This window comes from Python bivittatus, unplaced genomic scaffold, assembly GCF_059951505.1.
Source record: "Python bivittatus isolate LINGU-HERP-01145 unplaced genomic scaffold, Pbiv_v1 ctg000210_np1212, whole genome shotgun sequence".
NCBI classification, from domain to species: Eukaryota; Metazoa; Chordata; class Lepidosauria; order Squamata; family Pythonidae; genus Python; species Python bivittatus.
The window spans coordinates 19,150,790-19,222,681 of record NW_028277053.1 but is presented as its reverse complement, the minus strand read 5'-3'; the positions used below and the strand labels follow the sequence as shown (position 1 = coordinate 19,222,681).

At 45.5% G+C, this 71,892-nt stretch overlaps 1 protein-coding gene across 2 annotated transcripts; it reads right to left on the bottom strand.

The window, feature by feature from the left end:
• Positions 1–43,887: 43,887 nt before the first annotated feature.
• Positions 43,888–71,640, bottom strand: KLF5 (KLF transcription factor 5). 2 transcript variants are annotated; one of them, XM_088139528.1, is made up of 4 exons: positions 71,273–71,640; positions 67,514–68,387; positions 66,494–66,553; positions 43,888–49,469 (listed from the first exon to the last, which is right to left on the bottom strand). In XM_088139528.1, exons 1-4 carry the CDS (start codon positions 71,456–71,458, stop codon positions 49,291–49,293), a joined length of 1,299 nt encoding a protein of 432 aa, XP_087995654.1. In that variant the 5' UTR covers positions 71,459–71,640; the 3' UTR covers positions 43,888–49,290. The 2 variants fall into 2 exon arrangements, with proteins under 2 accessions (XP_087995654.1, XP_087995655.1); XM_088139529.1 differs by lacking the exon at positions 71,273–71,640 and adding an exon at positions 69,633–70,775.
• Between the last annotated feature and the right edge of the window lie 252 nt (positions 71,641–71,892).

Sequence of the window (71,892 nt, the reverse complement as noted above, 5' to 3'; positions counted from 1 at the left end):
GCGGCTTTTCTCCTCCCTTTTCATTCATTTTCCCTGTGGTTGTCCATACTTTCCCAGATTGCTTTTGTCAATTGTTACTTATTTTCTGTGCTTGACTGTTATGGACTTGGTAGTCACATTAACCTTCCTGTGTGCTTTGATGTAATGGAAAGCTCAGGAACAGAATATGAAGGTCAGAAGGTTCTCCCAGGGAGCTGGAGATTTGCTTAGATGGCCATTGCTGAGGAGGCCATTTTTATCTTCCCTTCCCTTGTGGTTTGTATTTTTGGTTTTTATGGCATTTATTAATGTGGTTTTTTTATATTTCTTCTAATGTTTTTATCTGTCTTTTTATCTGATTGTTGCACGCTGCCCAGAGTTGCTCTGGTGAGATGGGTGGCTACATAAATTTGCTAAATTTGCTAAATAAATAAATAAATAAGGGACAACCAGAAGATTAGCCTTTCCATCTCCAGTCGCTTTTGATTTTTGCAATCTCACTATCCTAGTTTGCTTTTCCTTTTGAATTCTGTTCTTCTGCCATAAAATTGTGTTCTAATTTGGCCATTGATTATAATAAAGGTATCTCTCTCTAACTGAATATATATCACGAGGACCAGATTTAGATGGCTGTGTACATTTCTAGGGGGTCTCAAATCAAAGAAGGTAAAAAGGAAATTGCTCCATCTCTTTGAGAATTTTTAAATGGGATAGAAAGGAGTTAGAATCAGTTGACCTAGGGCAAGAGAGTAAAAGCATGATATTCAACAATGCTTCTACCATTGTCTCTCACAGTTTCTGAAGCTCCTGCATTAATCCACTATCATCCCAAACAACATAATTTAGAGTGTCTGCATTATCAGTCACCTTTCATTTTGTTCATTGTTTGTCTGCTAAAGTTCTTGTTTGTTTATTAATGCCAACGTTTGGGATCCAACCCTATATCTTCCGTCTCCCTGCAAACTCAGTGGACTTTCTTTCTTCTCTCCTCCTCTGAGACTATTTGCTGTCCTCATCAAATTTCACATGGTGTCTTCTTCCAGTCCCTCTTTCCAGCAAAGATCCACAGAATTACTCCCTTCCACCATCCATTTCCATACTGCCACTCCTTCCAAAATTAGGGCAATTATAATTCTCTACCTACTAGTTATGCCAGAAGATATCTTTAAAGCTACAGCTCAACCATCTATGACCTTCTCTTTCCAGTTCTCTCTAATTGGAGATGTGTGATAATGGCTGGTAGGGCAAGTGAGCTGGGTGGGAAAGTTCACAGCTGATGTAAAAGAAACGTTTGCTCTGAGTTATGTGTCTTAAATTGCTATGTTTGCCCCACTGTGATGAAGACTGCTGTCTAGAAACTTCTCGGCAGCTTCGTCCAGGTGTTTGTAGTTGTCCGATCTTACCTGGCTATTATCGGCTTCCTGAAATATATGTCAAAGAATTATGCACAGCATAATTTGAATTCATTTTATATATAATTAGCTTACAATTAAATTCCCATGTCCTGGGAAGTGGCAGTGAGCTCCACAAAACGCTGGAGCATCTTATATAGGTTCACAGTCACTTTCTATGGGACAGGGGCAATTCAGTTTCACAGTTGTCTCATGGGAACCGAAGGCAACCTAGACAAGTCCAGTGGCAGTGGGAGACTGTCAATGCATGGTGGCCAAACAGTCATTTAGAGGAGCTTATCCACCATGACTGATGCCTTCCATGAAGGACCCTTGATTTTCTTGAGAAGAAACAATATTTATCTTGCTATACTGAATCTCTGAAAACAGCACGGTCTAAACCAACAGATTGTCAAGCAAAATGTTGTGGAAACTAACCAGAAAGGAATTCCAGAAGGAAGCAAGTCTTTATATATTTATAATGTACATTTTGATCCTTATTTTGACAGAAGAATACAATGCTTTCTTCCATTTCTGTATCAGTTATTGCTCTCCTTTTTGTCTGCAAAGAATTGGGATGTAAACTGGAGCCACGTAGATGGAACTCATGTGTTGTACTTTATGGAGCCCCATCCTTAGTTGGAGGGCTATCAGAGAATATCCTCTGAAGATAGACAACCTCAGGAGGGTTGCTCTGACTAAGCCCTGTTCAAAGAAAAAGAAACATAAGGAGATGGCTTATCAACCATCTGGCAAAGATCATTCTGCTTCTACAAAAATAAGTATTAGATCTCTATTAACATTGTTACAATTCATTTTTAAATCAACACTTATACAAAAGCAAACACATGCTTTATGGAAATTTATGTTTCAAGGTGTGGAGGTGATTACTAGCTTAAGGCCAGACGAATGGAACATTTCTAATAGAACATTTCTAAGGCTTGTAGATTTGCATGAACACAAATAGAAAGGCCGTTTAAGGGCTGCCAAGCCATTGCATGACCAGACCCTCAGGTCCGAAGGAGTTCAACCTCCACGGAGTCAGCCCTGGGGGCTTCAAGGGCAGGTAACGGCCCAGCCCAACTTCTTCAGATTCTGGGCCATCAACTGGAAAAAGCCCTGATATCTGAAGATCTCAAAGGATTTTTTTTTTTTTAAATCATACTTGGAAAAAGATTCATAGGTGAATTCACTCTATTTACAAATATTTCCACTTTCCAACAACTTCTCCAGTGCTGCCAGAATAGGAAGAAGAAATAAAAGGAAAAAAAAATTAGCCTGCTTGAAGTATGAGCTTTAAAAACTACACTGTTTTTGCTTCCACTGAAGGTTTGAGTACTGGAATCTGAAGTTCAGGTGACTGAAGGGTGGCTCCCTAAACAAAGTCAAAAGAAGGCTCAGATTTGCACAAAGTAGGCCTGCTTGTTTATACATATAGATGAGAATTGGGAAGCCATTATTCACGTACTTCTCTAGCCTTCCTCACAGGGAAGACCAGGGCAGGTGTCAGCTCAGCGACTCCAAGTTCCCTATTCTTATTTTTTGGCTCCTGCTTCTTGAAACTGGATTTGGACACGCTACTTTTCAGGCCTTAAAATGGAGCAGAGTTTTCTGACAGTGAAGATGACAGTTTTCTATGCAGTAAAACTTGGCCATACAAAATAACAGGTGATTCTGGATGTTCTCCCACTTTTCTGTTTTTTTGTAAGTGTCTTTCAGTCCATGTAAGATTTTTTCCACTGGTCAGATTAAATGGACCGTAAGATAAACTCTTTTCCATTTTTTCCCATGTTAAGGATTTGAACACATCTTTCTGTTCTCCTGTTTCCTTTCTCCCAGCAAATTGTTCCTCACCCTTTTTTTCCCATTAACCTGTCAACCCTCTGAGTCATTTTTAGTGGGTTACAGCAGTGAAAGTCAGTGAAATCCTTTCAAGGAATGATCCTTGCTCAAAGCCCATAAGCCATCTACAAAATCTAAAGGGTTGTGGGACCTTCCCACAGACAAAGTGCTTGCTTCGGAGGCCCAGAAGGGAGAGAAGAGGTGAGTTCAACTCATGGACACTCTGGAGACACGTCCATGCAATTTCCTTGACAACAATATGGCCTTTTTCCAGGATCTCTTTTCAACTTCCTAGTCTAACCTAGGGCCCTAGGATTTGCTAGAGACTCCCATCTAAGTACTGTTCAGTCATGATCTTGCTTAGCCTTTTGAGGCCACTACCTTTGACCAGATACTGCCACCCACTTAGGCAAAGAAAAGAAAACACAAGAAAATAAATTCCCATTATGTAAGTGAATTTTTAGTCATGAGATGTGGATTTTGCCTTATAGCTACACTAATATCTGGTTGATCATGGTTAGCTTCAGAGCAGGATTTGTATCCTTTGAAGCTAGTTTTCAAATTATAGCTAAAGGAAAAGAAGGAGACATTTTTGTGGGAGGGAAACATTCAATCTCTGTCTAGAAATATTATGTCTACATCAGCCTATTTAAATACAGAATAGTGGCGGCAATCACACCACTACTTTTCTTTTTTTTTAAATCAAGAGTGGGAACAATCCAATTGAAGTTGAGCACTTTAAAGTACTGTTGATTTCAATAAAGAGAATTAAGTCTTTATTTAAATCCTATCCTGCAAGATCAAAAAGATTAAAGGTGCACAAATTTGGCTGGAATGTGACTATAACATATGTACTGGACTGTCACCAAATGTGAGCTCTTAGTATTTTCATGAGTCTACATGAAAAAAATAACATTTGCCAATCTATCAAACTGAAACTTACATTTGAAACTTCCCATTTAATTATGGGCTGTTCTAAAGTCAGTTAATGCTAATGACTATATTTTATTCATATCAACTTTAGCTCACACTGTTAAGAAGAGATAATTATATTTTATGTTCTATTTACATGCAGCGGCATGTACTTTTCTCCTACTCCTGTGGCACATGCCAACATGAAGGGAAAATTTGTCTCATTAGAATATGTTAATTAGACTTGCATAATTTTTTGATTATCAGGAACGGGGAATAGAAAAATAACATTGTCTATATTTCATGTTCTTCACATTATTTGGTCATTATTGTCTGTGCGAAAACATAAAAACATAGGCTTCTAAGCAACTTGCAGGTTTATCCTTTCTAGCCGCAAAGTATACTATTAAAGCCAATGTTTAATTAAACTTACATTGCCTGCAGCAGTTGTTTAATCATAAGACAATCAATGTGTGTATCCAACAATCTTCATAAACAAGAATCTTTTTAAGTAGATGGTATGTTGACACATTATCCTGTGGTATAAATCATACAATGTATTAATTTTTAGCCCTTGAGAAATGTTTACTCTTGGTCTGCAAAAATGGACTTGGTCACTCAGATGGTGTCTCACTTAAATTGTGACTTTACCTTAACAAATGCTGACCAATTTGAAGGCGCTGGAACAGGAATCTTTTGAAGAGAAACCCTCTGTGTTTATTCACAACTGGACAGAAAGAGTGTTTGTCCAATTGTTTAACCCGATGTAAGCAAAAGAAAGGTCTTCAGAGCTTCGTATATTTATCATGGTTTGCACCACAGTGCCCTGTTAACGCTTTTTTTTTTTTTTTCAGGAAAACCCAGAGTAGCAGATGTTGGCCATGGAAACAAAATCTGTGGAGGCATTATCTTTACTAGGTCAGCTGAAATTGGCAACTTCATGGTAAGCTTTTGGATTTCAAGGACTAGTCATTTGCCAAGTTGGTTAGGAAAAAAATAGGAGGAAGAAAACATTGAAAACAATAGCCTAGTAACTTGGTAATCTGGGAAACCTAAGGAATATACCCTTGCTGCTATATTTTAATAGATAGGTTGGGCTACCTTGAATGAAAAATATTACTACAGCAGATCATTTCAAATTCTAAATTGTATTCTGAAGGGAAGGGCTTAAAAATCCCTGAGGGAACCTCGTTGCTCCTGATTTCTCATTCTCTTGAGGCCTTAGAGGACCAGAAGACTCTCCAGGATAGTTACACTAAGGAAGGCCAGAATCAGAGCTCCCTCGCTGCCCTCAGCCCCTTTCATAAAGAGCAGGAGACCTTCTGTCCCATCCATCATGTTATGCTCTGCCAAGTCCCAGTTAACTTATGTTGTCCTCTTCCCAACCACAGTTTGTACATGCCCAGCATGTACATTCTTTTGTGCCCTGTGTCCTCACATCGAAGGCAGCCTATAGTCATCATCAACTCAAGTTATATTCTCCTTTGAGGCAAGGAACCAACCACAGCAGTGAGACATAATTCACCAACCATTTGATCAGCGTCATAGTCTAGTGACCCCTCAGTTGGATCAGCCTGGCACCTATTGGCTACTTTAGCCCAGTGTGGGCATATGCCCTTCCCTCTGGTCTCTGGGCACTGTCTCCTGGGGCCATTTTGCTATGGGCTATAAGAGAATCCATGCTAAATGCTGGATAGGGATTAATGGCTTCTAAAATACTTAGTCAAGAACTCGGTTCTATATTCAATAAACCACCCTTAACTCAATGACTCCATTCACATAGTATGGCTAAGGTGGGTACTGAATTAATCCATTTTACCCAATACATCTGCCCATAACATCCCAAGCAGGCTACATTTGCACACCCAACACATAAAGCCAGAAAACACTCAAGTGTAAAGCGAATCACACTTAACGGATGGTCATTGGTCTACTGTTACCAGGTCTTGATTAAGCATGTTGGACAAACTTACTCCTCTAAGTAGTAGGTATGCATGGTTTTCGTCTTTAAGATTAGGAATGCCTTACACAGACTTAAACTTTGTCTGGGCCCAGAGAACACCTAGACCATCTGGGGACCATTTGGTTCTGTAAACCGAACTGGTGGGGGTTTGTTCTATCAACCATAATTTTTAAAAAATCATAGGTAAGCAAGTGATTTGAACTGGATTTATTGGCCCAGACTGTTCAGCTAAGTGTGGTCTGCTTAGAGCAATGCTGGGTCTCACTAGAGTCTCAGGTAGCAGAATTTTTCATCAGTTATTTTCATTACTTTTTAATCGCTTTAACTGGCAAGAGCAATGCCTGACTGATTGATTGATTGAATGATTGATCGATTGACTGATCTGCTCTGCTCCTGTCCTAGAGCCTGCCTTTGTATTAGGCAAATGTGAGGACACATGGAATCTACCTGGCGAGATTCCCCTTTCTCGTTACATTTGTCCCTTTGTTCTCTTCATCTCTTGCCATAAACTGAATGAAGATTGCAAAATCTCTAGAGTAGTTGCAAGAACATGTTCATTTGTGAGGTAAGGAAAAGGAGCTGTAAAAGGCTCTCGTGCGAGGGGCTGTTCCATTTCCAGAAGCACCATCAGTCTTCAGAGTCTGTACTCCATCAGAGAAAGAGCACATTTTTGTTTCATTTCTCACTAAAAAAGAGAGAGATTAAGGAGCCAAGTCCTAAAAATAACATGTTGTGGTACAGAGAGAGGTTCAGGTATACATGGTAAATTTCAGACATTTTATAGTCATTCTTCAGATTTTAAGAGGCTCAGTGAGAAATATCAGAAATATTAGTGTCATGAGGGTGAACCCATAGAAAATAGCAGACATTTGGAGAATATTGATTTGCTGAACATTCCTTAGATTTTAAGAGATTTATTACAAATGTCTGCAGACTGCTTAACTGGTGTATGCTTGTGGGATAGCTGTGGGGGCTTAGAATCCAACAACTGCAGACGAAAGATGCACTGATTGAGTGTGGAACTGCCAGTGGGAAAAACTGACTATTGAAAAACAGTTTTTCACTTTGTGGAGGTTTTTTGCATGAACTAATTCAGTAATTTTTAGAGTAATTCTTTAAAACCAACCAGTGGTTATCTTAGGGGCATCAGATCTGTGCTGCAAACCTCCCCACCACCACTAGATGTCAGTATATTTTTCTTTATCTCTTTGGTGCCATCTTGTGGTGATGCGGATATTTGCAACCCAGATCTGGGAGTTTATTTACAGTATTTAGCTACCTTTTCCCCAAGGTATTGGCTGACAAGGGAGCAAAACCTTTTGGAGGGGCCTTGCCTTGGTATATATTCTCACCCCATTTGTTTCCCCACATTAAAAATGTTGGCTGAAAAGCATTCAGAACAAACCTATTAACACTTTTGGGTGATGCACATGGAAATAGTCCCTGTAGATTCTGGAAGACATAAGGTCTGGGTGCATATGTGTATGTGTCCATGTAATGGCACAACTAGGGGTTGTATTTATTTATTTATTTGTGTATTATAATGCTTGTATAAGGCCAACTCCATGTGGACTCTTGATAGTTTACACAGAATCAAACCCTAACATAAAATAAAACTATAAAATTCTGCCTATTACGTTAGGAAAGAGAGCTAACAATGCAAACCTTGGTATCAATTAACAAACACTCTCTAGACTTTTCCCATTTCGAGTGTTTTTCTAAGGACCATCATGGAATATATCCAAATTAAACAAATCTTAGAAAACTCCTTGCATAAATTTAAGTATGGTTCAAAGCAGCAGTTCTGAAAAAAAAGATACTGTATAGCACACCCTAACAATAATCTCTATTCAAATAATGTCTGTTAGGTAGCCAAAATGGCATGTCGGTGTCAACTCTGAGGAGTGGGCATGCTTAGCAGAAGCCCAGTTTTATAGCAGTACAAGAAGTCACAAGGAAAACAACAGTTGTCAGGGCCCCCACCTTCCACTCTCTCAGAGCACACTCAGAAACAAGGGAATGCCGATTTGGACGGGAGAGGGATATGAGCAGAAATGCCACAAGGCGTCCTGGAACATTTTGCTGCACACCCCTTCCTCCCTGGTGAGGGAGGTTTGGGCCTTTGGGAACGGTTCTGCTGCCCCTCTCAAGGCCACGTGTCAGTTCTAGGGAATTCTGCTCGGGACTTGGGGCCATTGCTGGAGGAGCTACCGGGGAACCTGGAGCAGTTAGAAGTTGGCTGTACGGAGAAGGAGAACTTCAGCTGGAAAGCGAGTGGGTGATTGTTATCCAGGGAACAGACAGGGGAGGCGTCAGGTAACAGTCTCCACTGTAATAATAATTTTTCCCAATTAGTGGATAGCTGTTGAAGAGTCAGAGACAGTTGTCCTCCCTTCCAATTATTCCAATGGGGAACATATTATTATCTGAGGTAGCTTTCTGCCGTGACACACGGAGGCCCTATTTTGGAAAACACATTTCTCCTCACCGCAATGAACAGGAGGGAAGCAGGCTTGCAGACAGCAGTTTTTCTAAGGATCATATTAAAACTACATAATCCAGGGTATCTCTTTAAGTGATTAAAATATTTTGATGCAGTTAATCTAACTGATCAATCCCATGTTGTCTCCCTTGAAGTGGCTCATCAAATAAGTATCAGTTTGACTGATCCAGATTGAGAGTCAAATACTTCGCCTGAAATTCTGCAGACATTTTTCATCCCGCCTCTCTCTGACTGCACTGAGCAAGATGTTCTGGAAATGGGTGTCTTTCTGGCAATAGCAGCACCTCTCCATTGTACAATTAGGTGTCACCTCTTCCCTTAACAACGTAACAGCCAAAACTTCCTACCATGGTGATTTGTCGTGCCACCCATGAAATTCTTATTTCTCAGTTGTGAAAATGCCTCCCGTTGCAGAGGTATCTCATTGTCTACACAGGGCTAGAATATGAGGAAATTCTGCAGAGGGGGGCGGATGAGGATCTTACAAGACTCCAGAAGAAAAGATTAATGTACCTAGGATATAAATCAGGAGTAACCTTATGGGGAAAAAATCAAGTTCAAAGGGTGCAGTTTTTAATGCTGTATACAGAATTTAATTACGCTTGAACCCAAGTCGTTTCACAGCAGCTGAGTCTGCTTGAAATTCATATTTTTACTGCTCTCTTGCATTTCAAACGACGGCTTCTACCACCTCCCTGCAGCACAACAGGGCGCAAACAAACACATTATTCAAAATGTTACAAAGGTCTGTCCTGTAGCCTACACTCCCTTCTGTGGGTGCTAACTGTGCAAATTGTAACTTGATGGTACAGTTGCCCAGAGATGAAGATGTTATTTTGAATCAGCCTTCGGGTGAACGCAGGAATTGTTAAATTACACTCAACTCCCCTCATCTGATTTTTATTCATGTGTTATAGCAGTGACATGTATAATTCATCTGGGAGTGGTAGTAAAAGAGAGATTACTATATAAATTAAAATTATCTTCAAATGCTGTTTTTCAAAATTAATCACTATTTTAAATTCATTGCAAAGTTGAAGCTTGAGAAAAAAAAGTACTTTTCAGTAATTTTGTGATCCCAGGACACACGCACATCATCTTTTCTTTGGCTATATGTTCTTTATTAAGCGCAGAATGAGGATGACTTCGGTCCCTTTTTGAGAAAATATTTCTTATAATGCAATTATGGCCAATGCTATTGTCATGGCTATGAAAAAAGCAGAGAGTGTTACTTGTTGACAGAGAAGTGAACAAGCCGTTTACGGCTGTTCAGGAGGAGGAGTTGGGGGAAAATTCTCCTGCCTTGATGCTGAATTCCTAAGTGCCAAACGTGGACTTGACTGAACGGGGCAGTGCGTTTTACAGGATGCAGGTTGGGCAGACAGATTGATGATGGCATGGACAGTACAGTATATTCCTGTCAATTCTGAATTAGTACCACTGATCTAAATGTTAAATATATCTCACCCAGGATCAAGTGGTAATTAAGCAATGGAAAATTGAGAGAAGGTTCAGGAGTGGGCAGAAGGCAGATCAAGATCTATTGATGTTTTGTTGAATGACTGACTTAGCAACGACCTCAGTGATTGTCACTTTTAGCGCCAAACCAGATTGTTGGTGCAGATGATCCAAATGGATTAACCAGGTGAATGGGATAACAAGTTGGGTCTTTAAGACACCATTTTGCATCCACCTCCACTCCATGGCCCTGGGGTTTGACTAAAGGAAGAGAGTAATTCTGCAAGCCTGAAGTCTCTCACTGAACCCGGCCACAGATAGTCCCGTTGTCTCAAACCTGACATCTGAGGGAACCTCTGGAAGAATGCAAGGTTGAGAAAGCTGAGATATATGAAGATGACGTGAAGATTAAAAATATGTAGTACCCAAATCTATATAATATATCACACGTGATAACTTTATTCACGCTCGCGTTTTTCTGTTTTCAGAGTTTTGCACTTGTGCACATCTTAACATCCCTTTTAGCAGGCTGGCCAAGCCCAGAAGAGTGCTGTAGAAACTCAGCACACGCTCCCATTGATAGCTTCCAGGTCATGCTGCAAGATACTAACTAAATGTAGATGGGACAAAACAGCAACAGTTTAGAGGTGTTTGTAAGATTAACAGTTGATTCCTGCAAAACCCAGAGTAAGTCAAATAAACTCATCCGAGCACACCCTGCAGGGTTAAGGTGGTGTCAGCACTAAAGTTCTAGCCAATTTGCTCTAAGAAGAATTGTCTTACATCTACAAAACATGACAATTGCTTTGACTTTGAACATGAAAGCAAGGGATGTTCTTGTATTTCTTCCAAGGAATACAGAGACAATACATCATTAGTGTTTTTAATTATGTATGCTATCTCCTGTCTCTCTCAATTACCTCGAAGAAGAGTGTCCCCAACTGATTTAGGTCTAGCGATGATCTACCTTGGCTGATCCCAGAAAGCCACAGGAACAGGGTCAGACCTAGCCAGTGCTTGCGTAAGGACGGACCCCCCAGGGAAGCCCAGGGGGGTCGAGCAGAAGGCAAGTCCAACCTTCAGAGACAAGGCAACAGCAGGCTTCTGCCACGCGGCTGCCAGGAGCTGGCTAGAAGCTGGGCTCTACTCAAAGAACTGGTTACCTTTACAATGCATTTAACCAACCCATGGACCTAATTCCTTTGCTCCCTCAGTTCCTCTGGGCAGAATGGCCTAGATTTCATTCTTCTGATGCTTGGAAATGTTCTGATCTTTCCTCTAAACTTACTCACTGGCAGTTTGGCCTCATTTATCCTAATGCCCATGCTTTCAAAAAACAAAAACACTTAATTGTTCAATTATTTCTTTTATGCCTAGTTCAAAAGAACTGAATGTACTCATGCTAAAGGCGGGTGTGTGTGTGTGTGTGGAGGAGTTGCTGTGGAGAAGCTGCTAAGTCCCCAGTTCTTTCACGTGGAACAGGAAAAGCAGGAAAAGTTGCTTCAGAGTCGTACCAAGCTGACGTTCTTTGGACAGGTACCCAAAGAGGGCAGGCTCCAGATAAATAAACTGAGTCCCACACAACTAAATGCTTCAGAACTTTTATTAGCAGCTTTCCCTAACCTACTCCTCTCTGGCTCTCTTGGAACCAGAAAGGAGAAACTGGGAATCTTAGAAACAGTCATCACAACACATCCCACGGTGCAGTGGATCTTTGGATGCATCTCCTGAATTATGTACTGAGACACGAAACAATCCTTCTTTCCAGCCATGCTCAACTCCTGCTCATTTCAGGGACTCATTTTTGCAACAGCATGGAGGTGGTGTCCCTTTGTCTTTTTCCAGAGTCTCCCCCTCCCCCCAACTTCCCAGTTTTGCTACGATCTTGGATTTCCTGCTCATTCAAGCACTCACCAGGTACGAGTTTTCCAAGGTTTCTTGTGCTACTGGCATGGCTGGACCTCCAGGCTGGGCTTTGGAGGGGAGGCCCCACTGAAGCAGGCCAGGCAGACTCAAATGGCGCTGGGAAGAAGAGTTGCACTCCACAGAGGAAACCTTATAAGACCTGAGCAGGCTTGTTCCTCTTGGAAAGCAGAGACAGGGCAGGCAGGTAGTAGGGTAACAGTCAGCCTTATCTCTGAAGATATCAAAAGACAAACACTGGTGCCAGATCTTTTGGCTACTAGAACTCCATAACCAGCATTACCTTCCATCTCGGGCTCAGTCATCTACCTGTAGCCAGGTAGGCAAAGGAGCAAACCCATCTCAGCTGAAACGTGGGACATGGAACAAGTGCCTTGGGCGTCTCTGGCCTTCCCCATCCACCAAACCGTCCCAGGTTCTCCCGTGAACGTCCTGCTCATTCCGCTGCTGGGCCCGCCCCCCTCTCCACCTCTCTGCCTCTTCTGGAAGCACATTCAAACATGCAAGGCTTCAACAGTGTTTTCCAGGTGGGTCCTCAGGCAGCCTCTCCCAGCTTAATGTCCTCCAGATGGATTAATCTTAACTGCGGTCCCAAGAGATGTGAATGGGGAAAGCCTGTTCCTGTCACATTTGCAGCTGTTGATTTAGGGCCCTTTAATAACACACAGGAACTATTCTTGGGTGTAAAAAGCAAAGCCATTTCAGATCACCTTCTGCAATACCAGGAAAGAAAGGGTACAGGATTACTAAAGACACGTCTTTCTCATCTTGTGCTATTGCATATCAGTCTCTGTGCATTGCATCTGCCTGCAAAGGCCACAAGCTTTGTTATTTTAGCTGTCATCTTTTTAAAAACTTTATCTTTTAGTGTTTTTTTCTTTATGTTAGAGCCTCATGATTCATTCTTGCTTGGCTACCACACAGTTTTCCACCCACATAGAAAAACATGCCAAACCTCTGAGGTTTTGCAATATTCTTTTGTAGCATAGCTTTTATCAGGCAATCAAGTCAATATTAATGTAATTTTTTTCTTAACGCAAAAGCAGCCTTAGCTGCCAAATGCATACAACAGCTCACTGGGTGATAAAATAAAGTATCAACAGATAGTTTGCCCCTAAAAATTCAGCTGAGATATTCCCAAAGATTTGTGGCTTTAATTTGTTCATGCTAATACGTGCTGTGCTAAACGGAGACGTTCAGAAGAATTTCATCCTCAGGATCCAATCTTAAAATGCACTTATTAATGTGAAAATTCCACCACATGCCATGAGAATGATTCATAAACAAGCAGGATTGTACCCCAAACTTGTGTGTTTTTGTTGGGAAGATAAGGAGGAATTTCTTATGGAATGAAGGGGTATCAATTAGGGCAAGAAGGAACTCTTGCTTCATTTCAGATTTGCATTGACTAGCATGGAAAGTACTTCCTTCCTGTGTTTTGTGATCTTTTATTTTTGGCAAAGCCAGGGCGCTCTAGGGGAGGCTTTCTCTGCAAATTCTGTGCCCCATTCGTTCAGAGGAGCTTGCCCCATTGTTTCCCCCCACTTTCTTCTTACCACAGGAAAACAGTTGAAGGGAGTTTCAAGATGGAGAACCACCCTGTGAACTACGATTGGTGGTATTATGACTCAAAGGAGGCAGACAGAGTAGTTGTTTCTGGGTGCTTTTGGAGAGTGGATATTGAGAGGTGATGGGTACCCCATCAATGGATCTGTCCAGGAGGGGCTCCCCAGGTGTCTCTCACGGATGCTTTGACTGGGATTCCTGCACTGAGTACCGGTGGACCCTTCCCACTCTAAAATCCTATGGTCCCATGATTCAAAGGAGATCAAAGGAAGATGGAAGGAGTATACTGAACCACTATCCAATAGAGATGTCAACATCCAAGATATCTTAGAAGATATTCCTTCCTTACAAGAACCTCTAATCCTAGAAGATGAAGTTAGATCAGCACTGCAGTCATTACCAAGTTGGAAGGCTACAGGAATTGATGCAAGACCCACTTAAATATGGCAAGCAACAGAAGAAGAATCGGTCAAGGTTCTAACCAAACTATGCCAGCAAATCTGGAGAAGGACACAGTGGCCAATCTATTGGAACAGGTCAACCTATATTCCAACACCAAAAAAGGACATTTAACAAAGTGTGCAAATTATTGTACAATATCCTTAATTTTTCATGCTAGCAAAATAATGTTTAGGATCATTCAATGCAGATTAGAGCCCTACCTGGAAAAAGAGATGTCAGATGTTCAAGCTGGCTTTAGAAAAGGCTGAGGAACATGAGACATTATTGCTAATGCCTGCTTCTTAACTGAGAAAGCCAGAGAATATCAAAAAGAAATCAGTATGTGCTTCATCGATTATAGAAAAGCCTTTGATTATATCAGTCAACACCAGGCTGTGGAAGATGCTCAGAAAAATGGGAATCCCAGAACATCTCATTGCCCTCATGAGAAACTTATATATAGGTCAGGAACACACAGTATGGACAGAACTTGGTGAAACAGACTGGCTTTAGGTTGGCAAAGGAGGGCGACGAGGCTGCATATTCTCCCCCTATTCAGCCTACATGCTGTATATATATTAAGGGAAGTTGGACTGGAAGAAGATGAGCGTAGTTTTAAAACTGGAGGAAGAAACATCAATAACCTGCACTATGCTGATGACACTACCTTGATAGTTGAAAATGCAAAGGATCTGCAAGCCCTAGTCAAAGAGCACAGTGAAAAAATGGGACTGAAATTAAATATACAGAAGACCAAACTAATGACAACAGGTGGAACAACCAGCTTTAGAACTGACAGTGAAGCTATTGAAGTGGTGGAGAGCTTCTGCCTTTTAGGATCAACCATCAATAGTAAAGAAACAAGCAGTCAAGAAACATGCCACAGACTAGCACTTGGAAGAGCAGCCATGAAGGCCTTGGAAAAGATATGCAAATGCCATGATGTGTCTATACCCACAAAGATCAAAATCTTGCAAGCTGTGGTATTCCCTGTGACATTCTACGGAAGTGAAAGTTGGACTTCAAAGAAGCAGGATAGGAAGAGTACACCTTTGAACTTTGGTGTTGGAAAAGATACCTGAGAATACTGTGGACAGCCAAGAATCAAACAAATGGGTCATCGAAGAAATCAGAGTTTTCACTCAAGGAACAAATGACCAGGCTCAAATTAGCCTATTTCAGACACATTATGTGAAGATTCAGCTCTCTGGGAAAGCCTGTAATGCTGGGAAAGGTGGAAGGGAAGAGAAGAGGATGACCAGCAGCGAGGTGGATGGACTCAGTTACAGTGGCGCTGAGTGCACCACTGGGAAACTTGAAAGAACAGGTTAGGGATAGATCGTCATTGGGAAAATCTATCTATGTGGCCATTATGAGTCGAAAATGATTTGATGGCACATAATCGATCAATCAACCACGATTCTAAGATCAATGTTCTTTATGGGTTGGGGGCAGCCATCAAAACAATGCCAGAGAAGGGCACCTCTCCATCCTCTGCTCGGGAGCTCCCTAGAGGCATCTCTTCGGCTGCTGCAAGAAACAAAATGGTGCAGCTTTTCCCACAGTCCGATGCTGTAGTTTTAATTTGCCCTTGTGGTTCTTGGACTTCCTCTTTGATTCCCACCAGCTCTGGCCGTATCTTTATAACATACAAGATGCTAAGTCAAAGAGGATACATTTAACGGGAATCACCCCTTCCCATGGACTACAAGTAGCAGTGTGGACAGAGAGCCCAAGAGCAGTAAAGGCAGTGAAGGAAAACTATAAAAGGAGATGAAGATGCACAAGCCAAAGGGAATAACATTACACAGTTCAGGTGTTTGGCAAGGTGGATGTTGTTTTCAGTAATTTGCTTGACTGCATAAAACCTATTACTGTCACAGTAAATATCAAGCAACATAGCATAATCCAACTTGTTACGTAATATTGTAATTTCTAATTCAACATTGAAAATTAAAAATAAAGTCTTATGAAAATTGATGGCACACTTAAGTCCAGATGTAATGAAGATTGAGGTCTAAATTTCACTAAGAAAGTTTAAGTCTGGGTATGAAATTCAGTTTTTACAAATTGTTTAGGGAAGTAGAAAACTCTTCTGAGAAATGTTAGTCTGAGCATGCAAAATGACTAAATCATATTACTCAGATCTATTGAAGAGAAAATATAAAAGATGACAGCACAGAGATATATTTCTAATCACTTCCTGCCCAGATTCAAGACAACTGTTTTCCAAACTGGCTACTGCCAGTTGTGTGGCCTTCAACTCCCAGAATCCTCAACAAGGACCTTCCTTTCTGAAGAAGTCACCCTGATTTGGTTCTGAAGTGTGGAATCCTTGCACAACATGCTGGGAGAAAATGTTGCCTAAATCCATCTTTTGTGTTCCATATTTCTGAAAAGCATCAAGATGTATACTTTCGTTTACCTACAGAGGAAGAAAAAGTGTTGAAAATAATATTTCCTCTAAGAAAAACTTGCTGCTAGCGGTACCCTTACATTAAATCAGCCACAAAAGCAGGACCCTTCTGGAAACAGATTTAAAGTGTGACTTGCTGTGATAGTGAATTCATCAGGGCAGCCAAGATGGGACCGTTGCAATACAAGGGATCTGGAAATGGAATAGGGGTTGCTTGGAGGAAAGTCCTAAACCACAAACACCACATGGGCAGAGCTAAGGATCTGTTGGGATCAGGGAAATGCCAGCCATGTAGGAGTTTAGGACAGAAAGATGTCTTCTGTCACTGTTGCCAACACCATATTTTATTGTTGGCCTCACTTCACTTTAAATAACACTGTGGGTTTTTGAAGGACCCACAAAGCTTGCTCTCTGCCTGAAGAGGGTCACTTCAGTCTGGCAAAAGACAAAAAGGTTTCTGTCAAAAATGTCCTCTTCCTTGGCTGGAAAGCTTGACACTATTTGGACAGTAGCCGAAGCTTAATTGCTTTACAGCAATTTGTAGTGGAAGCTCCACCCTGATACTGATGATTAGTTTTCTCACTGATGACTTAATCTTCCTTCTGTAATGTTCTGGAAGTTCTGCCAGATCTATTGGTTGCACAGAGTATTCTAAGATGGCATATATTAATGATTATTTCTCATTAATACTTGCCACCAATTGGGTCATCAAGAAAGCCACCCGGCAGAGTCTTTTTAGTAGGCTCCTAATGTCCTATGTGCACCAGAAATATGTAGACCACAACCAGGGCTCTTCACTGATTGGAGAGGTTTGCTTGGAAGTACTGCTGGGTTAATTATTGGGTTGATGAGATTTGTCCAAATGATACAATGTTTCTATCTGAGAACAGCATAATTACAAAGGTTTAGGTGGGAAAGTTTTGCAAGAACCAACTTGCACTGGTCTCGCTGGATAAGGAATGTTTCCAGTTCTCATGCTTATGTCACTGATTTCTATCTCTCAGTAAGTAAACACTACTGTTTTGTGCTTTTCCAGATACTTAGGATTCCGTCTTACAACCACATATTCTGGAGCAGAACCAACTTCTGAACATGATATTGAACAGCATCACACAGCTGTAGAGCCACAAAGGCTGAAACAAGTGCCACGGTTAAGAGACAAGGCCACTAAGATAACTTCATCTCTTTCATGGAGACCCATTGATTAAATAACAATGGCAATAGTAATAATAGTAATGGTAGCTCATTTGCTAATAAAAAAAGAAATGCAATCAAAACATTTATTTATTTTATTTATATTTCAAATTTGCCACCACCCATCTCACTGCAGAGTGTCTCTGGGTGGTTAGGGTGAGGATGAAGGTGAGGGTTAGGGTCGCTTTTTAAAATAAGGTATGGCATTTAAACAGTCCCCATAAGCCACTTGATCAAAAAGAACATTACTTCTATCTTTTTCCCCTCCATGCCCATCAAAGTCCAAGACTCTTCAAGACCTGTCTTTTGGTGGGGTAGTTTTGGAATACAGAAGGTTGTGAATTGATTTCAGAAGTTTTATTGCAACCTGATTAACAGGTGAGTGTAATAAACACCTAGAACAAAGTAAGTCAAATAAAATAAAAAATCAACTTTCTGCAAATTGAGTAACTTTTCTGAAGCTATTAACGGCCAATATGTACAGTGAACCAGATGATCTAGATATATGATTATCAGAAAATCAGTTACATCATCACTATTGAGTTATTGTCAAAAATGACCTTTAAACAACATTCAGAGCCTCACAGGGATCTGAGAAACAGAGTCTAAAGCTTCCATTATGATTGGAAATCCAGTGTGTCCTCTAATCCCCTCCCTGGCCAGACAGTTAAACCGGGTTTGGATAAAGGTGGGGAGCTTCAGACTCTCACAATCTTTCTTCTGTTTCAAGTTAACTTTCTAACATTGTATGAGTCCAAAGGGAAATCCCGTGTGACCTGAAATGTGTGCACGGGATTTTCCAGAAACATCCGCTGTGTCCCACTGATCCCTTCTAAAATCACAAGCACTCTCGTACTGCCAAGAAATAGGATCTGGATGGTTCTTTTTACACGCTGTGCAGAAGCACCTCCTCTGAGTCACTGATCTGTGGCCTACCATGTGAAGAAATAATGGGAGCATCTCAAACACTATAAAGGAGTTTTCAGGGCAAATTGTAAGCCATTTTGGCAACCATTAGTTCATTGAGTGGGGGGACGCGGTGGCGCAGCAGCTTAATGACGCTGAAAGTTGCCGGCCAGAAATGGTTGACGCTTCAGCGGTTCGAGTCCAGCCTTCGCGCTAAACAGGGTGAGCTCCTGTTTCCTCCCCAGTTCCTGTCAACCCAACAGGTCGAAAACTCACGTGAGTAGATAAATGGGGACTCTCACTCCGGTGGGAGGAAAAATGCTGGTGGCGCTTTGCAAAAGGAGTCGGGAGCAGTTGCCGGTAAGCGCAAAACCGCGCTCGCCCGAAAAGGGCGCGAAGCAACGGAAACCCCGCCTCCTGCGCTCGCCAGCTGGGCTCTGCTCTAGGAAGGAGGCTCTGGCAAACCACTTCCGAAACACCTTGCCTTGAAAACTGCAAGGACTCGTCCAAGCAGTCACTGCAGAGTCGGCAACGACTGAGGGCAGATAAAAAAAAATGTTCATTGAGTAAGCTAGAGAAAGAAGATGAGGGAGGAAGGAAGGGAGGGAGGGAGGGAGGGGGGAGGAGGAGGAGGAGGAGGAGGAGGAGGAGGAGGAGGAGGAGGAGGAGGAGAATATTGGTTCTGAACCTTCCCACATTTTCCTCTGTCTCTTCTGCTTATCTTCTGGCCTGTCATTTGCAAGCTTGCAAAGGCAACATGTGAATATTTCAAATCTATCAATTAGTAAGTATGGCCATGTCACCCATCTTTTTTCCAAGGGGTTTCCATCTTACCATCACAAAAATTTGACATGGAATAAAGTTAGCTGAGAAAAAACATTTCCCTGCCTTTGTGGGGGGAGGGGGGCGGGGGGAAGGAACTAGCAGGTGCTTGCAAACCATCTCTGGGCCGAGCACTCACTGACCAGAACATCTGAAAGAAGGACCAGGCTAGGAAGCTTGCCTGTGTATTTTCCCTGACACTTACCTTTGTAAACATTGCCTTAAAATGAAAGGAAAGGAAAGGGCTAGAGACCCAGGAGGACCACCTGTCTTTGGAGTGGCTGCCTGAGGAGGACAGCTGTGGAAAGCTAGACCAGAACTGGGCATAGCCGTTTGACCTTCTGAGAGAAACACACACACACACACACACACACAATGTCTGCATAAATGAAAGACTCGGGAATGAAAACGAAGCAAAAGATGTCGTAAGAGAACTTGGTCGGAAGGCTGGATTGTGGATATTATGACTCATTTGTCGACAGGCATGTGCAGAAGAGGAAGGAAAAGTTCATTCACAGAGCTGGTTTTGAGAATGGCAAACATGTTAGCTGCCTTATCGTTTCCTGGTTTGTCTACTCTTGTTAGATAATTGCCTAAACCGATAAGAGAGGTGATAAATGAGAATGATATGTGAATGGCCGAGCCGGGTAACCACTAGCTCCTTACCTTGAGACAACCGAGTGCTCCTCGCCACCCCAGTAAGTCTTTCAGCATACGGAAACTGGTTCAGGAGGCCCCAGGTTCTTAACTGCCCCCCTTTGCACACCCGGGTGGGATTCCAGGAGATAATCTCGGGATCCCACGGTGCCATTAGACTTGCCCAAGTGACCCATCCTAATGTGTCCTGTCCTGCTTTTCAGAGATCAGCCAACGTTGGTTAGGACTGCCAATTGCTGTGGCTTAGAGGTAACAGTGTTTAACTATGAGCATGTTTATCAGAGCACTTCTAAGCCCCTGGAAGGGCTGCAAAAGCACCTGAAAAGAGAAGAAGGAAGGAAGGAAGGAAGGAAGGAAGGAAGGAAGGAAGGAAGGAAGGAAGGAAGGAAGGAAGGAAGGAAGGAAGGGAGGGAGGGAGGGAGGGAGGGAGGGAGGGAGGGAGGGAGGGAGGGAGGGAGGGAGGGAGGGAGGAAGGAAGGAAGGAAGGAAGGAAGGAAAGAAGGAAGGGAGGGAGGGAGGGAGATGCTCTTGATAATAAAGGAAGCTCCTCCCCTAGAATGAGTCTCAGCAGATGACGAAACCTGGGCATCTTTGTGTGAGTGTGAAAGCAAAGCTAGCTCAGGTCTGACTAGGATTTGACTGGAAGCTTCTAAGACACCCCTGAGCTCTAGGCCTGACTGGAAAGTCAAAAACACATCCTGAAAGAAGACAGTGGCAATCGATTTTGCCAAAAAATTGCATGGCTGAGTGCTCGTAGTCAGCAGATGCAGCAGCAGTCAAAGGAGTTTTCATCTGTTCCTCTAGAAGTGAATGGCAGCTTTTGGAAGGAAGGGAGTTTTGTGGCAACTGGAATCAGGCAATATGGAATTTGTACCCAACTGCTCCACGTAATGCCTCCCTTTCCTGCGCCCGCATCTTCTTAAGAGTATAAAGGGGTAGAAGGTGCTTTTGTGGACACACCAATGCACCACACCCACCCACAGACCCTTCTTCTCATTGCATCTTACCCCAGTGGAGAAAATAAGATTCCATCAGACCATTTCAAACAGCACGTTATACTCTGGATGGGGCCCCTCTCATTCATCCTAACACCTTGGGTCTGCTTTAGACATTTCCCCAAGAAGAAGAAGACATTAAACAGGTAGCTTTCTTCTAACTAGGAAGGACTTTGAAAATTGCGCTTCAGGAACCTGAACTAGGACTTTGAGGACTAAACTAGACATCAAACTAAGATTTTCAAGATGTCAGGAATCTAAGACTGATGGTAAGCAAAACTTTCCATCTTGCAATTACCCCCTGAATTCATTAACTTGAATTCATTACTTCATTACTCTTTCATTACTTCATTACTCTTTCATTACTGGTAGGATTTATGTGGCAGAAAGAGGGTGAAGAAGATATCCCCATCCTGAAATTAAACCACAATCCTAACCATATTCATTAGACTGGAAGCTCCTTTGAGGTTCATGAGGCTCACTCATGAGTAAACCTGCAACGAATTGATCTATGGGAGACATAATATTTATACAGGTTTTTATTATCATAGACTTATTAAAGAATGTTGTTACAAAAAAAAATACATCTCATAACATAAAATGATCCCTATAAAAACACAGCATAAATAATGTGTTTATGTCTTGAATTCTTTATTCTCAGACTTGCTGCTCTTTTTATCCTGTCCAGAACATAAGGCATGAGGCATCTTCTAAGAGCACGCTTCAAGAATAACCAAGAGCTGGAATGAGTTGCTCTTAACTTCTGATGTGCTTCCAGTTGAGTGAAGGCTCCTTTGAGGGTGCCTGGAAATATTTTCCTCCTTCTCCTCCACACCCAAGAAGATGAACTCAGTCACCGTTGGGGCAAAAGTGAAGACAGAGGCCATGTGGAGACAGGAACGATGTCCACCACACAGTCCTGGCTTAACTACTTTACCAGCAAATCAAAGATTAATATAATCGTCATTCTTTTTCTTCCCTTCATCACCCCCCCCCCATCCAGTCTAGAAAAGGGGATCCATATTCATTTTTTCCAACATAAATTTTTTCCTCGTCTTCCTTCTTTATCATTTATGGGCATGAGTGCAAGAATAAATTTAAAAATAAACTGAGAGGCTGTATATTGATCACAGCACAAGGCCACATCTACCATTCACTAGCCAAAGTCAGTTAAAGAAAAAGACAGGCCTGAACACAGACAGGCTGTTGCAAGCTGGCTTGTTACATAGAGGTTAAATTGTCTTCATTCTTTAGCAGAACGAAGGAGAGGCGCTGAAGGGTTGAAGCGGAAGCCTCTCAAGAGGCTGAAGAAGCAACTTTCTGCAGAAGAAGTCTCTGGTGTACCAATGGGCCAGGCTAGAAATTGGCCAGGCAGAACGCAAACTTTTTTGCATAATTACTTCCAATGGCAGGCATACCAAATCAATTTCACTCTGGGTCTCCCAGGACAGTTCTACCTGTTTTGCTCCTGCTTGCAACCACAGCCAGCTTTCCCAGACCAACTCAGCAGCTTTAGACGTGTTTTGCCATGTTCAGACTGTTTTCATGTACAACACTCTTGGTACAACTTGGCCTGGCTTCAAACCACCCACACACTAAAGGGATGAAAAGATCAAATTAGGGGAAAATTTCCACCTATTTATCCTCAAGAAGGAAAAAATACAAACAAATACCAAGCATTGAGTTGCACGGCTAGGCGCACCCAAGCTTTTGTGTCTGTCGTCCCACTGAGAAGCTTAACAACCTTGCCACGGAATGCAGTGCAGCTTGGCTTTGCAAAGGGAGACCAACGTCCAATCTCATTCAAAGACCCTGGCAAGCTGTCTCTTGCTGGCACATCCTTACCTGTGAAAATGACTTTTCTGCATGGATTGCTATGCCAGGAAACACAATAATGTCTGTATACTGAATATTAAATTCAGCATGTTGCATAATAAAGAACAGACAGAAGGTATATTCAGAATGACTGATAGATCACAGACTGATCACACTTTGTCGCTTCATGGCTCAGTTTTTGCAATTTGCTGGGCATGAGGCTGACCTTGAAGGCTGCTTGAAAACCTCAGCTGGTTCAGCATGCTGCATTCACCAAGGGGACCCATGTGGCACTGTTGCTGGGGAGCTGCTTTGGTGGCCAGGTACCTTCCAGATGCAATTCAAGGTGCTGGTTGTCACCTTTAAAGCCCTACGTGGCTCAGAGCCTGGGTATCTCAGAGGCTGTGTTCTCCAGGTTGAAACAGCATGCCCATAAGATCAGGAAGGGACAGCTCCACTAGGTAGCCCAGGCCAGGAAATCAACTCCACCACCAGAAGCCTAACGCTCCTTTTCTTGAGATTGGCTGTAATAGCAGATTCTTGCAAGTCTGATTGTACTGGACCTCCCAGACTTGCAAGAATGCCATCTCAGGGACCCTGTAGTTGAATGTTTTCAGTGACCTGGATATAATATAAGGACCAACACCCCTGCCCCCCCTTATGTTTCCAAAAACCTGGCTCTTCAGGATGCATAAGAACATGCTACAGTATCCCAAATAATATCACATCAGATTGTTTGTAATTTATCACTGAGATTTTATTACGAATTTTAACTCTATTCTATTGCTCAGAGTTTAGTAAATGCGTAAATCAGTAAAACTCCAAGGACTTCTACGCTCAACAGTTGAATGAGAGTGAGTCAAGTTACAAGGTAAGACAACGCTTGGTATGGCTGGTTTGGTGTAAACTCAGTATCTCTTAGCCTCAATGTTCCTCATCTGTAAAATAGTAATATTCACTGGCCTAACGCCTAATTTAAACAATTGTGCCTGTTTCCTGGGAAGTCCTAAATGGACAGAATTAAAGCCCAATGTTTAGCTCATGGAACATGGTAAACAACAGGCTGTGCTCCTGAATTGCTGTTTACGACCAGGCTTTGGTTGGTAGGACTCAGGCTTCTGCTAAAAATCAGAATCAGTCCTGCAAGCCTGCAGTTTCCTTGCCCCAGCAGAAGTAAGAAGTACATGGTACTCTTACCTTGGAAGAAAGACTAAATATATAGCCAGTGCTTCTAATACATTTCTAAGACTGATGATGACCTTGTTCCTTATCAAGTTTCGCTACTTTCTCCTAAGTAAGTACAAGACATTGGGCCTATGGAGCTAAGTCAGATCAGGTGGCCACTTAAAGCAGGACTGAGACCTCTGGTCTCCCAAGGCTTCAGATTTACTTGGCATTTGGGCACTGAACCTATTACAGCATGTCTCTCTGTGGTTCTTTTTTCGCTAGCCATGCAGCTGAATTTACGAGCAGAACAAGAACAAAAACCACAGGGCTTGGGGACTGAGGCAATCATTAATTTAATCTGTTGGACTCAGGCACTGCCTGTCTCCAAATTACTCTGGGTGGCTTATAATACAAGAATGAAATAGAATACAGTTTTAAAAAGACCAGCAAAAATATAAGAAAGCAGTTTTTTTAAAAAAATCACATTTTGGTAAGCACAGCAAGGCCAATACAGAATATTGACACCACTGGATTACAACACCCTGAGATTGCCAGGGATACGTTCTAGTGCAACTTTTGGTGGTGGTCATTGTTCCCTGAGTTGCAAAAGCAGCAACCAGTAATTTCATTGTCAGAGTCCAGGCAAGACTGTTCTGGACCAGCTTTTGGCCCACCACCACCACCACCACCACCACCACCACCACCACCACTACGTTTTGAACATTGTCAAGACATTTAAAGCAAATTTATGGACATGGTAATTACTCATTTATTCCATCCATATTTCAGCACAACTCATGACTATGTTGCATCTGACTCCAGTGGGACAGTGGCCCTGTAGCTTCAGTCACAAGAGTAGGAATCATCGTCACATCAGAGCAGTAGAACCCAGCACAGCCAGAGGCAAAGACAGATGTTGATCATCAGGTTCCACCTGAAATACTATCACCATATTAGTTAGTGCTCACTCCTATGTTTGGTTAGTTTTAATTAAGTCAGGGCACATATGAATTCATGTTCATCAATAGGCCTTTTTTGGTGCAGAATTTGAAATCCATGGGTTGCACTAACTGAGCCTGCAGAGTCTCCTCTCAGATCTAGTGGATGAATTTGGGAGCAGCAGAGAACAGTCATATTCCTGATATGAATAATGATTTCTGACCAATTCTCCATAAACTCCCACATTTCCCAGCTCTTCCTTCTCTTCTTGTCTTTACACTTCAGTCCCTCATCGATTTTATTTCCATTTTTTCCCCTGTTCTCCACTATTTGCTGCCTTTGTATTCTTAGTTGCCTTCCCAATATATGGCACCTTTCCCTTCACAAGCTTCTGCCATCTTCCTCCTTTTTCAGCATCATCAGTGCTGGTACCACCAATGGTCAGGCCAGGGCTGCTTCTCTCAGACACATATTGCTACTTCCTCATGCCAGGGCTGTAGGATCTTAGCTCCAAGCTGAGCAATGGAAGGAAAGATTAAGCAGAGACAGGCCAGATGACAATCGCTCCAGTCATCTGCATTAATATAGCTATCTTGTGGTCCTCACCATCCAATCACTCTGAATATTTGTTACTGGATGAAAAGGGGCTGATGATTCCCCTCCAGGACATTATCAAAGAATGAACAGAATTTTTCAGAGGCAAACTGGAATCCATTATCTGAAATGATAATAGATCAGAGTCCATATGTTGTGAAACCTCTGCTTAAGGCCTTGATGATTTTTACACATGCACTTGGCATCTCTTTTCCCATCTTCAGTATTATCTGTTATTTACTCATACAGTGCAACTATTAAGTCAAAAGTTGTATTGTACTGAGCCAATTGCATATATTAACAGACTTACTCTACAATCTCCTCAAATGAAGAACAGCTTCAGAGCCAATTCTGTCATCACCTCTTATGAATTTGCATTCCTTTTTATTTAAAAAGAAAATCTGTTCAAGTCATTTTTATCTTCTAAAATTATCACCTGCGTAACTTATTTCTACAGATATTTCCACTGTGTGTCTTATTTTATTATTTATGATTCTTTAAAAAAACTTTGATCTTTATGCCAATCATGATAAAGGCAGAATTTTTAATGAATACATGGAACAAGATAGGTAGTTTAACAGCCAGTTTGTCTAGTTTTGGTATGTGTTTTTGTGTTTTTAAACGGGCGTCGACATTTATTTTTACTTGTGTAAGATCTAGCTCAGTGAGTTACAATACTGTATCTGTTTCGATAGTTTAATTGCTAGCAAAACTTTAAAATACCACTGGTACCTTTTAGGCATGTATTAGAGCTATCCAAAGCATAGAGAATTCTGTGTGTCCAATAATTCATTCAGTACCAAGATATGTTTATTAAAAACATAGAATCAGTCTGGCTATTGAAAACATAAGCATTTCCTTCTCGAATCAGGCCATGTCCACCTAGTCTAGCATTATGCTGTTGCTCCTGCCAAGAGACAGAAAGCTCATAACCAACTCGTGATAGCAGTGACATGCCAGGGCTCTTAAATTGGGGGGGGGGGGTCCTTTACAGCAGGTTGCAGACCTCTCCCCTTGGAGGGGAATAAAGCATCTGCCTCATATTGACTCACATCACAGTCCAGCTTGCTCTGTATTGTCTGTTCTGCCTTCACCAATTTGGGGCCCTCTGGAGTCCAGAAATGTTGGACGAATGAAAGGAAAAGCTGGTCAACCTTGGCTTTGCACAGCCCACCCGGAAAAGCAAGAATTGAACCTGAATGCTTTGTGCATCAGCCACGTCCTCTAAGTCAGGGACTCTGAGAGGCCCAGGAACAGAATGGTCATCTGAGCTATCCTCCCACTTTCTACTCAGCACATACCCTATAACGTCTGTTCTGGTTCTTGAAGTAAATGGATGTATGTAGGAAAACCAAAATGTTGGAATTACTGCTGGGATATTTTGACTGACTAGTTTTACTCCCTTGAATGCAAAATATTCATCCATCTGATCATTTCCACACTTTGGAAATGTATGGGGGCCAATGCAATTACCCCATGCCCCCCTCCCGTATTTAAAAAAAGGCCCAGATTACAGCTATCAGCTATCAGGCATATTTTGACTCCTGTTCATCTGCTTCCAACCAGAGTATAAAAACCAGATTATTGCTCAAACTTAAGTAGTTGTACCAGACATTTTTAACTGTTTTTAAAGATTATAAGAAAGGAAAGCTGAATGAAAACTGAAAAACAGGAATTAGGGAGGACCCAGAATAGCATAGATTGTTAAATTTAAGAGAGGATCCCTGTATAGGTGCAGGTTGTAAATGGATCCCATGGCTAGCATTCAGCTAGAAACACGGACACAGAAATACAAGATGGCCCTGAAGTGTGCTGGAGACGGAGAACAGCCTGACTTCGGATTAGACAAATCCATTACAGAAAGTGCAGTCTATCAGTAGTTCCTTGCTGCACCCGCTAAAAGGACTCTCCAGGATCCAAAAGTAAAAAATGCCCATTTTTTCAATACATGTAAATAAAGCGTTTAGACTAAACAAAGACAAAAATACTAAGTCAAGAGAAGAAAGCAGAATTTGAAAAAACTGGTTTTAAGAAAGGGAGGAAACATGATAATCAGATTGGGCAAGATGATAGTGAATAGACAGAAAATGGAATAAAATTGTTTTTCCAAAGAAGTGAATTAGAAGGAGATTGTAGAGGAAGTCTGGAGCTTTGTGTATAAAAGGGTCTCTCTCCCTCTCCCTCTCGACATATATATATGTGCTCAATTTAAAATAGGTATATGATGGTAGAGAGAATGCAGGATGCCAGACACTGAAGGGAGATGGCTGGGTTTCAGAGGGTGGTATTCGGAACCACCAACAAGCTGGTTCGGCTTAAATTCCAGATGTATCCTTACCAAATTTTGTTTTAAGGTCTCTTCCCATAGAAAAGCAAGTGTGAATTCTGATTACTCCTACAAAAGCTGAAACATTTGCAAAAAAAAAAAAAAAGCCCATAAAAAACAGAGTAATATCAGAACAGGGACACCAAATTTAGATAATAAAATGGAATGTGTTTTTTAAAACCCTAATAATTATTAAGATCACAGCTACTGGGCCTACCTCAGCTCCCTCACCTGACCATCTGACCTCTCCGTATGAGGCAGAGGGTTGTGCAGCCAGGAAACCTGCCGATCAGGTAGGTAGAATTAAAACCAGCCCTTTCCGCTGAGCTCAGAGAGACTAGGATCTCTAGAGCTGGAAAGATGTGGGGAGGGCAGCCCAGAACAGTCTCTAGCCTGCTGCACGTTGGTCCGCTTTTCTTTCTTTTGCCTAGAGTAAATAAAAAGGTCTTCCGTGCTTGCTCCTATCTTCATAGACTGGTCTTTACTGCCTATGGTGCCAGTGATGGGTAAAGAGATTTAAGAATTGTCACACATCTGGCAGTGCTGCTAAGAATGTTGCCTGATTTTCTTCCACCCCATAACTCTTCATAATCTGGCTATGGGCACCGTGCCACTGAAAACACAGAATGACTCACTCAGACTTAGTCCCATCAACACTGGCTGAAGACTGTTTATGTTCAAGCACTATTTAACAGTAACAAAGCGTGTGGATGTGTTCCTTATTAGTACACTGGAGTAAAGCATTGTTCAGTCAACAGTATATTTCACTGAGTCGGCTTCGCTCAGGAGCACCTGCTCTCCGCTTGCACATTCGGAGATGTTATGAACACAGAAACGACAACCTTGTTCTGCCCCTTAGAAGCATGCAGCATAAAAGATGTGAGGCCTGGGGTTTCTGATTTTTACAAGTTGTTGTATAATGTCTCGGCCAACCTATACCCTATTCTAGGGGAGGAAAAAACCCCCCACTTTTCTCTACTTCATTTTGATGATTTTAAAAAAAATTCCAGGTCAGAATTGATTCAAAGTATATCTCTGTCCCTGGATGCTCACTGTTATGCTGATCAGCTTGGCTTCCCTTTTATCATTTTTTGGCATAATTTATTTGCTCATTAAACGCATCTCTTTCCACTGTTTCGTGGCTTTAAGGTGGTATTATAATACTCCTTCAATTTTATCTACACAAAATTAACTCTGCGAGATAGGTTGGAACAGGAGACCAACAGAGGTCCAAATCACCCAGTGAGGTCCCATGACTGAGTAGACCTTCTTTGCAGTATCTTGGAGTGAGAACTGATAGCTTTTCCATTTGCCCCAATAGCTGGGAACTGCAATGTCAGGCTGGCAAAGGCTGGCGTTGATCACAGTGAGATACATGGTCTCACGGGCACAGGCTCCCTGTTTGTGACCTGTGGCATCTTCTGCCATCATTGAAGCAGTCTAAAGCTTGCCCTTAGGACTTCCATCTTGGCACAACCACATATGGGTGAGTCTGTAAGAAGTCCCTTGTGACATAACTAAGTAAAGAATCAAGGTAAACATTATCACCTCACTGAATCAATCTCAGCTTATTTTCTACAGCCCTGCAGGACTCCTCCTTCCAAAAGATCAGGACAGTGTGTGTTCTCTCTAACAGTGCCCCAAGAGAACATACGTGCCTGCATAACATTAGCTATGTTAGCCATAAGTAATGGATCTCCCCCCTACTAAATATATCACAGTCTCATTCAACAGGTTGGGTGACAGATCTGCAGAAATACCTCTGAACAGACATCCAGTGAATGAAATGAGCCCTGTCTGTGTGTGTGTTCGTGAGCAAGTGTATACACACTATCCCTGCCTGCTCGGAAGAAATAATTTGGAAAGGGCCACAATGGCCTGTGATCCCCATAGCAAGAGCTCTTGGAACTTGTTTCTTTTCCTTCATTCCCCCAAATGCCTCCGAATTTGTATCCAAGCTTTCAGAAGGCTTTGGCTTTGCACAGGTATCTTTGCACTTTGCACAGGTATCTTTCAGGGGACTGATTTTTCCACTCTGATCACTCACTCACACATCCACACGCATCCCAGGCCATTAGCTTCCTTCGTATGTGTCATAGCAGTCAGTCTGAGACAAGTTAACGAGGAGTCGTGTTTCTGTTGACTGTGGGACTCTGTTGGTAAACAGTGGAAACAAAGATCTAGGCAGGCATTAGGGGGATCAGGGCCAACGAGAGTCATTCTTCTCTTCGGTGTGCCTTAATCAGGGTCTGGAATTACACTCACTTGCTGGCCGATTAGGACAAGGCAAAACCTGTCTCAGCACTTGGGCCAGGGGTCTTAAGGAACACAAAGGCCAAGGGAGTCAGGAAAAGGGCGTAGAAGATTAAGCATTTAGTTCGGCCTAAAGTTTTAAAAACTTTTTACAAATCCTGCCCCTGCCAATTTAGCTGCTGATTGCCTCTTTTCCATCCACAGAGGAAGCTGTGTGCCACATTGGTTCTGGGGGGGAAATTGGACTCTGCTTGTTACCTGGCCTTTATCGTGGTTCTGCTTTTTTATTTTTTGCCTTAGTAGCAATTGCCACCTTGGAGAGGAAAGGGATGAATCATCTTAACATGCATGAGATAATTTTGTTGGGCTAGTAGAAGTACAGGGGTGTCCACAGAGGCTTAAAAAAGTCAACATGGCAGCCCCAACACGCAATCAAAGCTCCACCCTTTACTACATGCATTGCGACGTCAAATACGGGAAAGGTTTCAAGGCTCCCTCCTTAAAAAGGAAAGAGTGCGCACCCCTTCTTTTTCTAAAAAACTTCCTACAGGGATGAATATATGGGAGAGCCTTTGAGCGATAGGTAGCTCGTCTGGGGTTTTGGGGTGTTTGGAGGGGAGAGAGGCTGTCCCTGGTAAACTCTGCTCAACGGCTAGCACACCAAGACAGAGTCGCATGACAGTGAGCAAGTAGGTACAGGAATAAGGGGGTGGCGGTGGGGTGGGGGGTGGAGGTGTTGCCAGCACACTTGTTTGATCTCCTTTTATGGCTAAAACAAACAAAAAAAGGTTGAAAGAAGTATTAAGGCCCTTGGTAACAGTACACAGAAATAGACTTCCTGTGGCACAGTGTCAACCTGTAAGTCTTGAGATACACTCCCAATGTTCAGCCAGTCCTGAATCTCCAACAAAGCCTCCTTTGGTGAGCCTGCTGTTTCAGGCCGAGCATCGACTAGTGTTGATCATAACTCTGTAAGCAATTCTGGAAACATCCTATTTCCACGCTGAGACAGAAGTCAAGAGGAAGGGGTCTGCTTGGATCCCACCAAACTGCCTCCAGCAAGGCAATCGCCTACCTGCTTAGGCGTTAGCAGCACTTCGTGAATCGTGTCTCCTGTGTGAAGAAGTATCCAGTGGAAACCCTTTGGCGCATTCATGGCATCCAGTCTCATTCTCTGGTTCATTATTTACTGGTCCTGCTGTTAACAGTAGTAGCAAAAGGTCTGTGCAATTTCATTAATTCCACATCATGATTTTTCAGAACAAACAAGCCACCCCTGTCATTGTAGAGCGAACTTAGAGCCATTGTCAGAATTCTTCTAATCATGGGCCTGCTATCTTAGGTGTGGGGGTCTGCACAAGGAAAAGCAACCCACACCTTTGGGCCATGTGCAATCTGTAGGACCCCCTCTCTCTGAGGTCATATCACCTTCACTAAGGAATACCAGGCCATGATTGTCCTCATATTCCACCTCTTTCCACCTCTTGCCAAGCCTCCCATCCAAAGGTCTCCATCTTAATCATGGCATTCTTTCTAACTTGGAAGAACACCTGAGCCCTTTATATTTGTTTTACCTTATTTGAATACCAGTCAGAGTTGACGCTGCACCTCCATCAGCAATCCTGCATGCCACATGGGGCAGTAGGGGTCAACACACACAGTATGGTGTAATATGTGTCATTTTGGCCATGCACTCATAAGTTCCAACATACACAGCACTCTCCAAAAAAGGGAGTAAATATTAAGACCTAAGAGGCCCAGGGACAGACACATCCGCCTCCCCAGTTTCTTCTCATATTTCTCCTCCATTGTTTTTGTCCATTGAAGTTAACAGACCAGTAATCAAAAGTATGTGGAGAATGCTAAAAATACTAGGATAACTCTTGCCATTATATTTTAGGTAGTCTGCTTTGAATAAAAACATTGTTCCATCTAATCACTGCAAATACTAAATTATATTTTGGAAGGGGTGTCCTCCATGTGTGGTGCTTGAGGTAATTATTCTCCCCCCCACACACACACACACACCCCTTTTAAAAAGTGGTTGATTGAATCAATATCAATTCCATGGGCACCTCACTTGACTTCATGCTTAATACGAGCGCATTTATGTATGCAGATAGACTCACTGGCCCTGGAGTCTGTGAATAAATTTGCATAAAAAAAATAAAATAAAAGCATTTAATTGTTCCTCAGAAGGTTTGTTCTCCATCTTCTTCAAAAGGTAAAAACCAAACATAAGGAGAAGCCGTCATCTCTGAAACACCACGATCAGCATCACCCAGATGAAGAACAGAGAGGTTTTGCAGAGGTACCTGTTTAAAGAGAAACAAGTATGTAGCCCGTATTAACTGTCAATAGAACATTTGTTATTAATTAAAGTTTTAATGGCTCATAAACAAACATCTGTGATTAAATGAAAAACAAAAGATAATACCACCCCCATCTAAGTTACTATGCTACCAGAAAAAATAACAAATAATGCAAGATCAAGGCTCAACATAGGTTTATATTTCAGGGATGATGCCAGCAAGATTTTAAAGATTATTTCTCTCCAGCATAAATGCAAAGGAAATAATGTCTCAGCAAACAGGCCTGGCTTTGCCACTTATGAGATTCGGAGCTGCCTTGGAAGATCATTTAAGAGAGATGTAAATGCAAACACAGCTGCTGGACAGACAAAGTGACTGGAAAACGGAACCCTCATTTGGCGTTGCCAGGCAGAGTTTCTGGGCTTTGTTCAAACTTCTGGCACCCCCATGAAGTTCTAGATGACTTTGGAGCAGCTCCTTTGAGGGTCTGTAGGACACAACTCCAAGCCGTGCACAGGTCCCACGGGAAGTTCGGTTGGGAAGATGCAGAAGGCAGGAGGACTTTTTCAGTGGTGGCTCTGGCCCAGCGTAGGTGTAGTTAGCCCTCGTATAGGTTAGCTTTCCGCAAGCTTTGAACACCGGTTATTTCCAAGTGGATTTTAAGGACCTGCAACCCAGCCATTTTTCAGTTGCAACTTCAGGTTTTGTGCTACATGGGCTCCGTTCTTCTGATTCTAATTGAGAGTCATTCTGAGAGGGCTTTTGGCCCTAGGAAGCAATGCATCTTTAGTTACATAAATAAAAAAGCTTTCTGTGCCTCACTTTAAGGGACTGAAGATTCAATCTCTTTGATCGCTTAAAAAAAAAAGAATTTAGGATTGCAAAAGGTCTTGACCACCTTTCCAGATACACGGTTGCTCAAGAAAAAGCGCTTCTCGGAGAAAACAGCTTTCCTGCTCCTGAATGACCTCAAGAGCCCCTTTGGTGGACTTGCAATCTCTTTAGAGCATTTCTAATGGGATGTTTTTGTTGCTGTTCTCATGTTGATAATGATGTAAAAGAACTGAGCAGCTCATAATCAGGCGTGAGATTGCTCTGTGCCCTGATACTTGAAGAGAGAAAACAATTTCCAAAAGACGAATGTTTCTTCTTGGATGACCAAGACTGAAGTGAATCCCTAACTTTAAGTGTCTGTCAGAAGTAACCCACAACACCTATAATCTATAATGTGCTGTACTTTGTCAAGCTGGCAAAACTGTTTGTAAATAGAAAACAGCTGCATGTTTATCCAAAACTATTTTGATCTAATTTTAGGCGGGATGGTGACATCATCTTCAAAAAAAGGCCAAGCTGGTATCCCAACTCCACCGGTTGCTTGCTTGTTTATTTACTGAGTTGTAGTTTTTAAAATCTTGCCTACTAACTATCGTTTTGAGAAGGCTTACGGTGCATTTTCAATATAACGAAACAGGCAAGAGGGATTCGGGAGAACAATGGGATACATAAATTATTCCCCCAGATGTCCCAGCTGCCACCCTGCTTGTGAATCTTGGTGCCCTCCAGAGACGTCTGGTAGGAGCCGTGACGGCCTTATGTTTGTTATGACGTCACCACACAAGTGATGCGGATTGTGCAACTTGCATCCTTTGCGCAAGGATGCTGTCCTGCCTTGCCTTCTGCTAGAGAAGTCGGACCTTTAGTCCCGTGCAGGTGAACTTCCCCATCTGGAATCCTGGCGAGCTCTCCCAGGTCACTGTACGCCAGCCTCCCATTTGGGGCTCATCACTCTGCCTCAAGGGTCGCCTTGGAGGAACTACGTTGCACTCAGCGCAACTGTGCAAACCTTGATGCGTGAACATGTTGACATTGGCCCAGCGTTCCGCAGCACCCGTATCATTTCAGGGGATCACACCCCTCATAACCTACCTGGCGAAAAACGTACTAATTCCAGTGGCACACAGTGGCTTCCTCACCACATCCGTAGACCCAGCCATTTGTCACAGCCTTTCTGAGGAATACGGAAGGGTTTCGTATTTCCAGATAGCCGTGTTTGTTTTCTTTCTTGAAGCCTAATCAACCTGTCAGCCCTATCCAGCCTTCTCTTGGGGGACATATTGATTTCCGTGGTTTGCTTTCCAAGTGGCCAATTTATGCAGGGGCAGAGCTGCTATGCTAGGGTTTGTGGGGAAGGCTGGACCCCTAAAATAAAATTAAATAAATAAATGCAAAATGGAATAAAATCCTCCTGGATGTCTGGCAGGAAGAGGGTCAAAAAGGCCAAGAAGGCAGCTGAGACAGCGAAGCACGTAAAAAGGGCTAAAAAGTCACATCGTTACAGCCACCATCTTGACTTTCTTGACCCTTCTGCGGAGGCCCCTGAATCTTCTGCAGCAGGAAGAGATGCAAACTGGGGAGGTTTTACCATCTGATTTGGGGAGTGTGCTTAGTCGTGGGGATTTCTTTGAGTGCATTTTTGACTTCTGGGAGTAAAGCCTGACTTCCATTTTTTATTTTTAACTTCAGGAGGGGCGTGTAATTTGTTGCCCTGGACGTGTTTCTACAGCAGCACTTTGAGGTTTCTGCAGGCTTTGTCTTTGCTTTGGCCTGCGGTTGTCCCTGCTTTAAAAGGTACGGCACAAAAGGCATTTCGAGACAATGTCCCCTTCTGTGGCAGGAGGAATGGCTGCAGGTGGACGTGCTCACATGTGTGTGCGTGTGTGCGTGTGTGTGTGTGTGTGTGTGCTCAACCCTCCAATGTCAATATAGACTTTCTGAGACCTGCTCCAGCCCTTTAAAAAGCTAAGAGCAGCTCTTAAGAACTTATGACAAGCAAAACATTTGTTAATCAGGAAAATTACAGCCTATTCATCCTTGGTGTTTGATTTATTTCAGCGCAGGCCCCACTGATTTCCATTGTAAATTGAGCTTGTAATAGTAACGTCTATTGATTCTTTTTCAGCCGGACCTTAGAAAGGCAGGTCTGGTTATCATCTGTGATTTATTGGCATAATAAGGAGCTGTTGAAAGGGGTTGCTAGGTTTGAAGAAATGCTCAGATGACAATTAGTTACTCTTTATCTGCAAAGAGTTGAGACCTGGCTGATAATGAACGGGAACCCCAGCACTGCGCTAGAGGGCGGCGAGAGACCCCCCACCCCGCCCCCCAATATGGAGGCGCTCCTGGCAGCCACTGAGTGGCCATCGAGTGGCTCGCACCAGTGTGTGTGTGGACGAAATTGTGTTCTTTACGTCTATTGTTTCGTTGCAGCAGGAGCAGATCAATGTGGGGACCCCCCTATTGAGCCACAAATGCTGGGAACCAATCTCCTACCGGAAGCCAAATGAGCAGAAAGGAAATAACCTCACGCTTCTTAAAAATGCTGGGGCTTAGTTATATTCATGTCACCGAAAAGAGGATTCCAGAGTTGTACGCACAAAAATCAGTGTGCAATACAATAAGAACAGCATAAAGTGCAAACATAACACCAAAAAAACGGAGAGGAGAAAATGCTTTTATGTTGCCAGGAGCCACAGTTCTCTGGCAGGTGTCCACAAAGGGGTCAAAAAGTGAAGGTGGTGGCCCCAGCCGCACGGTTTGATCGCATGGTTAGGGCTGACAGCCTGACTTCTTTCGCCCACTCCCTGTGGACGCTCCTGACAGAGACGTTTTGTGCCAGTAATAACAATGCAACCAAACCTTTAAAAGCCTCACTCACGGTAATGCTGCTTATTGAAAGTATTTATTTTCTACCTCTCCTTAGCACAGGCTCATGCCTGGTTCACTGTAATTAAAAATGCGCCATCCAGAAATGCAGGGGCATTTTGACGGACCTCCTGAGGACGAGGCACATCCCAGAGACCCCACGGCTCCTCAAAGAGTCCGAGATGGCTCTCCCGCCTCGCAGGAGGGCATCTTCCAACCGACGCCCCTTCTGACCTTCTTGCCGGCCTCTTTCCAAGAAGACACGGTGAAGGTTGGAGACAAGAGACGGGTCCCCATCCTGCTCAGCCAGAAAATCCTCATGGCACCCACATTCACCAATCGTGTATGTGTGTGTGTGGGGGAAATATCCTATCATTTTTTTTAAAAAAACCACATTACAGCATTGTAAGACTATAGCAATGTAGGGTTCTTTCAGTTATGTGGTACCGTGGTAATATTTTAATAGATTTAATTAAATTTAATAATTTAACACTGGACATGTGTTAAAAGATCATGGTTGATATTTGAGATGACAATAAAAATGGTGCCCTGCAAAGCCAAACTTGCTTTGAATGGAAGAAGGTCAGTTGTAGCACAAGGAATGGTGGCCTGAGAAGGCTGGACACTTGGACCGAAGAGCAGAGATCTCCTGGGGCTTAGCTCGGAGCAGCCCTCTGTGTTCCCAGACTCAACCCTTGGGATGGGACGAGTGGAACCAGACCAGACACCGCAGGAGGATGGAGGACTGACCCTGGCCCACAAGCAGAAACCTGTCCAGAGACAGGGCTACTCCTCCTGGGGTACATTCTGTGCTCTTGACCAGACTTCCCTTTTGTGCTTTTCCAAGGATGTTAAGTCATGAAATCACAGGTTTGTCGTAGTGTTGGTGGGGCGGGAGGAAAGGCACCTCCAAATACTCAAGCCCTCCCATTAATATCATCCTCTTAACCATAAAAGGACCCAAATCTTCCTACAGTAAATAATCTTCATAGCGACAAGTAAAGCTCAAGTCACACATTGCCTTTGATGTTTTAATGGCCACTCCAGCTTCATGATAAATCTCCTCCACCTTTAGTTGGTAATAATTTTGCAAAGCCTGAAGCGGCTTGAGTCATCTTTACTGTTCAGCTCCCAAGGACGAAGATATCATAAAACGGTGGGCTTCAAAGAAGTTGTTCCTTTTCTTCCCCTTCTTAAAAGGAAATGTCGTCTATATTCTGTGGGGAGGTGACACAATTCAGTGCCCTCCTCCCGCTTTCCACCTGTTCTTCAATTCATCATAGGTGCCAGCCGCCATTTAACCAGCTGCAGTGCCGGCAATTAAAAAGTTTCCATCATCCTTCTCTCGCTTGACCAGACTCCAACTTTGACACCCCTTTGGCACATCCAGAGTCGAATGATCAGCTTTTCACAAAGATGCATGTTGTCCATTAGATCCCCCTTCCCATTATCCCCAGACAGGGAAGCCAGTGATGAGCTGCAGATGATCGACGTTGTAATTACAGTGGCATTCTCTGAGATGAAGACGTGTGCAGGGCTGGAGGCAGGAAGAGCAGAGCCTGGTCTTTTATTGCTTAGACCAGGATCAGCGCCTCACCAGGGAATCCTGGTCAGAGGTGATCAGCTAATTGCCCCCTCTTTTAGAAGCAGGGAGGACACCTCCCTTCTGCAGGTTCTCATTTTGGCCAGCATGGCTGGTGCTCCCAGGTTCAGCCCTAGTTCAAGTGTGTTCACTCCCATCGCCTCTTGAGGTTTAGCCCCAGCTGATCCTCCACATGTCATGCTTCTCATTCAGCAATATGATCCACCAGCAAGAGTTCTGGAGCCAAGGAAGGGCAACGCCATATATGAGCAAAAGCTTTTCTTGGCTTTATAGAACTGACCCTTGGATCATGGCTGAAGGACCCAAAGTGGACCGTAGGACTTCACGCGCCTTGCTTTTGCTCTTTTTCTGCACAACATTCCTCTTATTAGCTTTTTCAGTCTTACACATGGTTTTGGGTGGTCTTCCTCTGCTGGGCTGACTACAACTCCCAGAACTCCCAGCCAACCTTGCAATTGTCCATGTTTGCTGGCACATCTGAAACGCATTAGGCAGCAAAAGGCTGGTTAAATATAAATATCGTGATAGATATGCATACATGTGTGAGAGAGAAATGAAGTCTGGTTTCTCTTAGGTCCATGGAAACATAGGAAGATGCCTGATCTTAATGTGATCATTTTATTTATTTATTTAGTTGTCGTATTTATATAGCCGCCCATCTCACATAAAGTGACCTCGGTTCTCATCATCCATTTTGTCTGCTCTGAATGAGCAAGAGCTTCTAAGCGTGTCAGAGATTAATATCTCCCAAGGTGCCTGGTCAAAATGCAGGAATCTTCTAGACTCCAGCCCTTCCCCCGGCTATTGTGCATGTCATGGTTAAGGTTAGCTAGGTTCCCTCCTACGGTGGTGGCGAATCTGTGTCAAATCCTGGTTTCAAAATCAAGCTAAGTCAGAGTCTGGGTTGGTGCCAAATTAGAAAATAATTTGTACAGAGAGAGAGATCCCGTATTGCACATACAGTACAATCTATCTTATGAGAAGGATAGGAGTGGGGGGCACAACGTCTAAGGAAGTGACCCTTAGGCAATAAAATGAGCCTGTCTTGTGACTGATTGGCCCCACTGATTTAAGGGGCACTGGCTCACAGTCCAGATTTTCATTAATGAGCGTACAGTGCCCTTTCTCTGGAATACCTGTAATGCATTTCTTTTCCAATGACAGTTGGGGGTTGTTATAGCGGATGTGCAAAACAGTCAGGAATTCACCTGTCAAGTTTCTACATGAGCCAAGACCATTTACTCTGCCAGTAAATGATGCAAAGGTCTTTCAGCAGCTCTGCTTCTCAATATGACCCCATCCTGCAAGAAGCAAATACTTGAAAGCCAGTTATCTGCCCTCACTGACGTCTGAGTGGACTGACGCGTCCACCGGCCTCCTGGGCACGTGCATTCAGAAAGCAGCCCCGCTGAATTGGGTGAGACCCTCCCATGTGAATGGACCTCGGACTCAGTTGCTAGCGTGTGGGGGTCCAGCTCCTGTCTGAGGATACTTAAGCAGTGCAGTGACCGGGATCTCTTTCTTGCAGGAGAATTAGTGTCCAACCTCCAGGCTGCCTCTTGCCCCTGGGGCCCCCAGAGGGTCTCCTTAGAGAGCGCCAGGTTGCAAAAGCTGGGCTGGGGCCTAAGCAACGGATAGGTTTATGGACAGGCCCAGCCTCTGCCTTTCAGCTTAGGCAAAATAACATTTACAGTCACCGTGACTGATGCACTAGCTAACATCATTTGATAATCAGGTTTCTCTCCTCTTTGTGAGGACTTTGAGACTGCTGAAAAGCCCTTTTATATCACAGAAATTAGCTGAAACGTCCGGAGGCATGGTATGTCCTCTGCAAATGCTCACATTTCATCTGATTGCTGCTGTTAATATTTCAAAGATGAAGTAACGCCCCTCCCCCTCCAGGGGTATTTAGCATTTGTGTGAACTTCCCCCCCCCCCCAAAGGCTGAGCGGATCTTTTTCCGATGGAGGGGGATGAATCTCAGGATTCTGAACGGAGTTTGGAAAACGAGATTTGTGCAAAGAAAGCCTATTATTCAGTGCGGAAAATCATATTAATTCTCTGCCAGGACTAAAGAAGACCTCGATTTAGATGCAGGTTTGCATTAAACACGATCCCTTCCCTCCCCGCCTCTGTCGGAGGGTGCAGTTCATGACTGAAATTGCAGCTGACCGGAGAGGGTTCAACCTTTCTTCCTCGATGGAGACCTAGAGCAAATTACTCTTTTGAAGCTGTTTCCTGTACAGAGAAGAAATTGCACGTGAACACAAAAGGAAACAGCAGGGCTAAACTTCTCCCTACCCGCGGTGATTATGAGAGCTGTTGGTCACACACCCAGCAGAGGTTTGCCATCTTTTTAATGGGCCTTTCAGGAGTGCCCGTTCTGTCGCCTCGTGGGCTGGAGCTGGACCAGACCAGCATCCACCAGGAACCCCGGCATTCATAGTTCATCATTCACTCTAAATGGGACTAAAACATGCTTGGCTAGTCTGAGGGTCAGTGTGTTTTCATGTCCAGACCAGTTTGATCACATCGCTAAGTTGTGTTTAATTATTTTTTTAAAGGGGGTGATTTATAAATTGGGTTCATAGATAACCATGTGTTTCAAGAAACTTTCTTCTATTCTTTAGCTGAAATCTGCTTCTCCGCCTTTTTATGCATCTTGTTGACCCAGGGAGTAATCAGCAGTGGAGGACAGAAGACAGCCAGGGAAGACCTGCTAGGCTCCGATACCCATTCCTTTTAATGACAGTCACAACTACGGCTAAGCAGAATCAGGCTGGTTAGGGTTTGGATGGGGTACACTGGGAAATCAACCAATGTCCAGAGGAAGGCAGGAGCCAAACGCTTCCATATTTTTGGCAAAAAACCCTACAGGAATATGTCAGAAGTCAATGACTTGAGTGTGCAGCTCAAGGATTTTTCTCCCTGCCCTACCCAGCAATCCTATTCTCTTTATTTGGAAGTAAGTTCTACCGTGCATAGGATTACGCTGTTAACTGGAATACTGAAAGGAAATCTGATCATGCTTTATGTGTCTGCCAGGTAGGCATGGTTTCTAACAATAGGATGATAAACTCAGTTCTGGTACTGAAAACCAATTCCCAGGTTCACGTTTTCTTCATCCTCTGAGGCTGCCTTCTCATGAAAAGTAGCCACAAACTACCCAGCTGCAGCAATCATGTGGTTAGTTTATGGGTTGCTGTAATTTTTGAATTCAGAAAATCAGGGTAAATCATGATGGATAAATCATGATCAAGCTAATCATTAGCAAGTCTGTCAGGTGAGCACAGATCATCTGTAGCTGAATTATTGAGCAGTTGGTTCAAAGTGGGTCTTGAGGCTCTAATGAAGACATAATCTATCAGACTGAAGTCTGTCTGCTGCTGGCCAAAGGACACCTAGCAGTTCCCTTGCATGGAGTGAGCTCCCCATGTCTGTCTCAAACATTCTGTAGTGCTAAATCTGGGGAACTACATCTTTTATGCATCTTGTTGACCCAGGGAGTAATCAGCAGTGGAGGACAGAAGACAGCCAGGGAAGACCTGCTAGGCTCCGATACCCATTCCTTTTAATGACAGTCACAACTACGGCTAAGCAGAATCAGGCTGGTTAGGGTTTGGATGGGGTACACTGGGAAATCAACCAATGTCCAGAGGCAAATCTGAGGCTAATCTGTTGTGGCAGGCATGTGCAGAGGATCCTGGCTCAGAGCAAAACCCTCAGATCTCACTTTGTGTGCTTCAAGTAGTTTTTTGATTCCTGGCCAGGATCATTTTGGGGTAAAAGAACAAAACCAAGGGGTCTGCTCCAACATACCCCCAATTTTGGCTGTTCTGCCTTAGCTCAGGGGTAAGAGGCACCCATCCATGCAGGTCTCTTCCTGATGGGTTGCTGAAGCTTGGTCAGAGTTGGAAACTCCCGTTCTGAAAATAATTGACCTTGCTGAAAGTGGCCAACTCTCACAGAAGATATCCAAGATGTGCACTGCTGTTAGTGGAAGAATGCATTAAAAACCTGCCTAATCCAGAGCTAATTACAGCATTTCCGAATGTGGAAAAACCATTTATCCTTCTAAGGATCATATCGAAACAACTGTTGGGTGGGCTGTTTAACTAAAACAGCTAAAATCCCAAGACTCCCAAATAGACTTCATTTATGTTCTGAGGGATGAGGAGACTCAGCGACTTGGAATCTGTGGCTGAAGTTTGTGCCACAGGATTTGGATACCCAACCAAGAAAAGGTTGTGTGGCTGAAATGACTGCACACCCAACACAGGATGTCTTTGCAACCAAGCGAGCAAATGGAGTGGCACAATCTCAGGCTGAGTTGCTCATTATCCAGGCAGCGTGCAAACGTTGTGGAGCTTGTGCTTGGCTCACGCTGCCTTGCACCAGTAGCAAGACAGACATGAGCAAAAGCCAACAACTTTTCAGACATATATCTATATCTATATATCTATATCTCCTTCCTTCCTTCCTTCCTTCCTTCCTTCCTTCCTTCCTTCCTTCCTTCCTTCCTTCCTTCCTTCCTTCCTTCCTTCCTTCCTCCCTCCCTCCCTCCCTCCCTTCCTCCCTCCCTCCCTTGTTCCCTGATACCAGCAAAGAAACTGGGATCTGAATGCTTGTGGGAATACCTTCCGTGGTATGATTGCAGGTATCTAAAGAATTAAGCCACGATTCCCCTTGCTGAAATTCCACATACTTGAAAGATGAAATTAGGTATTTTCAACAGTGGCATCAGAATTATAGAATTCCTTCCTGAGCAGTTGCTCATGTGAGCTTTGCTGCTTCTAAAACCTCCCACCCTCGGAAGAACTATGTAAGCTTTCAGACCAGGAGGTGTCAGGAACTCACGATCCCCTCAAAAGCGAGCAGTTCTGCTGTTGCGTTCAGCCTCTTTTGTATCCAACTAAGTCGAGTGATCCATCTCCATGACAGGGCTGGGATGGGCCTCGGTTTCATGACTTTCCATGTAATTTGCATGCAAGATTCCCAAGTCAATCCTTGGCTTCTTCAAGCAGGGCTGGGGAAAATTCTGGTCTAAAACCATACACTGAGAGGGTTTTTTCTCCTTATGTTTTCACATTAAGCCTAGCTTAAGGCTCAATTGACTAAGAAAGGTTAGGTAGGCAAGGCCAAGCTAGGCCTCGCTTGTACTGGGAAAGGAGACCGGCTGGGAAGGCAAGATCCGTAGGCCAGACTGGGAAGTTAGGAGAACTTGCTGGAAGGAGACCCTTTTGCACCCTTGCCAAGGGAACTTCATGAACACATCCATGTGGTCATCCAGAGTTGAGCTCAACTCAAAGGGGTCTTTAAATGTCTACTCTTTGGATGCTTCTTCAAAATGGTCTGACTTGTAGGTTGCTTCCTATGCTCCTCTGACATGGAAGATGAATGTAGTCTTGGTGCGAGGCACACGTGGCACGGCTGATGAGCATCTACCCCTCTGCCGGATAAGCGGAAGCCTGTTGTCAGGAATTACACGCCTAGAGGCAAAGTTTAGCCCATAAGAAATAAGAACAAACCAAACCACGCCACATCTCCTGGGAGAATTTGGGGGAATGGAATGTCCCCCTTCAGCCATTTAAGAATGCCGGATCTGGGTTGAATTTCCTTTGCAACCAAAGAAGGAAATCTACAAAAGTTACAAGCCACACTGGAATGGAGTAATGCCAGACTTCACACATTGTGTAACTAGGAAGGATTTTCAGGGACATACAAGGTTGATGCTGGCCAGCTGTGAGTACTCTGAACTCACAGAAATCTTGGTTTGAATTCTCACGTTAGCCCCTGGTGAAGCGTTGAAAGGTGGGACCTGGTTAGTGGTGGCGTGGGGAAACCACCCGAAATCCCAGGGCTCCAGGGTAGAACCAGGAAGTTGAAAAAACATCCTGGAAGCTGGCAGAGGGGAACCACTTCCCTCCTCTCCTTGGGGAAACTACAGGGTTGTGCCCATATATTTGTCAGGAATCTAATTGAATTTGAAGGGGATTTGACTCTACTAAACCACATGCCCAGAAGTCCAGAAATTACTGCTCTTAAGAGACAAATTCTTCTTTAAAGGAATTGTTACCGCCTGATGAACCGAGTTGTTTCAAAATCCTTAAATACAAACAAATAAAAGCACATATCCACACACACACAGAGACACATATGCACACAAACATGATTTTCTTATGTTTGTGGACAAAGACCTACACACCCACATTTTTAGGCACTTTTTATTGTCAAAATTTTTTCTCTTTTTATATATAAACCATTTCAATATCTTTCAACAATGATACCGCTGTTTGCTTGATCATTTGCATAGGATATGTCACCATACAAAAAATAAGGACAGGGAAGAAAAAGAAGTCTGAAGAAAAGCAGCAAAACAGCAACCAATACGCTTGAGTTTCTGTCTTTTTTTTTTTTTAGGATTAAACATTTGAAGCCTTACAAAAATTATGTACATCATCTATTTACAGTTTAGAGGAACACTTAAAAAAAAACTATAACAAACCATTTTTAATTTATCAAGTCTATGGAAAATTGTTTCCTAAAAAATTTCTACCATATACCACAAAAATAAATAAAAGATGCAAACACTAGTCTGAACAAAGTTTTGTCGTGAGCTTTTTTTCCTTTTTCTTTTTGGCATGTCAGTTATTTAATTTTTACCCTTTGGTTGACAGCATGTATTACAGTTTTATAGCTGTGATCCAAAAAGTCCATCTGTGCCCATGAGATGACTTTTGAGATCTGCACAAGTTAGAAACTGCCCTGTCCTCACCCCCAGTGCCAAAGCTGCGCCTTAAAGGAGGACTCCCACTCTTTAGACTGAGCCTTGGAGCCAAGGGAGGGTCAGCTCCCAAGACCCTTCAATCCTGCGAGGTTATAGCTGCAATCCTACACAGGCCCCCAGCGAGGATGTCCAACTGAACTCAACAGGACTTGATTCAAGATTGACACATATTGGGCTACACCAGAGTTAACAAATTAGCAGACTGAAGTCAGGTTCACAACTGCTCTGTTCATAGGACGTGCTAAGCCAAAACCAAAGAACTGCATTGTGGTTTAATGGATGGCCATGCTCGCACGACCATGAAGTTCATTTGGTTTTGGCTGAGCCACTGTTTTATAATCCATGGTTTACAGTTGGGGATGTACCAGTACAGGCTGAATGTTCTTCTACTGTCTTCTGATCCAGAGTTTCTGGAACAGCTTGTTATCAAACATTAGGAAGGGGAAAAAACTGGTACATAACCGAGTTGATCGCAAGAATCCTTTCACAGGATACACCTGAATTGCTTATTTATGATGCAAATCTTTTAACTATATTCTACAGTTGGACCCGCTCATTTTACACCCTTCATCAGATACTAGGAACCAAACATTTGGGCCAACAAAGGGTAAAGTTTAAAATTTGTGGATTTCTATCTCTTTCTGGAGAAATCTGAAAAAATATCAAAAGGTAATCAAGAAAATGTCCGGTAATGGTAATCCAGATTAGTGCTAACTTTTTCCTATGAAACATAGGACTTTTGGCTCTTTTTCAGGAAGGTTGCAGGAACATGACTCAATAGGCCTGGACAACTCTCCATGTCAAATAGCTTTAACCTCAAAACATCTTCCAGAATTTTGGGTATCTCTAAAGAGAAGAGCAGGACTTCTTCAGCAGAACAGTCAAGCTGGGGGGGGCGGGATGCAAAATATTTGAAAGCCACAACCCCACTCTTTATCTTGTGGACTTTGTCCACGCAGAAAAGATCTCCAATGCTCCACTCAAAATGTTCAATTCTGCCATGAGTGCAACTCAAGACTCAGAAACCAACAACTGATTGTGCTCGCTCAAAATTTCCTTTCTGTTCTGCAGGTGCACATGGGTGAACCTGAGCGATGAACCTCAAAAGGTGCCACCCAGACTGTTTATAGGACTGAATTAAGATTCCCACGTGTTCTGAGAGTGAGTCTTCAAGAGAAAGAATTTGACACATTCTCCTGCTTTTAAAAAACGCTCTTCAGAGCACTGTTCCTCTGGAAGGGCACTCGGTTATTCAGAGCGTCCACTGATAATATTCATTGGCGAAATAATTGACCTGGACTGGGTGTTAAAATGATAATTTTAAAAAGGCAACAACAAAAACCAGTCACGAGGGATTTGTTATCCTTTCTGGACACTCTATTTGAAGAGAAGGCTAGTTAGCTCACAACTCTAGGTCACTGTGTCAGCTGTTGTTGGCTTAAGGTAATAACAAAAATCAAAAACTGATTAAAGAAAATACTGCTTGCCTTGCAAGAAACCATGACCTGAAGCCATAGTTGGTGGCTGGCCTACCAATCCCTAGCTTGTTATGTCAGGATAGCTTATTCCTGGACTGCTTTAGTGTTTCATTCCTGTATATTAGCAAAAAAGAAAGAAAGAAAAGAAATTAGACAATGTCCCAATGACTCAATGTTACTTTGCTAGACTACAGAATTGATTGAGGCTTGCTCCTGGCTTGTTCAACAAACCACAATTAAAACAAATCCTGAACCTTATACAGTAGGTGAACATAGCCAATAAAAGGCAGATGAGCAAGAATCCATCCAAGATTTAACTTGGCTGCAATACAATTCTCTTTGATCTTATTGGTTCCAGTCAGACTAAAATTAACTTTGCCAGGAAATCGGCCCATTGAACTCCATGGGACTGAGGTTCTGAGTTAACACACGTGTGCCATTAAGTACCTACTTGATTCTGTCCCAAAGGACCAGGAAGTGCTGGGTGAACCAAACCCATCTGTCCCTTATTCCATGAAGAAACAAACAGATTTACTTCTCAATAAATATATAAAGAAGGTGGTGGTGGAGGAACCATTGATTCTCCCACGTAATTGGTAACTTGTGTCTAAGAACAAGGACTGAGATTAAATCTCCCACTAGCTCCTTGTTGGCAGCTGTTTCCATTCCTGCCCCTGAAAAAGTTAGCAATAGCCTAGGAATCTAATGCTCTGTTTAAATTAGTTTGAAAGGTACCATTTAATTTATATTTTAAATAAACAGATTATTTTGAAACAAGAGAATGGGTAATTTCATTACCCTTGAAGACAAGTAGTCAAGACGCACAGGACCCCCATCCCCGAGTTCCAACGCTGGCACTACTTCATGGTAAATTTGGTTTACTTTGCCACCTCGGTGCCCTCGCTTCCCCACAGTTGGGGGTCCCTGCAGGCATTTTTCAGCTTTCCTGGGCTTTATGGGGCTCTTGCGTGGCGGCGACAGCAGCAAGCGTATCCCAACAGGAGCGCCTCAGCAGAAGGAAAGGAAGACGCCTCAAGCAAGAATTTGAGGATGTGCAGGAATGGCGGAGCTGCCGAGGGCTCCCGGCAGTAGCCTGCACAAGGCTGGCAACCTCCAGATGCCTGGGTGTTCGTCTCCATGAGGTACACAGCTGGATCTGGGAGACAGCAGCTTTTCACAAGAGAAAAGACGCTGTGATTTTTAGAGGGAAAAGGGGTCATTAAAATGTAAACGTGACTGCTGTGCAAGGAAGACCTGAAATAGAAATGTTTCTTCTAGATGGAGATGGGCCCAGGGACCCAAGTCCAGGGTGTCCAGATCCAGCCCACAGAAATCCAGATGGCCACCAGGTGGCAGAGAAACCGCCTCTTCTAAGGAGAAAAGCAGCAGCGTCGTATAAATAGCAACTGGCTGCAGTTCAACCCGGAGCTGCTCCCTTTCCTATTCCCCTGGAATAGAAACAACTGGAACAACAGCAGTGCAATCAGAAGCTATTTCAAACGTCTGTGGCGCATCCTGGATCGGGGTGAGCCAAATTCACATGGCGTGACACTAGTGCTCAACCAGCTTAGTGTTCTGATATTCCAAAATCATGTTCTAAATCCTTCTTTTTAAAGCAGTACTAAGTTTAGCTTATAGTAAAAGGTTTAACATTAGTATTAGAGCCTCTTGTTATTTAAAGCTTCTGACAGTTGCAGAAGAGCTCATGTAACTGTTGTCCTTTTGGACAATTAGGGGAAATGTTGATCCTAAACTTTGAACGCTCAGTGCATCAGATCTGTAGGAAAGTGTACTCCAGTGGCAAGCCTGTAGCATGAAACGAAGGCGGTACCGTTTTGAGAGGTATTTGGAAACCATACTGAACCGTCACAAGTCAGATGCCCGTCACTTGTCCTAACTGATTTCTAGAAATTTCTTTTGTGATAAAACATTAAAAGCTGATTTGCATATTTACAAAATCTTTGTCATGATAGACATGCAACATATGGAACATTTTGTTCTATGGCTATTTATGAATTTAATCTATATATATTTCATCTCCACAGAAAAAAATATAAAATATAACAAGTATTAAAACATCCAGTAAAGTTTTGACAGAAAATAAATTGTGGGTTGTCCTCTGGATTCATTTGGCTGTCAATTCAAATTAAATTAGTTTTGGTTTTGTTTTGTTTTTTTAAAAAAACACTGCTTGTCTGACTAAGAGTGTTCTGGTCAGGATTCTAAAATGATAGATAATACAGCTTTTCCGATATAATACTTAAATTTATGGACATGCTTCCCATGTTGTATTTTGCAAACATGAGTGAGGCACATTTATGCAACCCATTTTTATCTGCCTTACATCAATTAACTGCCAGATCATAACAGCAATTTACTCTGCGCAAAACTAGTGCACAAAATTCCCAGGGGGACAGAGAGTAAGGATCTCTTTGTCCAAAGAGATGAATATTCAGTTGTCTTTTGGGGGTTCATGGACAAAAAGAATCAGCTGGTCGGAAGGCCACCCTGCCCTCGCACGCCACCGAGATCAAGAGCCAGGGCTTCCGGGATCAGACCGTGGAGAGCAAGGGGGCCAACGGGACCGTTTACTCTTCCTTCTCCCCTCCCTTCGTGCAATGAGTACACAGCAGGAAAGAGAGCGTTTGAACCAGAGTTTAGAGCTTATTCTGGCTGAAGAAACCAGGATCTGAAAGCTAACCACCGAAACTGCTTTTGAGTTGGCTGACAGTCCCGGGCTCTGTGGCCACATCAAATGGCGGGTGCTGGGTCAAACGCTCTTCTTTTCTCTTCTGCTCTCACACGACAGGAGGGGCAAGGAGAGAGAGAGAAGCAGTGAAGAACTGCAAGTCTTCTTTTACGGTGTTTCATCCTGGCAACACTTCTGATGTATGTATGTGCACAGCTGTTGGCTGAGAACGGTGGCTTGCAGGCCCACGGGGCTGCCCCGCCACGGACCGACCTCAGGGCGCCCAACCAATCTGGGGAGCCCCTTTTTGCCTGCCCAGAACCAACCAGTCAACCAACCAATCACATCTGCAGAATGTCATGACAGGCAGCCCTGAGATGAAACCTGTAGGACTAAGTCCAAAATACAAAGAGCAAGTCACAGGGCATTAAAGCAGTAAAACAATCCATGTCTTGCCAAGACAGCGTCTTCCCTGTTTCCTCATAAATATACAAAATATACATTTCCAGTTTCTTCTATCATCATTTTTTTTTTCTGGTTCTAAAAAGGAGAAGAGTTCCTATGCAGTCAAACTCTTAGCTAATTCTAACTGAAGGTGTAGGTACTTGGGTCGCTGGGATGTTGCATAGATGCCAACTGCCTCACGGGAGATGCAGCTCAATTCTGGTGGCGCTTCATGTGCAGGGCCAGGTGGTCAGAGCGAGAGAAGCTGCGGCTGCAGACGGCGCACTGGAAGGGCTTGGCACCGGTGTGCTTCCGGTAGTGGCGGGTCAACTCGTCCGAGCGAGCAAATCTCCAATCGCATCCTTCCCAAGTGCATTTGTATGGCTTCTCTCCTGAAAACATTCAAAAATGCAGAAAAAGAACAGTCAGTAAGCATCCTTTGGTTGACGTGCAAGATCCAAAGCTAACTCACACTTCCATGTGAGAATCTCTGGAAGGAGGCTAGGTTGAACGTTGCTCCCTCACATCCTTTTCTGCTGCCTGCAAGAAACATCTTATGTGGCACAGCCTTCAAAAATGCAACACCCAATTGGCAGTCTGATGTGGGACAGTGTAAAACTCGGTTCGTCTATTACACTGAGCCATGGTTGGTGGAGTAAGCCACCATTGATTGGGCTCACATAACACATGAAGGCAACAACCAAGATTTACAAGCCATAGGGGCCATATTGTGTTAAGCCAAACCATGCTCTGCATACCCGCCTCATTGTACGTAACTTGTAGGGCTACCTGAGGCCCTTCTGATCGTGTTTCCCCAGTGCAGGAGATACAGCAGCCCCATTTCTTCCTACACTGCTTGAGGCAACACCAACATATTAACTGCAACAAGGAGCTACGGCACACCTTCTTCCTACACAGCCTGAAACTTTTGACACTGAGTATGAGAAACCAGGATAAAGGAGACCTGGATCACTTAAGGACCCTGAAGAATCTTCTCCAGGATTTCTGCCCGCCTTCATAGCTCAAGCTGCTATGTGCAATATGGACACATTAGTTCAGGTAACGGATTCATGACTGAATGCAAACCCCAGCAGGTGTCTCTGAGAAGGCCAGAAGAATTGAGCAGGATGGGAACAGTCCTCTCCTCCACTGGATCTTCAGCAACTCTTCTTTACAAACATCTTCTTGAGAGAGCATAATTGGCCAATCAGGATACTGCTGGGGCATCTAATTTTTATTTGATAGCCTTTGGCTTCCTTAACAGATCCTATACAAATCTGTCTCCAAACCAATGGCCAGACACAGTGGGGTTTTATCAGTGAGAGATCAGTAAAACATGGGTTCACGGGCAGAGCCGAAAGATATCATAGCTTATGACTCAGTTTCCCAGCAAATGCAGGCTTCCTGCCTTTCCTTTGGTACGATACGTGTAGTAGCAGCCACGTGTAGTTGAGGCACTTTGAAGGTGCTCAAAGCCGAACCAAACAAAGCTTACTCTCCACGTTTCGTGTCATATAGAGACGCAAAGGATATTCTATCCTTTCTGCCCCAAATTTTCTTCAGTGCTACAAACATCATGGCAACTAAACTGTGTTTTACTTGGAAAATCTAACAAAGATCGAAAGATCTAGGGAGGCAGGGTCCAAAGAATGAACACACAGAGAATTCCAAGCAATATTAAGAGGAAAAGACATCTGGCAAAGGAGAGAATGTAAACACAACAGGTCACAACCTGGCTAAAACCTGTCGTGACTATGTCCCATTAGAAGTAGAGGAACAAGTTAAAACAGAGGAAACGTTACGTCCCATAAAAAGCAACAGGGCTTCAACCAGTTACAACCCCAATGTGTCTCACTGGTTCTCATGGGATTTACTCTCAACCAATTGGGACCTCGGCGTCTGCCGCCTTGTCTCCTGCCAGCTGCACCCCGCCTTGAATCTGGTTTAGGAAGGAAAGGAGCCACGGAAGGAACAGGGAACAGGAGCTGCAGAAGGCAACGTGAAGACAAAGGAGTCACCCATCCCACCCCACCCCATCCCATCTTCCGGACCTGCACGCAGCCTCGACCTGTTCCAGTATCTGGACGAAACCAGCAAGGAGCCCCCACCCCCAGCCCTCCCCAAAAGCCCAACACCACGCAGCAGGAAAGGCAGCTCCTTCTGCCCTGAATCACACAGGCTGTTTCCAGAGAGTCAAGCCAGGGATCTCCGGGGGCCCTTTGCAATCGCAGCCCCCAACCCTTCTTACCCCTTTAAGGCTTAGACAATCTTTTTTTACTACCATTATTATTTTGTCCCCATGTATGACATCCAGTGACTTGCTACATTAAAAACCAGCTTTTCTGGAAAACATTATCATAATGTTTATGAACGACTAATTCATCTGGCATAGGCTTATTTGCAAAAATCAGGCCCCGACCGTATCAGGCGGCTGGCCCGTTGCTCCAGCACAGCTCACCTGCTGCTGCAAGGTGATCAGCACCTGAAATTATCTGTGGCTTCAGCTGGCATGAAGGATACTTAACACCTTGGAAATTTTGACCACAGATTTATGTAACTGCCTAATATAGATTTAATTGCACGGCTTTACACAGTCAGTTTGGAACATACTGTCACAGATAGCTAAATATATGGGTATTTAATTTAGCAGCCTAAGTGGGATATTTTTAAACATACCTATAAAATTCATAACTATGTTTGTTGAAGGGATGGAAGGGTATTCATAGAAACCGGAGGCAGGGAGTAAAACTGCTCCTCTGAAGAATGAAGGGCCCTGTTCGATCTGACCCGAAAAAATGCTATTTATGTGGCCAAACTTCATTCACATAAGTCTACGCTCTCAGGCCATTTCCACGGTTTACCAAGTGCATTACAATAAAACATGAACACACCCTAAACTCTTTTATCAGTTGCAACTGTCAAATCTGGAGCTGCTAGATGGCTCTGAACTTGGACTTAGCTCTCAGAAAAAACGCATGAGGTGGTAAATCTTTCTAGGCTACGCCAGCGGCCATCTGCAAGCGGGAAGTTTGTAGGAACAATTTCCTTGAAACTGACATGTCAGAGAAAAGGAGAAAAACTACGTTAGAGCCTGACATACTTGTTTTCCAAGCACGGGGACTGGTTGGCCATCTCAGAAGTCCACAATCTGTAGGCTAAAAGTGCACCCCCCAAAACAATTCCAATGATTAATCTCCCCCCCAGACTTTAATGTACGCAAAACCGTCTGTAACACATCCACATTTGTCATCTATATTATGTAGCACAAACAGAAAAACAAGCTTTCCAAATGCAGGCAGAATTTCTCTGCGTGGTCAATTTCACAGCAATATCAGCCAAAGCAGCGTGTCCCCGCCTTATAGCGTTTACAGTTTTATTTTGGAGGAGGAGGAAGGGGAAAGGTGGGAGAGAAAAGGGCTTCGGGGAACGAAAGCCGCACCAACACAGGGATTTTATACCCAGACACGCCCCGGGCGCATCTTCTCGGAAGTAAACCCCACTGTCTTCAAGGGAACGTATTTCTGCCTCACCAGCTGGAAGGAGAACAATTGTGGAACACGACACACGCACACTTTGCAGAAAAGGGCCTTCCCAGCGGGTTGGCAGGGAGACGGCCAGCCAACTGCTACTGTTCTGAGCAACTCAAACTACCACTCTGTCCTCTGAGATCACGATTCATCCTGGTTTCCTAGAGCTCTGGAAGATGGTGGGACTGGACCAGCAGCAAAAGGCACCAGCACCTTGGGGAGCGACTCCGGCTGCTTGAAACACAAGCAGCCACCTTTTGCTCCACACCGAAAAGCAACTTAAATTGTTCCATAAAAGGGAGTCGTTGGCCTTGCACAAAAATCTGCCCCCTTGAATGGATTTGCTAATTAAGTTTTGGATGCTTGCCAAAAAACTAAACTACGCTTTACCTTAATCAGCACAAATCAGGAGGTTTTACTATACAGCATCTATCTATCCAGTAAGAAGAAGTTTCCTAAAAGTTGGGATCGTGAAAAGCAGCTTTTCCTTGGAAGTCAGAAACAAATCTTCTCTATTCAGAAGTGAAGAGGAGAACTGTTCCCTCTCTCTGGTTGAGATACTCTCCTGGAGAGGCCACTTCAGCTGAAATAAGAACTGAATAAATCCAAATACTGCATGTAACCACCAAATAACACCTTTCTCTTGATTTTCTCATTTTCATGTTTTACTCCTTCCTAGAAAAGGTTTCTGAATGATATCTGGAGAACATTTTGGCCAGTTCAGATTCTTGTAGAATAATAGAACTAGTCTGCTGAGGTCTGTTTTTCTTAAAAAAGGAGAATAATCCTCAAATATTGGATAATAAAAGGTTTTAGCAGAAGGTTCTGAAGTAGCAGTTGTCCCTTTTCTGCCCAAATAAAGGGATTCTTCTCTGCCTCTTCTGCTCTCCAAATCACCTTCTCACTCTTTTTTTTTTTTTTTAACTGTCCCACGTCCAACTTTCATGCAGGTTTTAACTTTCTGGCTACAAGATTTGCAATAAAATTCATACACTTTTCCAGAGAAGGAGAGGGAAGATGTAGTATACTTTATAACTCTATAGTAAGATGTAGTTTGACCTTTGATATTTGGAAGCTCTTGAAAAAAGTCACAGCCCGAAGCTGTAAGAGAAAGGCAAAATGGGACACTTCCTGTGATATTAACGTCTAGGAGAACAAGCTGAAGCAACTAAGCCTTCCTTCCCCTAAGTCACAGTCTATGAATTAGGTCTCAATTCTTAAACAAGCTGCACATTCTTCTTCTCTCCAAACTGCACCTAGCATGCACTGGAGATAATTTAGCCTGCTTTGCCTTTCATCTATGATCGCCTCCACGTATCTTGGACTACCCGTCCCATTATCTGCCAAGGATGAAGTTCCTTTAGGTAACCAGGGGTAATGCTCATGTGGTTTTTCTTAAAAAGCACAATGATGGATTTAACGGAAGGGAGGAAATGAAAAATCTTGAGATAAAGCAGAAAACATAACTTGTTTGTATCTCTCTTGCATTTCTACATATTTCTCTGTCATTCGGTTAAGAAAAATATTTGGCACGAGTTCCAACATAAGAACTGTTTTAAATTATTTTAAAGCTTATTCCGTTTATTCATTACACTGAGCTTTAAGGGGCAAAGGAACCCATGGTTAACAACATTTATTTGCTTAAAAAGCAAAGAGACACTGAATTCTTTATTCAGCTTCTACGGGCTACCCAGTGCTGCAAGAGTCGCTTAACTTAACGTTTGCACAAAATACAGAAGCTGCAAAGTTTCAGAAAATAGTTGATTCTCCTCCAGAAACTGAAAATGAGCACTGAGAGGTCGTGAAACCCAAGAATGCAACTGGTCATCAAATACAACGTGCTGGAACATGGTGTCTTGCATTCAAACAGACACTGCACTGTAAAAGGATTTCTAAAAACTTCTGAAGAACATGAGCAGAACCCTTCACTTCAGAGCAGCTTCCACGGGGTTTGTTAAAATGTCAACACTGTTCAAATAAAACAGCATGGAGGAAGCTGGTACCAAGTCCTGGCGAAGCAGCAACACTTCAGTTCTTTCTTCCTGAGCCAGAAATATTATACACATCACTTCTGGGAAAACAGAACTGCTTTCCTTTTAAGTTATGTTTCAACAGAACTTATTTTTTTCATAACATTAATTGGATTTTTGCATCATCTTCGTCCAATCTCACGGATTTCAAATATTTTGTTAGGCTTGAGTCAATCACAAAATGTATTTCAAGTCCTTGAAATCGCTCATATGCATCCCTTCTTGCATGCAGATTTATTTTTATTTTTAAAATGAAAATTTAGAAAGCATGTGGAATACATTTATGTAAAACTTTTGGTTGAACACCAACATTTAGTTTGGAATCAGTTTAGAACAAGACTGAACCGAACAAGATAAGAAAAGGAAACTTGGAGGAAAAAAAACAAGCTATCTTCACCACTTCTACTTATTAAGCAAATACTGAAGTTACTAATAATACATATCTTTTTTTTAATGTATCCTTGGATGAAGAGTGCAGAATACATTGCCTTGCGTGCAGATCTCCCTTCGCCAAACAGTATCTAGCCCATAAATATCTCCTTGGTGCTATGATACTGACCATGCTCGGTTTCAGCTTCTGAACCACGCCAAGAGAGACTAAAAATACGTTACATGCTTTGCCCTATAATTATACCATAATTTCGGCTAGGATGTTGTTTTATCAACAATGGATGTTGTCATGGGAGCTAGAAATCTCCAATTAAAAAAAGAAAGCTCTACACACAGAAATTCCAGCTTGATTATGATTGAGAGTATCTGCATAGTATGAGGCGGGGGGGGGGCAGGGAGAGGCATTTGTAGGAGTATCTGCTTGTGGGGCAATTTTGAGATGAACGAAAGCTGGGCAGCAGAGATCCTGATACGAAGGTCGGGGAGACGCTGGATCTCAGGTAGCACTGAGGAAACAGTCACTATAATGGGCTTTTGGCGTGCTTGGGATGTGCGGCCCCATCCCAGGAAAATAGATCATTCCCTACGCACCGAGGGGTGGGGGCTTACGTCCGGCCAGGCACAAACCAACCACTTTACGGCCGAGCGTCGTGCATGAAGGGGACCAGGAAAAGCAGAGATGCGCGTCTCTTGCCACCGGAGGTAACGGCACTCCAGACAGGAGGAGAAAAGGTCCAGGGAAAGCCAGTGCTTGCGCCAGCATTTGCAAGCCAGTCACCAGCGCTTGGCCCCCCGGGGACGGGGGCTCTGCAGCACTAGGAATGGCCCGTCTTGGGAGAAGCTGGGAGAGGCTGTTGCAGAGGCGGGAGCCGCCGAATGAAGCCTGCGTATCTGACTATCACAGAGGGGAGGGAAAGCCTCCCCTTTAGGCAGGACTAAAATCTGTAGCCCAATCCAGCCCCCGGGCTGAGGCCTCGGGCCCCGCTCCAGGCACCACGTGGGGACGCCCCGGCCAGCCCCGCGAACCGGAGCAAACGGCTCTGAAAACCCGGTGCGACGGCTGGGCGGGTTGGCCAGAACAGCCGCGCGCCCACCCTTGGGAGACCTGCGTCTGTGCTTGGGGAGGGGGAGGGCGTTCGCCTCTGGAGCAGCTTTGGCTACGCCCAAGGGGGATCCCGCGGCCTCCCGCTGCGCCCTCTCCCAGCAGGGCTGGAGCGCACCGCAAAGCCTGGCTTTGTGCCGCCTCGCAGTCCCCCGACAGACAGCAAGCCCCCCGCCCCATCTTGCAAGCCAAGCCCCCGGGGCAGGCTTGATCACCGTGATCCCTACCGCGGGGCTACTCCTGTGTTTTCTTTTAAAACGCAAAACGGGGCACGTTAAAATAGATCACCCAGCGCAGTCTCGTTTCCCAGGAAGGGAAGTTTGGTATAAGGCAAACACACTCAGGCACGCAAACAAAGCAGAATTTTACAAAGAAACGCTTTGTAAAGAGCAGAAAGGAAGGGGAGAGCGGGTGCACCTTCCCCTCCACCCGTAGGTTTCTCCGCCCAAGAGTCATGGCGTCACCCGCACAGCTTCGGTGCAGCTTCGCCTGAGCTCTGTGTTGCCCCTCTCCCCCCCAGCCCTTTACGGGGCGCAGTGCACAGCAGGGGCCTCACTGGACGTGCTCAGCGGTGGTCCAAGGGAGCCCCCACCTCAGCAAGGAAGGGGGACATGGCCTGAGCTGGCGCTGCCGCAGGAGCCTTTGGGGCTGGCTGGGAGGGTGTTCTGAAGGGGGAAGAGTTCTTATTTCTCCACTGCCCCTAGTCCTAAGGATCCCCAAGCTCTGGCCTGGTCAAGGAGACCAGGCCACGCTCTTCACAAGAAGTGGCAGCAGCCCACAAGGGTGGAGGCTCCGCTCTGTGCCCTCTTTTTGGCACGCTTCAGAACGTGCCCACCCCCTCAGTGGCACAGTGGTTTGAGGGAGCCATTTCACGCCTTCCAGCCCCAAACTCTCCCCACAAATGGGCCAAGACACCAAGAGATTCTAGTCCAAACCTTTAAAAGACCTTCCTCACAGGAGGGACGGGGGCAGTCCAGGTTTACTTGCACGAGCAGGTAGAAAAGAAGGAGGGCCAAGGAAAATGTTTCTGCTGTCCATGGCCGAGAGAGAAACCTACCCTGGGCGCAGAGCCAGTCTCTCTGTATAATGGAGCAGATGACATATTAACCCAAAGGGTTCCCATATCCATCACCAGCAAGGCTATCAGAGGCCACGCGGCCCACAGACGCCGAGTGCCAAGTGAGAGAGAAGGCTTTATCTGGAACTCCTGGCCTAGGAAGTTGGTCTTTCTCAACTCAGCAGCCCTGCAGGGTTTGTGCAACTTTGACATGGGATGTCCTCATGGAGAGTGGCCAAGAGGACAAGGGGACAAATCCTGGGAGTTACGCGACACAGACTTAAACTGCTAATACCAGGCATGAGACAGAGAAAGGAAGCCGCACACGTTTTTATCGGGGCCATCTGCTAAAGCCACTTTCACACCCATAAAAGCAAATAAAAACATTTACTACAGTTATTTGGCAACTGAAAAAGAACACAAAAACATGAGTGGATCGTGGAGCTATTTTCCACTTCCCCCTCTCCATTTGGTGGATTAGGATCTGGGGCCGTGCAGCAGCAGCACACGGGAGGAGGGTCCTCAGGACCTCAGCGGGTCAGGCCTCTCAGCTCCGAGGGACGCAGGTGCCCTGGTCCTACAGCCTGCTTCTTGAGCACCGAAAGCCCGGGAGAAGCCCGGCTGAAGGCAGCAGCTCTCCCAAGGAAGCACGACAGGAGAGTCCATCTCTTCCTCCAGACACGCCAAGGCGAGAGAGACTCTCCGTCTTTACAAAGAGGATCGATCTGTCACAAGTCTGCACCATCTGGGCCATCTGCGTTATAGGCTCCGAAGAGGGAGAAGGGTTTTCTTCCGCACGGAAACCGCTCTTGTGCTTTGGGTTCCAAAGATGGCACTTCCAGGTTGAAAGCGACTCCTGAGCTGGTTTCCGAAAGCGCTGTGGGCTGCCCCAGGGGTCACGGAGTGTGTACTGAGTTAACAGCGGCGATTCTGCTCTTAGAGACTCAGCACTAAGCCGCGGAGGGCGGGCTGCAGCTCGAGAAACGAATGTGACTAACACAGGTCCAAACCTCCCCCACAAAGTGACAACAGCAGCTCCTTGGGAGGCATCGTTAGCCATGCAGGAGGGGCCCTTAATCAGATTTGGCTTTAAGTCTGATTTCAGGGGAATACTGCATGCTGCCCAGCCAAGAGATTAGAAAACAACACTCTGTTCAGCCTGGAAAAAAAATAGTTTAGTTTTACCTGTAAGATCTATCGTGTTTCTGTTTCTGTTCCTCTTCTCGGCCTAACAATGGCATACATGTGTATTTGGCTGGGTGCACGCGTGCGCGTGAGAGAGAATGCATCCTAGCTGGGGCTGGAAACAGAACTGAGTAATTACTGTGTTTGGAAAAAGGAGGAGGACAGGCTACTAACAATTGCCCCACGGTTACCTGCACGTTTAAGTCGAGCTAGACTAACATTAAACCCAATCTGTCTTTAGAACCCCACCTTTGGGGCGGCAATAGCATTATGCCCACCTTTTTCACTTCTTAACTTTAACTAAGATTTAGTCTGGTGAAACGTACTGAAGCTTAAAAGCCCACTCACTACTCCACGACCCTTTGGTTGGCCCTGGCAATGTTTTCAGCACTTGGATCTGGGGTTTTTGGATCTACATCGCTCCCTATCATGAAACTACAGGGAGTCCCCAGGTTAAGAATGCCCGGTTTAACATAGTTAAGAACGGAGCAAAATCAGAGTTAAATACACAACAATTCAAGTTAAATACACAGTGGTTCGAGTTCATTACACAATACTACTTACACAGTATTATACAATAATACTGTTCCAGTTTACATACACTTTCGACTTAAGGACAGATCTTGGGAACGGAACTCGTTCTTAAACTGGGGACTACCTGTACTCAGAAAACATGGAGGGAACATTTGCTTTAAAGCAAGAGCTCAGGAAATGAAAGTTTCAACTGGCAAAGAAAAGTTTTAAAATTAGTCCCACTTAAGGAGATTCTAAGCAAATACTGGAAAGCGTGAGCGGCATGGCTAGGGCCAGATGTGTGCACACAAGCATCTTTCAGAAGCGGCTGTGTTTACAGCTAAGAATCATCTTCCTCATCAGGCATCAAATGCCTTGAACTGAAGCTTACTTAATCCCTCTGGGGCAGCAAGTGACATTCTTTCAGGAGATATATTGGGCACTTAATTAAAAACAAAATTTTTTCAGTTGTAAGAACTGAAAAAATTCTCAGAGCTGGCACGATCACATCTATGTGAAGCCAACAACAGCAATGGTTAACTACCGAATTCTTGGCAGGCATTTCGTCCCCCAGACAGAAAGGGGGTGGCAGCGCCTCCTGCCCCTTTGCAAGGCGCCCGCGAGACTAAGAAAGCCGGTTACTTCCAGGAGACATAGAGAATCCGGGCCCTGACACAGGTAACGATATGCGCTGTATGGTTATGGGCCCAGCAGGAGCCCGTGTGTGCACATACAGGCGTATGAGAAAGGAAGCACTTACAGGGAGGGATCTCTTGCAACCTGAACGCATCTTATTTCCTGCTCAAGGCCAGAACAGTGGCCAGCCCAGAGGCCAAACAACCTCCCAGAGCTAACCAAGAGGGTGAAACGTTATTTTGCACATATCTCTCGTGTCCCAGGTCAGTGCCATTTCTTGAGTTGTGCCCATCCTGCCTCAAATCAAAAGAACTCTGTCGAAGAAAGACAATCAGCCCAAACGGGCAGGACAGACAGCCCAAGACCCTCCCCACAACCCCTCAAAATGCACCAGCCAAGCTTTAACTGCCACAGGAGGGAGGGCTGGCCGTCACCCTGCAAGGGTCTTTAAAAGGCACCCAACTACTGTCTACAGCCATTCATTCACAGGGAAGGAAAGCCAGAAAGTATTCTAAAGAAAATTATCTTGCGTTCACGTGATAACAACTTTTTAAGATGAACCACTATTTCTGAAGACTGCTTATTCAGGATTAAACAGGAGTTTACGCGTGGTGCCACTCTGGTCCTGAAAGTCGGGGATGGCCTGTCCAGCCAGGAACCCGTATTTATCCCGACCACCCTGCCAAGTGGCTACTGCTGGGATAAGGATCCTGCGTTCTTCAGCCCCCTTTTGCCCTGTTTCCTCAGGTTAGCCTCGGTTACTCAATTGCACCACAGCACCAACGAGTCAGAAAACGGGCCTGATGTTTCTCGACTCCCTTTTCTGCATGCTTCCAGAAACAGCTCCAAGCAAGTCACTTCAAACTTTTACAGAAGACTTGTTATTTTTTAAGATTTGCAATCAGGAGTCGTGGCCTTCCTGCATACACTCAGTGGCTCCAGCTGCCCTTTCTTCGTAACGTGAAAAGGGACGGGGCAGAGAAGTGCATCTCAAGGGAAGGAAGGACTTGATAACAGGCCTGCAACAAGGTCCAGAAGCGCAAACTGACCCATCTGAACCGGGCCATGGGACACCCCGCAGGTGACTGAGGGGAGGAGGGCAGAAATTCCATCAGGCTTTGTCAAAGAAGGCAGAAGGACCAAGATTTCCAAACTAGCCCATCAACACCAGGCAGTATTTAAACTCACACCTGCATTTAGCTCATGAATTCAAGGATTTCGCTGATAAAAATCCCCCACAATATTTATCTCAATTCAGCAAAGCTACTTCACAGCCGAAGGATGTCTATAAGCCTTTTGAAGCCCACAACTAACTCGGGCCGAAAATGAACCAGGTTTAACTTGTTGCTTAGCTGAGCGGCCCCCGGAACGTCTGGGGAGCTCAATCGAGAGGGGAAAGGCTACGCCTCTTGGAGCCGTTTTGGAAGTAACCTAATAAACTAGGATTTGGCCACATCATTTCTGTTCGCGATCCGCTGCTGGCCACCCCTCCAAAAATCGACACCGGGGCACAGATCGGAGATACTTGACATCATCCAGCTTAATACAAACCGTGGGCAACAGCTTTAGGACGGTTTGCATCTTGTTTCGGGGGACGCTACATCTCTTGGAAGCTTTTGAGGCTTCAGCTTCCCAAAGGACAGCCACAGATAGGCAGAAGAGCTTCTGGCATCAACTGGGGAACCACGAATGGCCAGGCGTGTGGCCAAAGACCCTGGGCCTGGGAGGGAAAACCAGCCACTGATCCAGAAGATCAGACAAGAGTTTGGGAGGAGAACGAAGGGAGAGCAGAAACGAAGCATTTCATGTCACGTAAAGCAAGAGCTTCCTAATGGACACTTTTCTGGACAAGAGGGAAGTGGTTTGCCATTCCCTAGTTCCCCGGGGGTCTCCCATCCTAACACTAACTGGGTCCAACCTTTTGAGATCGGGTCTGTCCCCTGCTATGTGCTCCACTGTGCAAAAGATAACTTTAAACCCCCCCCAAAACCAATAGCCTCCTTTTCGGGACTTCTGGCAAACAAGGTGACTTCAGGTCTCTTGCAGATAATGCCACCACCTAAGCACTGATGGTGCAAGAGGAACTTTTGCAGCAGGCATTTATTGGGATCCTGGTTGCCGCTGACGACGCTGGTCCTTCTCAGGCAACCAGAGGGAGAAAAGGACCCGCGCACCCCGCGGATAGCCCTTACTTCTTTTTAAAAGAAAGCCTACTTTAAAAGTGAGGATAACCATTCAGAAGGGGAATGCCTTATCCACAGCTCCGTCGAGCCTTAAGACGTCTTGCTTCAATGTAGTAAACCCGCTACGGCTGACCGTAGGCTTAGGTGCAGCTTGCCTGGGCCAAAAGGGCTTCCGACCTATGTTTCCCAAATTGCACTGGCCTGGGGGGAGCAGGTGCCCCGCAACGTGCAAGTCTGAAGACAGGTCAAAAAGCAACACTCGAAATGGAGCTTGAGCAGGTGCGGGGAGACAGGAGAAGATCCAACAAGCCTTCCCCTCTTGCCAATGCATTGCGCTGGGAGTTGGGTGGCATATCAATTTAAGCAATCGTAACAACAACAGCAGCAACAGCAACAGCAGCAGCAGCAGCAGCAGCAGCAGCAACCACCACCTCAGATGAAGAACTTGGCTTGTCCATGGCCACCCTGGTCCCCAAGGAGCTCTGGATCCAATTACATTATCTTTCCCGCTGACCTCCTTTAGCCGTTCAAGGCTCTTACGGTAAGGCCACAGCTCGTAAGCGGGAAAAGGCAGCACCTCACTCCTTGCAACCCTGTCTTGTTGGGCCCGGTGGGGCTTTGTCGTTTCTATTTAAACCTTCAAGCCCAAGAGTCATGCAAAAGTATACACATCACAGGAGTTATCTTAGCTTGGTCTAGGAAGTGACTCGAGCCAAGTGTGACTTCAAACCAGGGTTAAACAAACCACAGTTCTGGGTGACTTCTGAATCTGGCCAAGCCCTGCTATTTCTCATCGCTCTTACACCCCATTGCCTTAGGTATAATTGCAATCTTTGGCACAGAGAACTGTTCTAGGACAAGAAAGCAATATTTGCTCCAGTGACTAACTTGGAAACATTTTTGGAAACACACAACAGTTTCCCAACAGCCCTGCTCACGACACTGCCAAAATCCAACTTCTTTCCCTGAGGAGCGCTGTGACCTGACTCTGAAAGGGAAGTCCCCACTCGGCCATTCCCAGTCCGGAGCCCTTCAGAGATGCTGAGCGACGCCAATCAGCCTCCAGCCACCTCCACTATGCTGGCTGAGGATGAGGGGAGCTGTAATCCCTTCTCCCGGAGGGCAAAAGAATCAGAGTGACGTTTTCAGGGGCTGAAGATAAGGCACCGGCTGCTACTCCCTGGAACCTAAGTCTCTGAGGAGCAGAGACGGAAACCAGCTGGACGCCTCTGCAGCCCCGGTGCCTCTACGCAAGACACGGCCGTCTCCCAAAGCCCGTCCCTGCCACTCCCCCGGGCCACGCGAGCCGGAAATCTGAATGGTCCCAATGCTCTGCAGCCCCATAATCCTGCCCGCCTGCTCCGAACTCAACGGCGACGCAGGCCAGGGCCCGCGCTCCACCTCTTGGCACTTCTGCCTGCACGTCTGCTCTGGAAGGAATGTCACTGAACTCACTGAAAGCTATTCAGGTGGAAACAGGTTGCTAAACAAATACTATGAGAAGGTGCAGGATTTCTAATACAAAGAAGGCAGCGCACTTTCTGTTTCGACTTCCAAAAATGTCGACTGCTGCTGCAGGCTTGATTATTTTTCTAAAAAACCGAAGTGACAGATTGCCAAGAAGGGCGGATAACAGTAGGTTTAAGAGGAATTGTTCGGAAGACCGAAAACTACCAGTGGACCTCCACAGATACTACAGAACAGGTTGAGCCAGACAAACAGGTCTGCTAAAGCCCTCAGGAGATTGGAAAGAGTATCGCACAAAACTTTAATAACCTGTATTTCATGACCTACATTTATTAAAGCTTTCAAGTTACAGTGTTCATTAAGAACCCCCTTTTTCTCTTTGCAGGGAAAAAAAAGTTAAGCCAAGCAAGTATGTTGAACAAATTGGCATTTGGTAGAAATGACTAAATCAAGCTTTATTCTAGGACTTCAGATTCTCTCTGAGAAAACATCCTCGTCTGCATGATGCTTCTCCATTTATAACATCATCCACGGGTATCTGTGGCGTTGCAGCCTTTTGGGGAATCACTGCCATCGAAAGCTCAGGTTGGTGAGCAGAAATTATGCAGAAATTATCCTTACCAGAGCCACACCTTTAAGACAAAAACTGTATTGCAGAGAGACAGGATTCGCACTTTGCTAATCTGTAATGCAGTTGGATTTGGGTGTAACGTCAACACAGCCATAATAATTTGCAATCAAAGTTTATGGCTTACTGTGCTAGATGTGAAAAAACAGACACTGCCGCTTACTTAAAAAAGCCAGGCTTGAACTACATAGCCTTGTGCGTCAGCTCAGTCATAGTTTTTTTCTGGAGTTGAGCATTTCGGTTTTGTGCATGCACTGGGTTACTTTAAACGAACGCATGAGCGAACCCAGTTGGGGAAAAATAAGGCGTTTTAACATTCCAACAGTTAGTCTACCAGGCCGCTAGTACAACCCACCGTGCTTATTTATTACATGCTTATTTATTTTTAGCCAACTCTTTAAACAAAGTTTTTCAGAGCGCATTACACAACTTTCAAGTTTAGAAAAAAAACGTTACTACATTTTGCACCCACATATTTACAGTAACCACGGGTAAGGAAAAGCGTGTAGCGCTTTTATTTAACAGCATGCATATTATGAAATTGCTCCTGCCCCAGCAACGTGAGCACTGGTCAGGGATGATGGGAGCCGCAGTCCAGCAAAAACGGGAGACGTACAAGTTTCCCACGCCTACTTCTGGGACCAGGGCTAGAGTCGCGCTGCGGGCCGTGATGCCGAAACCGTAGCTCCAGGCCCTACAATTGCCAGGCGGGGTTGGGAAACGTCTTTCCCCAAATTTAGACGCCATCAGGAAGCCAAGTGGCCCTGGAAGAGCTCCTGCTCATAGCAGGCAGGTCAAGTGGCAGCTGGAGGCGACCTTCGCTCTTCCCCTTTTCCAGAAAGAGAGGTTGCCAACTGTCAGGGAGGTCCACCCGCCCCTGCACTTTTACGGAAGTTATTCATCGGGGCAGAACGGGAGGAAACTGACTCCTCTTTGGCAACCCGTGTGAGGCAAGAACGAAGGGCCCACACAGATCAGTGAGAATGGGACTTTTAAACCATGGTTTATAGTTTATAATTCACAGTGGCCTCATCTGCAGGTCATGCTAAGCTCAAGTAAGTAAGATTGTGCACCTTACTGTTCCAGAAAACAAGAAGGCCACATTATGGTTTGCCGGGTGTCACTGGAGGTCTAGGCCAATGAGGCACGTTCACCTGAGGATGAATCATCCTAAATTTTCAACAGCGGCTAAAATAACAGCAACCCCACCAAAACTGCCGAGCAAAGGGAGGTGAGCCCAGATTAACGAAATCCACTGTCCCGGGAGAGGACTGTGCGGGGCCAGTACGGCAACCCGGCAACCCTTCACTTTTACGGCCATTTACGACAGTTGCTTTTAACCTTTTCTCCCCCCCCCCGCCATGGCTCCTTTGAGAGATAACTGCTTCGTTTATCAAAACTTCATTTCCATAGTAACTCTTTTTGCCCGGAGATATTTCAGTCATTCAGCAATGAGCAAGCCCTGAATGAAAGCCGTTGTTCCACAGGGGAAGCCAGACTCAGATCTCTTCTCAATTTAAAAACCAGATTCAGCTCTTTACAAGGAGGGAGAAGGGAGCCCATTTCAGCCGCAGGTCCAGCACTTCTAAACTCCAGCCGCAGAGCTGTTCTGATAACTCAAAGGGCTTGGCCACAGAAACAAAGGTCCGGTGTTATCACCCAAATGGTTTAAAGCATTTTAACTGGTGGCATTTTAGGTAACTTCAGGTTAAGGCCCTCCAAGCAGCTTCATATCAAATCTGTGCTGAGTCATTAGCTTCTGCTGGGCAGAGGCTCCTCCTGGCTGGTCCTGCCCCATATTCCAGAGACCGAATCTGGTCTATTTTCCACGCACAGGAATGTCCCTGCAAAGCACCACTTAGACGGCAGTCTGTTCTGAAACGTATTTTATACTACAGGCTGACTCAACGACCCATGAAAAACCTACATATTTAGAATCAACCGGCCACATTTCCTGACCCTTTTGGCACAACGGGCATCTATTCCTCCACCTCCGCCAAGCAAGATCCATCAAGGGAAGGGAGCCACTAAGCCTCTAAACCGTGTTTAGAGCCAGCGAGCAACACCTGGTTCACCATTCGTACAATCTCAGAACAGAGTTGTCAAGTTTATCACATACCAAGTGTGGTCACTCAACTCATGAAAGAAAGCAGCGTTTATCATGGAACCCAACCTCAAGGAATGTTTATCGTTCATTTAATTTGGTATACGGCTTACCGCTGAACAGAGAGCAGGCTGCTGGGCAGGAAAACGATTACTCCGAAATGTATTTTTATGAAATGAATGAGGGCAAGGGCCTTTAAGATTTGCAGTGTAACCCTAAGCAGATGTCCTCAAAAGTTCTGCTGGCTAACATTCAACTTCACATTACAAAATCATGGCTTCAGTGGAATTAAACCAAGGTTTGATGCACAGAAACAACGCAAAGATTCCATCCATTAAATGACAGCATAATTCAGCTGGTTTGGGGGTGGGTGGGAAGAAACAGGGCTTCAAAGAGGGCATTTATTCACTGTTCAAATTAAGCCTCTTTATTTTCTGAAGCTTAAAAGTGTCCCCTTTCATTTCATTAACCAGTGTGGCTGATTTATAACTCTCAGTTTGAAGCAAACCAAGTTACATCTTTCAAGCAAAGCAGAGAAAACAGGATGGCTAACTTATATTTATAGGAAATTCATAACCACCATAAACCACGTACCAGTGTGAGTTCGCAGGTGTGCTTTTAAGTGGGAAGATTTCGTGTACACTTTAGTGCAACCTAGGATAGAAAATCAAAAAGAGATGTGTCAAGTGCATCTATGTCTAGAAAACATTAACACTTGTTCAGCATAAAACTGAAATGCTGCTGGTAGATCTAACTGGTGGTACTAATTTATTTAAGAAAGTTATCCCAATTTCCAGCTTCTGCACAGAGCAAAAAGATAGCTGATAGGGATACACACACATCACAATCAACCGCACCTAAATTTTCAGCTCAGTACGTTTACCTTCCTAAACATGAGTTGAATCAATCAATCAAGAATCTTCTGCTTTCCATGTTTATGCCTCTCACATCCACTTCTTCTATAAGCTATGTGTTCAACAGCAGAATCAGTTACTAACAAATAACAGAATTTATCTGTTATCTGTCTGGGAAGACACTCATCCTTTATTTTAACCTATTTCTGGTCACGGAAAACAGCCGTCAAGGAGCAAAAACGTTGCCTGGAGGCAAAATGCCTTTGCTCCGAAAGATGAAGAAGAGGGTGAGCGCACTTCTGTTCAAGCAGCTATCCCTGCTAGTCTTTGCCACCCAGGTGAGTGAACTACATTTCCCATCGTTCTCACCCAACAAGCTCATGGGGATGTTCAGGTGCTCAGACGTGGAATGCTGGCCTATGCCGTTGGCATAAATTTATATTCAATCCTTGCAAATGCTTAAGGTGTAATTATTTTATTCAACGTTTCTTTCTTTTTAAACAATATACATGGACAAAATGCTACATTATAGCAGATGATCCCTCCCTATATATGTTGAAAGAAAGAAAGAAAGAAAGAAAGAAAGAAAGAAAGAAAGAAAGAAAGAAAGAAAGAAAGAAAGAAAGAAAGAAAGAACGAACATTGGGAGGAGTTTCTAGAACGGCGCTAGCCGCAAACATGTCTGTCTGCCTGTCTGTCTGTCCAAGAGGGAGACAGACGTTCTGGAGGAGAGCAGCGGCCCACTCTTTTCCAAGCTTACCAGGGTAGTCACAGTAATGAATCCGCCTCTTCTCCAAATCTGGGTTACTCCTCCGATTATATCTGACGGTTGGGATGCTCGGTGAATTCATTGGGATGCTTGTGGTCAAAGCTGGATTGTGGATGGCCAACTTGGAAGCTATCGTAGCGGCGTACGACGGAGGAGGGGTTAAATTCTGCATCATTTCCGCCTGTCGGTCGGGGCTGCCAGGCTCCGAACTTGGAGGGGAAGGGGGGAAGTAAGTGGCTTGTTGCTGCAGAAACTGACTGGGCATCGCGTACGTGCAGGGAGGCACCCCGTGGAACTGCTTCATGGGGGTCTGTGGCATGGCCGAAGACAGGGTGCTCAGGCCCGCCATGGAGGAAGACATGGAGACGCTGTTGAGGTGGTCCATCCCTGCGGCCTGGGGGGCCGTGTTCGGCAGGTCTAAATCTGGGGAGCTGAGGAGCTGGTACAGCTGGCCCTGCTGGGGTGTGGGGATGGAGAGGCTCAGCTCCGGGGCAGAGAGCTCCTGCTTGATGAAGAGGCTGTTCACGTCCGGCGTCTGGTGGGGGCTGAAGATGCTCGTAAACTCAGGGAGCGCCTGGGCGGTGCCGGGGGCAGCGGGAGCCGTTTCGCTCTGGTGGCTGAAGGTGGCCACCGGCTCCGTCTTGATGTGGGTCACGGGTGCCCTCTGGGCTTTGTACAGGCCTGTCCTCAGCTGGGTCAGGTCCGGCAGGTAGAGGTTCATGTTGACGCTGTAAGGCACACCGTCACTGTTGGTGAAGAATTGATCCACCACTGAAGCACTGTCCCGGCGGTACTTCTTGTGCTCTGGGAGGGGGGGCACGGGAGGAAGCTGGGGGTTCAGGTATTTCTCCATCTCGCATCGGGTCTGGACGAGAACAAAATCAACCAAAAAGAGAGAGAGAGAGAGATAACCTTACAGATGGAAACTGTTAGGAACCCGAACGGATTACAAAAGTTGTGCCCAGGACGAGATTTTCTACAAATTATACCACGCTCTGGAAGGGCCACCCTCAAATTTAATCTGGGAGGCAATCTTCATAATCCAGAGACGCAAAGGCTCTCTGTTTGCGCAAGAAGGGGGAAATCCACCCAGAAGCTAGTCAAAGATGCCTTAGTCTGTTCCTGGATTAGAGGCCTCAACCCTGAAAACACAGCAGCCTGAGCAGGGACACTGATTAAGCCCCCAGACAAAATTCCCCCATGGGACTCGCTTTCAGGAATTGTTCAGGTCTTGGGCTAAGTTTGCCGAGAATATTCCCAAGAAAAGCAGGGTCAATCAATCAGTCAAGAGGGAAAGTTTTCATGTAGCTTACTTCAAGAAGAGCAAGCTGAGGCGTAGATAAGAAGGACTTCAAGTTGACAAGCATGTGCTTCACCTTCCCACCTAGACCACAAGTCACCTTAAAATGAGTAGTGGTGACAGGATGAATGACAAGAATAACTAATTAAAGCTTTTTGATGCAAGAATCTATAGTGAAAATGAAAATATTGGATATGTTATCTTTGAAGACTAATTATAGCAAGTGATACAACTAGATGGCAAAGCATTTAGCTCTAAAAAAGTACAGCGTGCCATTTTCTACATTGCATCAGGGGGATTTTTAATCAAGGCTTCCAAGAATGCAAACACCATGCTGGCTTGGTCAGTGAGGCATCTTAAGCCATTCGGGTTTTTTTTTTTATAAATAAATAAATAAATAAATAGAAAATAAATGTTTATATCTGGGAAGGAAATAAGAAATAAAGGCAAATAGGAAACTACAGGACTACATTTGTGTAACTTTTTGGGTGGGAGGGTGGGTGGGGGGCTTCTTGTACAGCAGGTAGAAGCAACTTTCCTACATGGAGGATGCAAATAGCCAGTTGCGAAAATATTCCAAAACAAGTTAGTTGTGAGTTTCCAAACGTTTTGGTTTCCCAGAGCCAGGATCAGAACTCATCCAGACCTGTCTCGCCTAAGCCGGCGGGACTGTCCCGGTCCACAGTGGGTGTCGGCCGAGGCCCGGAGGCTCTCACGTTCAGCAGGCCGGCCCCGGGGCGCCGCGGGGCCAGACCCTGCTCAGCCCACAGGCCGGGACGGGCCCTCCATCGCCAGGGCTTTCCCACCCACCGAAAGGGAAGCACCGTCGGGGCCCGTCTTCCCGAGGCCACCGCTGCCGCCGCCGCCGCCTCCCATCTCCGACCGAGACACGCTCGCTCCTCACGTCAACTTCAGAACAGGGCATGAGCACGTATGGAAAGGATCTTACGGACCGACCCGACCGCCGGCTTCTCGCCGGTCCGTTTCAAACAGGGTGGATTTCAGCGGGGGCCCCGCTCCGGTCCCCGCATTCCCCGGCCTAGAGAGGCAGCCGCCGCCCACCGCTGGCAGCCCCCACGGGCCCCCGGCCCTCCGAGACTCCTTGGACGACCTCCGAGGGAAAGGCGCTGCGCGGGTCCAGCCACGCGACCCGCCCCGGCCCCGGCCCCGGCGCCAGCCAGCCTGGACCGCGCGCCGCAGGGCGACCAGATGCCCCCGCTCCGCCCGCGGGGAGAAGCCCGCAGCGCCGCTGGGCGACAGCCGGCCCGGGCCCGGGCCCGAGAAAGGGCTTCCTCGCGGGCCGCCAAAGCCAGCCCCCCGCCCACCGCGGAGATCTGCCGCGACTTGCCCGCGGACCTTCCGCCGCTCTTGTTTACCACCGACGGGGCCGCTGCTTTTTTGGGGAGGGGGAGCGAGCGAGCGAGCGAGTCTCGCTGAAACGCGGCGAGCGACGGCCCGTCCTCCGCCCGCCTCGCCCCGCGCCTTCCCAAGAGCCGCGGGCAACCCGCGCGCTCCGCTTCCCAGCGCGGGGGCTCCGCGCTGCGGGGCCTCCGGGCTTTGCCAGCCTTTCGCCCACGGCCACCCGAGAGAAAGCGGGGGGCGAGGCCGCGGCCCATTCGGGGGCCAGCCCCGGCAAACCCTCCACGGCGCACCCCGGACCAGGAGCAGGAAGAGCCCCGGGGGAAGCCGCGCCGCGCCGCCGTCCCCGCGGCTGCCTTTCCCACTTTAGCCTCCCAGCTGTTGGCCAGCGGATCCGCTTCCAAAGGGCAGCCGCGGGAGCCCCCGGAGCGCGCCCCTCCGGCCCGTCTAAAATGACTGCTGCGTGGGCGCGCGGGCCCGGCGAGGCCGCTCCGCCCCCGCCCCCGCCGGCCAGGCCAGGCCGGGCACAAGGTGGCAGCTGCCGCTCTCCCCGCCGCAGGGAGGGGCAGCGCGCCGGGGAAGGCAGGCCCGGCCCGGCCCGGCCCGGCCCGGCCCGCTACGCCGCTCCCCGCGCGCCCGGCCACGTGCGGCAAGAGGAGCCGCGGAGCCCGGCCGCGCTGGCGGGCAGCCCGCCGGTTCGAAAGCGGCTGGGCGGGGAGCCCGGTCCGGCCATCCTCGGGAAAGCGCCCGGGCGGAGCGGCTGCCAACCCGGCGGGGCGCCGCCAGACCCCCTTCCGAGACGCGCCCCGGGGAAGGAGCGGGCGCTCCCGCGGCAAGCGAAGACCGGCGCGCTCCCTCGGCGCCCCCCCGCGCGGCCACCACTTTCCCTTTCCTTTCCTTCCCTTCCCTTCCCTTCGCCCGCCCGCCTGACCCCACCCAGCACCAGCCGGAGCGCGGCCGAGGCCGGGACACACCCAAGCCCAGTGGCCGGGGCCGAAACCCGCGGGGCCCCGAGCGCCGCCCTTTGCCCATGCTCCACGGAGGTCTCCCCAGAGCCGCGGCCGTTCCCCGCGCGCGGGCGCCTCCCTCACCTGCACCATCTCCTCGCCGGGGATCCGGACAGCTCCGCTCGGCGGCGGCGGCGGCGGCTTGAGCTCCTCGGGAGCCGGCGCAGCGAAGAGCGGCCCTTCCCGGGCGCTCAGCACCGGCTTGAGCTGCGCGAAGACGGGCTCCTCGGGCCCTAGGCGAGCGCTCATGCTCAGCACCCGGGTAGCCATCGGGCAGCGGCACCAGCTCTGCGGGAAGAAAGGCGCCCGGCCCGCTCGCCCGCCCGCCTGCCCGCCCTTCCGCGGCTCACGCCCTCCGCCTCCGCCTCCGCCTCCGCCTGCCGCCGCCGCGCATCGGGCTCCTCTACCTGGCCGAGACCTCCCTCCCTCCTGGCGGACCCCGGCGCGTGCCCGCCCGCCTCTATTTCAGCTCCTCCACCCAGGAGGCGGCCCGCCCGGCGCCCCGCCCCGCCGCCGCCGAGCGCCGCCGCCCTGCCCGCGCGGGGGGCTGGCTGGCAGGCTGGCTGGCTGGCTGGGAGGCGGGGCCAGGCCGGGCCGGGCAGGGCCGGGCAGGGCAGGGCGGCGGAGGGAGCGGCCCCCTCTTGCCAGGCGGGCGACCCGAGCGCTGGGCAGCAGCTCCTCCCTTCGGGCCGGCACGGCCGCGC

What these genes read in the sequence shown, in the direction of transcription:
- KLF5 (XM_088139528.1), bottom strand. Translation starts at nt 71,458, where the DNA reads ATGGCTACCCGGGTGCTGAGCATGAGCGCTCGCCTAGGGCCCGAGGAG. An exon ending in CCGGCGAGGAGATGGTGCAG is followed by an intron (nt 68,388 to 71,272) that starts GTGAGGGAGGCG and finishes GTTCTCGTCCAG; the next exon opens with ACCCGATGCGAGATGGAGAA. An exon ending in ACACCTGCGAACTCACACTG is followed by an intron (nt 49,470 to 66,493) that starts GTACGTGGTTTA and finishes GAATGTTTTCAG; the next exon opens with GAGAGAAGCCATACAAATGC.